Source organism: Dipteris shenzhenensis, chromosome 18 (genome assembly GCF_047967505.1).
Source record: "Dipteris shenzhenensis isolate YYH24624 ecotype China chromosome 18, Dip_SZ_1.0, whole genome shotgun sequence".
NCBI lineage: Eukaryota > Viridiplantae > Streptophyta > Polypodiopsida > Gleicheniales > Dipteridaceae > Dipteris > Dipteris shenzhenensis.
In genome coordinates, this window is record NC_141613.1 from 9224347 (window position 1) to 9296435 (window position 72089).

Consider the following 72089-nt stretch of genomic DNA (forward strand, 5'->3'; position numbering starts at 1 on the left):
ATCCATTGGAGATGGGCACATAGTCTAAAAGCAAACTAAGTGCGCAATGTTTTTGAACACTTATGCATGATGCATGGTACAAAACCAAAAAGTACGCATTCCAAAAAACTCAAATGATATCCTATGGGTATGAAACTTTGCACAAGCCTTAAACTAAGAAAATCTAAGGCCTCTGTATGTACCCCTTAATTTATGATGTACTTTTATTCTTCAATTATTTGAAAGAATATTGGTTTATTCGCAAATTTATTTTTAAATATGTTTTAAAAAAATGAATGAAAATATATTAGACTATTGTTATTATTTTATATCAATAATATAAAATTTCAATTACTTATTTTAATATATCCCTAATGTATATATTAATTATTAATTATTTAATTTTTAGTTATGATTAATTTTTTATATTATATAAATAATAATAATAATTTTTAAAGACAATATCTTATAAATATATCATATTTATATAATAGTATAGACTACACTATGTTTTAATATATATTTTATATAATTTTTATAATATTATGGGTGAAAGCATGCTACGGTGTATGTACTATTGGCAAGAATGTGGTAGTACTAAGTAGTGTGCGATATGGAGAGATTTCTCGAATCGATGTGCAATAATATATTTATTGATTACAGATTCTCATGCACACGATATTCTCACGTATGCATTGTCATGGCCATACGCACATTTTCATACATGGCGTCTCCTCTCACGTGTTTCACTTTCGAACCTACACTCTATCACTTCCACTTTCAAACTTCTGAACTTTCGATTTTCAGCTTCCACTTTTAAACTTCTGAACTTCTCATTTCTGCCTCGAATTTTCTAGTAGGACGTTGACGCGGGTCGCTCTCTCCTGAGTACTCTCTCTCTCTCTCTCTCTCTCTATTTGTTCTTCTCTTTTCCCCCATTCTCTATTCGTTCTTTGCTTTTCCTCCATTCTCTAGATGCTTTCCCTCATAATTCAATATTCGGACCTGCGTGCAATTGTCTTTTGCCATTCCTTCTATCGACATGCAAACTTTTTGCTTTTATTGTTGCTCTCTCTCTCTCTCTTTGTTATTTTACTCCATTTCATCTTAATGTGAGTCCTACTACTAAAATGTTACTCTCTTTGTAGTAGCTGAAGACCACCATGCTCCAAGGAAGCCCAAAGGCATCATATCTCCCGTCTCCAAGAAGCCCAATGTCCTTTCTCCAAGAAGAAACTACCAGCCAGGTGGAATCTTAGCCACAACAGACTTGGCTGATGAGAGCCACCACCACCAAGCAGTGATTCCCACAAAGGTAAATCATGAAGCTCTAATCACTCATTACCATGCACTCTAGTTCTCTATTGAGCATTTGAGTCCAGTGATTGATAATTTTGTTGCATTCGTAGTAATCATGCATGCTAAAGCATGGTGGTGGGTGAGCAGTGGCACAGTGGAATCGTCGTAGCCACGACAGACATGGCTGATGACAACCACCACCATCGGAAAGTAATTTCCACAAAAGTAATTTATGAAGAAGCCTAATCACCCTCATAACCATCCATTCTAGTACTCTCCTGAGCATGCAAGCTCGAGGACTGGTAATTTACTGCACTCATAGTATCATGCATGCAAGCTCAATGGTGGTAACTAGAAGCTAAGTAATTGCAGACCACTGCGGTGGCTGGTAATTAATTGCCAGCTTGGTGGGTCTTAGCCGCCGCCACAGATGTGTCTGGGAATTTTAGATGCCACCACCTCTAGTCATTCATTACCATGCAAGTCAGTAGTATTGCCTTGAATTATTCAAAATTCGGGCCAACCATCATGGTGGCTCTCACCTTGACATTAGTCGGGGGCTACAACCACCGTGGTGGCTCTCACCTTGACAGTGTAGTCGGGCTACTTAACCATTTTGTCTTATATCCATCTCAAACATTTTGTTCTTCCTTACAATCTCAAGCCTCCACTATTACATTTCCTTCACTGCTTCTTCTTCTATCCATCTCAATCATTTCTTTCTCCCTTGCAATCGGATTGCAAACTCAAGCCTCCACTATTCCATTTCTTTCATTGTTTCATCTTCTATCCCTCTGGACCATTTCTATCTCTCTTGCACTCTTTCTACAACTTCTATTCCCTCTTGTAATGGACCTTGCACAGTCCGAGAGCTCCTTACACAATCTTTCCTTCCCCTTTGCAGCATAGTGCGAGAGCCCCTCCTCCCCTGATCTTGAAATCGTGACATATGGAAGCTTCTCTTTCTCTCTTCAAAAGCCCAATTTGGATACTTTCCAAAACTTCACCAAGTTGATATATGAGGTGAACATGAAGGAGGGGCAACTAGTCTATCAAGCTTAGAAGATTACCATCAATGAAAGCGTGATTGAAAATGCTCTAGGAATTTTGGAGGCAGTTTGCAAGGACACTTTTTCGAGAAGCAGTGAAAGAGATAGGATATTCTAGACATATACCCCAACACTTAGATTAGTAAAGATTGTGGAGTCAATGTTTTCATCTTGCCAACAAACCTCCAAGATATACTGAAGAAGACCATTCACTTCTTTCCTGATACGAGAGGAACCTGCAAGTTCTGGCAGCAGGTTCAAGCAGCAGTAGAGCAACTAAAAGGACGTGATGTATCTTTCTCAAGAGTGATCTCCAAGAGTGTGTTAACCAACCTAAAGAATTGTGTGGATGTCAAATCCCAATTGTCATCTCAGTCTGCTGGAGTTGCAATGCATTTGATGGCATCTACCCTCAAAGGGATTTTTGAGCAATACGATAAGAAGATGTCTCAGAAGGTGACTTTTCTACAAGAGAAAGCCACTGATGTAGCAAAGGCAATGCAGCTTGAGAAAAGTCTCAAGGAAGCTGCAGAAGCCAAGGTAGAGGAGGCACAAGTGAGGGCCCTATAGGCACAAGAGCAAAAGTTGAGGCTGCTACAAAATTATTTGACATGAAAATGCATAGAAGAGAAGAAGAAGAGAAGCACATGAAGGAACTTCGAGATAGGCTCAAAGAGGTGAGAAATGATTGGAAAATGACGGACAAGGAGCTAGAAAAGATGCGAAATGATCTTGAAAATTAGAGAGCCAAAAAAGAGGGTCTTTAGGCTCAGATGCAACATGCAGAATGCATTGAACATTGAAAAAGACTAGATGATGGAGGAGCTGAAAAGGGAGAATGCAAAAACCAGAAAGGTGATGCAGGAACTGTGAGAGAGCTTCAAGGCCAGGGCGGATGGGGAAAAGAGTAGCCAGGGTAGAGAAGACAATGAGGCAACTCCCCAGGCTAGGAAGAATGCAGAGAGCAGCAGCCGCAGTGGAGCAACTTCCAACCACCATGGTGGAGCAAATTTTAGCCATAGCAGTGGAGCAATTTGTAGTAGCCATGGTGAGGGTTGTTTTTTCGAAACACTGTTGGAAGTCCAAAGAGCAAGCTACAAGACCCTGCAATAAGATCATAATAGATTTTTGCACGAGCTTGTCGTGACTTTCAACAATTATTAACAACAATCCGTCGTCTTGAGAGATTTCCAAACTAGAGTGAAAATCTTGTGAATGTTCCATGAAGATGTTTTTCAACAATTTACGGAGTTTCAACAAATACTGAGAGATTCAGATGAAGCTATTGCATAGAGTGAGCAAAAAGTGGAGGAGATGAAGGAGAACATCTGCAGCCTTAGGATGAGGAAGGAATCAAGAAGAAACTTCATCATGTACAGAGCAAGACTGGGGTATTGATGGCCACAATAGTTAAATCGGATGCTTGTCTCACTATGTAGGAGGGTCCAAAATGCATGGTCTGCCATACCCCCATCATGACTACTGTATCTGATGGCCTACGTGCACCCTTCCTTGCAACACATAATGAGGATCTAGGTGACCTACAAACTGTGCATTCATTGGGAAGGAATGGGCATCGATCTCCATGGAGTGATACTCCAATACGATTAGATTTCAAGTAATTCTAGCTTGCTAGGCTAGGTCAAAGTCAATATGTATTTTGCAATAACAAGCAATTTTGTCTTTGAGTTTCCTAACATACTAGGGCTTACAATGCTCAAAGCTCCTCTGCCCAATTGAAATGCCTGGATTGTGATCCACAAACTTTAGATACAACTTTGTTTGCTGATCCAACATGCAGGAATAATAAAGCAATGAACCCCCTTTTTGCTACTACTAAAAAAAATGCAAAGCACAATCTAATTAAAGCATATAATGAAGCAAAACAATTTTCAACCACCGCACTAGTTTAGGACAATCACAATTTTAATCACCGAGCTAGTTTAGGACACGTTTAGGACAATCAACCATCGGATTGGTTTAGGATAGTCACAATTTTAACCACCGATATGGTTTAGGACATTGTCACATTTTCAACCATCGAGATGGTTTAGCCTGATGGTCTCAACTTCACATATAAGACAATAACAAGTATATTGCTTTTCATTTTTGAATTTCACCATTTAAAAAATCATAGTTTATTGCTTTTCATTTCTAAATTCCATAATTTAATAGTGGTATATGACCTGAATAGCAGGAAATTAAATTTATAATACCAACATATTTTTTTAACACATTCTCATCCTTGCAAGGTACCCTCTCATAAGTAATTTTTTTCATTCATCTATGGTTAAATTTTAAATGTGTTTTTAATGCAATTAAGGTAATATTACTTTGAATTGTAGAGTGTTAAATACACCACCTCCAAGTTTGTTGTGTAGAGATGTGAACCTTTTCTATGCAAACATGTCCCTTTTCCTTCCTTTGTATCCAAATTAGTTGCAGAATTATGGCCCCCACAACTTGTGAGACCGATTTTTAAGTGTCTTCTACATTGAATTCGAACAATGGGGGAAGAATAGGGTCATCTTATTTTTCCATTCAAATATCAGAGAGCTACTTGTGCTCTTGATTTTGAAATAAAAGCCCTACAATCAGAGTTATAATGCAAAGATATATCCGTTATACTATTCTCTTTAGTATTCCATGCAATTGATTTCTATCAATATGTATATTATTGTAAATTTAATTTAGGGAAATATTTTGAATATTCCAAGTTAATAAAATACTTTGGACCAAGTTTGGCCATTTCAACGTCCATTTTTAGCAAATCTAAAAGGTATTTGATTGTGGTGTACAACGAGGCCAAAATCGTCCACATCACAAATTTTGCCATTTGGATGGTGTCCAAATGGCTAAATTCACATTGTGGCAATTTTTGGAATTTTTGCTCACCCCGTGACATCTTGATCAACTATGCCTTGTGCATCGCAATCGAATTCCTTCAAGAAATGCTAGAAATGGTAATTAAAATTATCAAAGTTGTCAAATTCCTTCATCTACAATTTTAAAATCTATGTTTATTCATAGAAAATCATGAAATGCATCAATATTTTACACAATGATGTAGGGAAATCTCAAAAATCAAATTAAAAAATACATTGACATAGCCAACCCAAAAGGTGCCTCCATGAGCAAGGTAAAAATAGAAAATGACATTTCTACAAGCTAATATAGTGGAAGACCAAATTTGTTGAATTCCCTTTCAAAATATAAATTTCCTCATGCAAATCATGAAATGCATCAAATTTTTTCCAAGGTGATGCAGGGATATTAAATCAAAAATTACATTGACATAGCCAACCTCCAACGTTCCTCCAAATGAAAGATAAACAAAGAAAATGAAAGTTGACATGGAATGTGGTGGATTAAAATATTTTGGATTAAATAAAAAATCGCATTGACATAGCCAAATGACATGGTTTCTCCAATGGCAAGAAATATAGAAAAACTATTGCCTAAGGAGTCTCAGTAGAGCTTCTCTACAAGGCACATGAGTTGGCATCTTGATCGACTATCAATTGTTCACTCACTTTGTAAATATTTTCTTTTATATGTTTATCTATGTTGAAGTTAATGCATCCCATGATTTTGTATGAAGAAATATGGATTAAAGGGATAGATGAAGGAATTTGACAATTTTGGCCATTTCAATGACCATTTTTGGCGAATCTAGAAGGAATTTGACCATGACACAAAAGCCAAAGTTGATCGGGATGCCATGGGGTATCCAAAAATGCCAAAACCCATCACGATGAAAATTTGGTTATTTTAACACCCCTCCAAATGGCCAAATTCACACCATGCCAAGTTTTGGAATTTTTTGACACCCCATGATGCACTGATTAACTTTGCCTTCTACACTACAATCAAATTCCTTCTAGATTTGCCTAAAAAGGTCATTGAAATGGCCAAAGTTGTAAAATCTTTGTCTACTCCTTAAAGAGTCTATATTTCTTCATAGAAAACATGAAATACATCAATATTTACTAAGAAACACAATAATTTCAAGCACCAGTTTAGTCAATAACTAATGTCTATTCAACCTTACTGATTAATGATAATCACATAACTGGTGTCTCAGCTGAAGCAGCCTATAGTTACATGATGTTCCAATCACCGGGTTGGTTTAGTAAAATAACAATATATTGCAAAATATATTGCCATTAATTTTTGCTCAACCATGCCACTGGATTGGACAACAACTAATGTATGTTCAACCACACTGATTCAGGACAATCACATAACTGATGATTGAGCTGAACCAATCTATGGTTGCATGATGTTCCAACCAGCGAGTTGATTTATGACGATCACATTTTGTCCAAGTGTAGTTTAAGAAATGAAACAAGTAAACTATCGCAAAGCTCAATTACAAACAACCACTGGGCTGATTTGGGCACCACTGACTTGGGTTGTATCTAACATGTGTATGATGTGCTCCTCAAACACCTTGCATTCCGTTTGCTTCTTACAGATGTCCATTCTATTTTGAGAAATTCTCATATTTTCATGCCAAAACGTTGTCACTATAGACAGTAGCAATGAATTTCGCACTTAGGCTGTCTCTCCTTTTCTTGCGTTCTGTTGAAGCCACAGACTTCTTGGATCAGGATGATCGTGCATTGCTTCTGCTCTACGTTCAACTGCTAGAGCCATATTGGTCCTTTTGATTGACATCTTCGGCATTGTGTGCCCAAGACATTTCTCCTTTGTCTTAGGGGACACCGACACTTCTTTTTGTTGGTGCAATGGGATCATCAGCTGCATGGGTGGGATGTCGGTTATGTCATGCCTTGCAAATAATAGTGATGGCTTTGTAGCATTGGCAACAAAACAACAATAACCCTGAGGCGAGGACTACCCATGAGGCATACATATGCCAGCTAATGTCGCCCTCTTTGTAACTAGTTGATCTAAGTTGTACACCCCTTTCACTTTCTGTAGGCCATTTCTCAGGTTAGAGAGCATCGCCTCTTGGACGTGCATCTCCTGAGGTGTTGGTAGGATTGTTACTCTACGAACTTTAGGGTGCATGCTAAAGCTTGTGAAGACTCGAGAGTGGTAATAACCTGAATGGCTTGATGTTGCTGTCTCAAATGCTCCCACCAATCGTGACACAACTCGTGTTCTTCACTCCTATGGCAATGATTGAATGCATGCATCTGTAACCACTCCTTGTTGCTGATCTACAAGGAGTCTTCTTTCTTCTCATTAGTTCTTCTTTGTAGATGTTGCAAAAGTGTCTTCCATTGCCGATTTGATACCGTGCCAGTGCTTTTCTTGATGCCCACTCTGTTCCTTGTGCCTTGACCTAGCTTTTTGGCTTTTTTGTCTCGCAGCCTATGTCTAGTTCTCTTGCAAGCCATGGCGAGTTGCATGTTGTTATTGACACCATGGCCATGATCAGTCCAGAATAGACCCAAAGAAGCTAGCTAATGAGACAAGCAAAGGATAGAAGGCAACTTACTCGAAAGAAGATAATGGCAAACCAAAGTCTACACAAGGTCACGTCGAGGTGCATGCGAGTTGTGTTAAAATAGTGGGAGAGAGGGAAGGAGTCTCACTTGTGGCTTTCTCACACACACAATGGGGGAATACACACATAGGTGGAGGCTGAAAACAGTTTTCCTCTTCTTAGTTGTGAAAGCCAAAAGAACTCAAGTACAAAGAAATAGAAGAACCCTATATGTGGGTCTCAAACCAAACTCAACTAACTAAGGTGGCATACTAACTAAGCCACAGACTAGAGTAGATAAGGATAGCTGTCATCCGTGGGCGATGTACCAACCGCATCTGTAGCTAACAAGTCGGTGACATAAATGCACAACGGTCACCCTGGCATGTCATGAGTGGAGCTCAATACCAATTCTTGCACACCAAGCAAGTCTCTGAACTTGCGCAACTTCTCTGTGCCCAATGCCTTCTTGAATATGTCAGCTACTTGATCCTCTGTGCTGACATAAACTAGATCAATAAGACCTAGTAAAACCTTCTCCTGCACATAGTGATAATGCACCTCAATGTGCTTTGTTCTAGCATGATAGACTGGGTTATTTGCCAAGTGTATACTGCTCATGTTGTCACAATAAATGACAACTGGCCCATCTGTAGACTAATGCATATCATAAAGTAGCTTATGCAACCAAGCTACCTCACATGCAGCCATTGCTGCACCCCTGTACTCAGCCTCTGTGCTCGACAAGGCAACTGTAGGCTGTTTCTTGTTGCTCCAGGTGACTGCAGCACTCCCAAAAGAGAACACATATCCACTGGTAGATTGTCTATCAGAAATACTACGAGCCCAATCAGCATCAGTGTATCCATGCAACTGTATCTGAACCCCAGCCTCATAAAATAGTCCATATTGCAATGTGGACTTCACATACCTGAGTATGCGTCTAGCCGCATCCAAATGCTTTTTCCTTGGAGCCTGCATAAACTGACTTACCAATCCAATAGCATAGCTTAAATATGGCCTGGTAATAGTCATATAAATCAAACTTCCTACTATGCATCTGTACATAGTAGGGTCTTCCAGAAGCTCACCTGCATCTGTGCTCAGCTTCACATTCTGATCCAAAGGAACTAAAATAGGCTTACAGCCTGTCATCCCATATTTGGATAGCATGTCCAATCCATACTGCCTCTGCAAGAGCTGTATCCCACTTGGTGATCTAATCACCTCAATGCCCAAGAAATAATGCAACTCTCCCAAATCCTTCATCTCAAACTTCTGCTTCAATAGCATTTTCACATGAAGGATATCTTCATCACTATCACCTGTGATGATCAAATCATCAACATAAATGACAAGCAGCATAATCCCTTTCTCTGTTTTTCTCACATAGAGTGAGAAATCTACCTTAAAAATCTGAAAGCCAATAGTGACAAGATACTGTCCTATCTTGTCAGACCATGCTCTAGGTGCTTGCTTCAAGCCATACAAGGCTTTCTTCAACCTGCAAACAAACTCAGGATGAATAGCATGAACATAACCTACTGGCTGCTCCATAAAGACCTCTTCTTGCAAATCACCATGCAGGAAGGCATTCTTTACATCCATCTGATGTAAAGACCATCCCTTTGATATAGCCATAGCAATGACTGCTCTTACAGTTGCCATCCTTGCAATTGGACTAAATGTTTCTTCATAATCAATGCCATATGTCTGTGCATACCCCTTGACAACTAATCTTGCCTTGTATCTGTTCACAGAACCATCTGCATTGTGCTTGATCTTATAAACCCACTTACATCCAGTTGCATTCTTGTCTTTAGGCAAAGGCACCAATTCCCATGTAGCATTTGCTTCCAAGGCATCCATTTCTTCATCCATGGCTTTCTCCCATTTTTCATTTCCCATGGCTTGCTCAAAAGTAGGTTCTGGTTCCTGTATCACTTTGACCATATAGGCATAGTGAATGGTTGTAAATCCATCATATTTTAGGCTATCCATAGGATACCTAGCTCTGGTAGACCTGTGCAAAATAGGCTCACTTCCAGGTGCTCTCAAAACATCCCTGGTCTTCCTTACTCCAGGTGTAACAACAGAAGGAATACCCAACTCATCATTAATGCTCTGTTCTGAGCCACTGGATTCACCATCCACATAAGAGTGACCTGCATTCACATCAAACATGGGCTGATCTACCTTCTCTTTTCCTTTTCGTGATACCTGCGTACCACTATCTGCATTACCTTGAGGAGATTCTCCTGATCTCAATCTGCCTGTCCATGGTGAAGTATGTGAACCACTGCTAGAGGACATTGTAGGTCCATGGATATTTTGTGACTACTGCATTGAATTCTGTGCAGCATTACCATTTTGTGCATCTACATCAATCATCATATTTACTGGTTTATACCAGCTGCTCATCTCATCAAAAACAACATCTCTGCTCACTGTAAACTTACGAGTAGATGGGTTATAGCATCTATACCCTTTCTGCTGCAGAGAATATCCAATAAAGACACACTTCTCAGCTTTTGGATCCAACTTGGACCTCAACTCATCTGGCACATGAACATAGGCAATGCAACCAAAAATTTTCAAATGAGAAATGTCTGGTTTCCTACCAGTATACATCTCCTCTGGCGTCATGCCATGTATCGTTGCAGTGGGAGTCCTGTTCATTATGTAAACTGCTGTAGCAACTGCTTCAGCCCAATAATAATCTGGTAGATCTTTCTCATTTAGCATGGCCTGAGATACCTCTCCAATATGCCTATTTTTCCTTTCTGCAAGTCCATTTTGCTGTGGGGTATGACTGCATGAATATTGCTGCTTATGCCATGCTCCTGCAGGAACCTTGCAAACTCATTTGAGAGGTACTCTCCCCCTCCATCTAACCTTAGGCATTTTATTTGCAGGCCTGTTTCTTTTTCAACCATAGCTTTAAAAGCTTTGAAGTGCCCAAACACTTCACTTTTCTTTTTCATAAAATACACCCAAACTTTTCTGCTGAAGTCATCAATAAAAGTGACAAAATAGTGACAGCCTCCAATAGATGCAGCTTTAGTAGTCCACACATCAGAGTGGATTAATTCCAATGGCTTTTTACTCTCTTGAACATGCCTAGGAAATGATTTCCTTGCCTGTTTTCCAAATTGACAGGCTTCACAAACCTTATGCATTTCTACAACCTTAAATTTAGGCAATATTGCAACAATATTTTGGGCTTGCATTGATTTAAGTCACTGTATATTAACATGACCAATGCATTTATGCTAGATATCAATATCTGCAACTAGACCGGTCCCATGTGCAAACACTGCTGCACTCAATTCGGGCATGTCCGCATCCAACGTAAACATCCTGCCCTTCTTCTTTCCTTTTGCTATCAAGCGACCGTTATTTTTCATATCATCACTGAAAGCATCCATGAGGATTAAATCTGACCTGCAAGCCCTGCTCAACCATTTGACCAACAGAAACCAGATTCTTGGTGATGTTCGGGACATGAAATACATCAGACAGGTATTTCTTTTTCCCATCCTGCATAGACAAAGGAATTTTACCAATCTGCACAATAGGATGTGCAGTATCATCACCAGTCTCCACAAAGTTTTTCCATTTTCCTTGCATCTTGCATCCACTCTGCATGACCTATCATGTGGTTTGATGCACCTGAGTCAACATACCACACATCATTTCGTTCTTCTGCACTTGTCATAGAATTGGTCATGTGCTGCACCACAAATAGATGCTCATTTCTGTCATCACCTTGTCTACTAGAAGTTGCATAATTGCCTTGTTGCAATTTTCCATTCATAATGTCATTCTACTTTTTGTAGCAGTCCTTAGCCATATGACCCATTTTACCATAGTAGTAGCACTCAACATTACTGTTTGCATTTTGGCCTCTCTGTCATCCACCACGGCCTCTTTGGCTCCCCTTGCCTCTAGAGTTACCACGTCCTCCTGCATAGGACTGGTTTTCTTGAGTTTGCTGCATATTGTGATTTCTACCACGGCCTGCAGATCGGCCTCCTCTACCTCTGCCTCTGCCTCTTCCAGCATTTGAGTAGAAGACAGTTTCTTTTGTAGTTCCTCCTGAAGAAGATGCACCCCCATTTCTCTCCTCTTCAGAATTTAGAAGAGCAAACAACTCTTCAAAATTAGGAAAATTTTCACGGATGGCAATGGATGTCCGGAACTGTGCATAATCCTTTCCTAGACCATTCAAGGTCACAGAAACTAGATCATCATCTTCCACTGGCGACCCAATGGAAGCAAGTGCATCTGCAATTTTCTTCACCTTCATGTGGTAGTCATTGATGCTCAAATTTTCTCTCTGCACATTGTGCAGCTCCTGTTTGAGTTGCATTTTCCTGGCTTGCGTGAGGCTTGCGTATTTGTGCTGTACATTTTTGCCAAAGTATCCCATGCCTCCTTTGGCGTACTTGCATCCTGAATATGCACAATCATAGAATCCGAAATACTGATAGATAGCCAGTACATAACTTTTCTGGCTCTCTCATGCCATCCTTTAAATGCCTACATTTCCTGTTGATTGGGAACATTAGGAAGAACTGGTTCTTCTTCATTTCCTGTAATTAACTCCCAATAGCCTTTTCCCATAAGGAAATTCGTCATTCTAAACTTCCATGCCTGGAAGTTGTTCTTGTCAAGCTTTTCTATGACAATCTGTGAAAGAGAATCAGATGCCATTATAGAACACTGCAAAATATTCTGTCACTGCGAAAAACAGAGCTTTTGCCTCACACGGGTAGATCTGTAAAACTGAGAAAGTGGTATTTGACCACACAATCACTTCCTAGTGACGATTTTGCATCAACAGGCAATAAGCATGATTCTGCAACTCCCAATATCTCTGCACACAGGCATACGATGCAATTTCTATGGCAACTTTTCACCGACCAGCAGAGAAGTGGTCGCACAACAAAAACAGGGCCTTTTTTTTGAGTGCCTGTGAAGAACTTCTGCCTTCAAAACGGGCCCCAAAATGGCCTTGAATAAGAAAAATAGAATCATATACTACGCTCTCGCCACACCACGAAGGGCATCTCAGTCTGAGACAGTGCACTCTTGCACTTCTGGCTGTGCTACCTGCAGAGATTTGCTCCCAAACTCAAAATAGGAAAGCAACACTGGTCCTCTTACTAGGACACCGCGAACTTGGTTTGCTTTCTTGAGCTCCTTACCACAAACAAGGCTCTGATACCATGTTAAGATAGTGGGAGAGAGGGAAGGAGTCTCACTTGCGGCTTTCTCACACACACAATGGGGGAATACACACACAGGTGGAGGCTAAAAACAGTTTTCCTCTTCTTAGTTGTGAAAGCCAAAAGAACTCAAGTACAAAGAAATAGAAGAACCCTATATGTGGGTCTCAAACCAAACTCAACTAACTAAGGTGGCATACTAACTGAGCCATGAACTAGAGTAGATAAGGATAGCTATCATCCAGCTATTATTTGTGGGCGGTGTACCAACCGCATCTGCAGCGAACAAGTCGGTGACATAAATGCACAACGGTCACCTTGGCATATCACGAGTGGAGCTCAATATCTCAACAAGTTGCAGGGCATTTATAGGGCGGAGGTACTTTATCTTATAAGATTTGATGGACAGGAGGTGTGAAAATTCAAAATATGTGAGAGTAGCAAAATTTCAGCCATCAGATTTCTCCCCTCCGATGATACACGTCAGCAGACTTGGGTATCCCAAATAAGTGCAATGTGGCCTAAAATTCTTTAAAACACAATAAGACCAAAGGGCATGCTATCCTATTTGATGTTGTGTATTATTAAATGCAATGACCTTTGGCATGCTTATGAGCCATATAGTAAGCAAGTGCATGAAAAAAGAAACAATTCAAAATTATAAATAGTGTTGGATTTATTAAAATATATTTGCACATGCACAAATTGCACTTTTTTAACTTCTTCCATTTTAGGGTGAATCTAGATACCAATACCAACAACTATAAATGTTTTAAGACATCATGCACTAGTCCCAATAGTTTGGGTTTCAAACTTTTAATCCGTTTTAGTTTTCAACAAATCAAATAAAAGTTATGGAGCATGCCTTGAATGGGTATGCATCACTTTAGCACAACATTAGAGGCCCATTAATGCATGCAAAATGATCCCATTTAGGTGTGTCCTTGGGTTGAGGAGAAGCTCACGTAGTGTACTTTATAATGATTACTTGGTTGTGTGTATATATAGAATAAAATTTTGATGTTTTTGAATAAATTGCTATATCCTATAGTTTTTAGGATGCATGCTTCACATGCAAATAGCACTTGTAATGCTTTAACGGTCTCATTTCAAATCCTTATTTCATAATTTTTTACTTTCATGTTCAAGTTTAGAATGTGTACTATAACTTGAAGACAAACTTTGTAGAATTTCATTGAGCAATGCATAAGTTATGGGTCATGCAAGATACTCATATATAGAAAGTCCCTAAACCTCACAAAAAATGGCTACACCCAAGCAAGCAATGGCCCCTACTAAGACCGCAAGTGGATCTAAATGTGTAACTCTTTCCAAGCTACAACCTATGTATGAACAGAGCAATATCCTCTATATACTAGATTGAATCATGGGCTTCATAGATCATGTCCTTTGTAGTAAGATCAACATGTGAAGATAGTGGGAGAGAGGGAAGGAATCTCACTTGCAGCTTTCTCACATACACAATGGGGGAATACACACAAAGGTGGAGGCTGAAAAATAGTTTTCCTCTTCTTAGTTGTGAAAGCCAAAAAGAACTCTAGTACAAAGAAATAGAAGAACCCTATATGTGGGTCTTAAACCAAACTCAACTAACTAAGGTGGCATACTAACTGAGCCATGAACTAGTGTAGATAAGGATAGCTGTCATCCAGCTATTATTCGTGGGTGGTGTACCAACTGTACCAACCGCATCTGTAGCTAACAAGTCGGTGACATAAATGCACAACGGTCACCCTGGCATATCGTGAGTGGAGCTCGATATCTCAACACTCCCCCTTGAGCTCAATCCCAATTCCTGCACACACCAAGCAGGTCTCTGAACTTGCGCAGCTTCTCTGCGCCCAATGCCTTCGTGAATATGTCAGCTACCTAATCCTCTGTGCTGACATAAACTAGATCAATAAGACCTAGTAAAACCTTCTCCCGCATATAGTGATAATGCACCTCAATGTGCTTTGATCTAGCATGATAGACTGGGTTATTTGCCAACTGTACACTGCTCATGTTGTCACAATAAATGACAACTGGCCCATCTGTAGACTGATGCATATCGTAGAGTAGCTTATGCAACCAAGCTACCTCACATGCAGCCATTGCTGCACCCCTATACTCAGCCTCTGTGCTCGACAAGGCAACTGTAGGCTGTTTCTTGCGACTCCAAGTGACTGCAGCACTCCCAAAAGAGAACACATATCCATTGGTAGATCGTCTATCAGAAATACTACCAGCCCAATCAGCATCAGTGTATCCATGCAACTGTATCTAAACCCCAGCCTCATAAAATAGTCCATACTGCAATGTGGACTTCACATACCTGAGTATGCATCTAGCCGCATCCAAATGCGGTTTCCTTGGAGCCTGCATAAACTGACTTACCAACCCAACAGCATAGCTCAAATCTGGCCTGGTAATAGTCATGTAAATCAAACTTCCTACTATGCGTCTGTACATAGTAGGGTCTTCCAGAAGCTCACCTGCATCTGCGCTCAGCTTCACATTCTGCTCCAAAGGAGCTGAAATAGGCTTACAGCCTGTCATCCCATATTTGGACAGCATGTCCAGTCCATACTGCCTCTGCAAGAGCTATATCCCACTTGGTGATCTAATCACCTCAATGCCCAAGAAATAACGCAGCTCTCCCAAATCCTTCATCTCAAACTTCTACCTCAATAGCATTTTCACACGAAGGATATCTTCATCACTATCACCTGTGATGATCAAATCATCAACATAAATGACAAGCAGCATAATCCCTTTCTCTGTTTTTCTCACATAGAGTGAGAAATCTGCCTTGGAAATCTGTAAGCCAATAGTGACAAGATACTGTCCTATCTTGTCAGACCATGCTCTAGGTGCTTGCTTCAAGCCATACAAGGCTTTCTTCAACCTGCAAACAAAGTCAGGATGAATAGCATGAACATAACCTGCTGGCTGCTCCATAAAGACCTCTTCTTGCAAATCACCATGCAAGAAGGCATTCTTTACATCCATCTGATGTAAAGACCATCCCTTTGATGCAGCCATAGCAATGGCTGCTCTTACGGTTGCCATCCTTGCAACTGGGCTGAAAGTTTCTTCATAATCAATGCCATATGTCTGTGCATACCCCTTGACAACCAATCTTGCCTTGTATCTATTCACAGAACCATCTGCATTGTGCTTGATCTTATAAACCCACTTACAACCAATTGCATTCTTGTCTTTAGGCAAAGGCACCAATTCCCATGTAGCATTTGCATCCAAGGCATCCATTTCTTCATCCATGGCTTTCTCCCATTTTTCATTTCCCATGGCTTGCTCAAAAGAAGTGGGTTCTGGTTCCTGTATCACTTTGACCATATAGGCATAGTGAATGGCTGTAAATCCATCATATTTCAGCCTATCCATAGGATACCTAACCATGGTAGACCTGCACAAAATACGCTCACTTCCAGGTGCTCTCAAAACATCCCTGATCTTCCTTACTCCAGGTGTAACAACAGAAGGAATACCCAACTCATCATCAATGCTCTGCTTTGAGCCACTGGATTCACCATCCACATAAGAGTGACCTGCATTCACATCAAACATGGGCTGATCTACCTTCTCTTTTCCTTTTCGTGATACCTGCGTACCACTATCTGCATTGCTTTGAGGAGATTCTCTTGATCTCAATCTACCTGTCCATGGCGAAGTATGTGAACCACTGCTAGAGGACACTGCAGGTCCACTGATATTTTGTGATTGCTGCTGTGAATTTTGTGCAGCATTACCATTTTGTGCATCTACATCAATCATCACATTTACTGGTTTATACCAGCTGCTCATCTCATCAAAAACAACATCTCTGCTCACTGTGAACTTACGTGTAGAAGGGTTATAGCATCTATACCCTTTCTGCTGCAGAGAATAACCAATAAAGATGCACTTCTCAGCCTTTGGATCCAACTTGGACCTCAACTCATCTGGCACATGAACATAGGCAATGCAACCAAAAATTTTCAAATGAGAAATGTTTGGTTTCCTACCAGTATACATCTCCTCTGGCGTCATGCCATGTATTGCTGCAGTGGGAGTCCTGTTCATTATATAAACTGTTGTAGCAACTGCTTCAGCCCAATAATAATCTGGTAGATCTTTTTCATTTAGCATGGCCCGAGATACCTCTCCAATATGCCTATTTTTCCTTTCTGCAATTCCATTTTGCTGTGGGGTATGACTGCATGAATATTGTTGCTTTATGCCATGCTCCTGCAGGAACCTTGCAAACTCATTTGAGAGGTACTCTCCCCCTCCATCTGACCTTAAGCATTTTATTTGCAGGCCTGTTTCTTTTTCAACCATAGCTTTAAAAGCTTTGAAGTGCCCAAACACTTCACTTTTCTTTTTCATAAAATACATCCAAAGTTTTCTGCTGAAGTCATCAATAAATGTGACAAAATAGTGACAGCCTCCAATAGATGCAGCTTTAGTAGTCCACACATCAGAGTGGATTAATTCCAATGGCTTTTTACTCTCTTGAACATGCTTAGGAAATGGTTTCCTTGCCTGTTTTCCAAATTGACAGGCTTCACACACCTTATGCATTTCTGCAACCTTGAATTTAGGCAATCTTGCAACAATATTTTGGGCCTGCATTGATTTAAGTCGCTGTACATTAACATGACCAATGCGTTTATGCCAGATATCAATATCTGCAACTACACCGGTCCCATGTGCAAACATTGCTGCACTCAATTCAGGCATGTCTGCATCCAGCGTAAACATCCTGCCTTTCTTCTTTCCTTTTGCTATCAAGCGACCATTATTTTTCATATCCTCAACAAAACATCCATGAGGATTGAATCTGACCTGCAAGCCCCGCTCAACCATTTGACCAACAGAAACCAGGTTCTTGGTGATGTTCGGGACATGAAATACATCAGACAAGTATTTCTTTTTCCCATCCTGCATAGACAAAGGAATTTTGCCAATCTGCACAATAGGATGTGCAGTATCATCACCAGTCTCCACAAATCCTGGTTTTTCCATTTTCCTTGCATCCTGCATCCATTCAGCATGACCTGTCATGTGGTTTCATGCACTTGAGTCAACATACCACACATCATTGCTTTCTTCTGCACTTGTCACAGAATTTGTCATATGGCTTTCTTGGATATACCTTATGCAAATCACTCTGGTTGTAGTCTAAGCCGTGTGCGCTCATTTGTGGTTTGCATTGGGTTACAATGGACACTTTACAAGCCATTTGGATGCATTACGATCCTTGTTGGATGTGCTGATAGGCCCATATTGCCTTGTGGGATGGTTTATTAATGGACATTTAGCACACAGATGCTACCCAATCAGCATCAGTGTATCCATGCAACTGTATCTGAACCCCAGCCTCATAAAATAGTCCATACTGCAGATTAATTCGGTGCCCATGCACAATAGGTGTTTGACAACACATGACCTGTACAAGAGTTTTGATATAGCCAACATAACTAGGAAACATGAACGGTGATATAAATTTTGAATGTTATTCTAATATAGACAAATGCCAAGCAATCTAATTACGGCAATGACTACTAGTGAAAGTAGAACCCAGGATGTCTCAAAACATGGGTATCACTACATAATCGAACTCAGCAAGACAATCTGCAAATATCTCTCTTTTGCCACAACTCCAAAATCTCATCCAGGGATGGAGTAAGACCTACTCAACCCTTGTATTTACTTGCAAAAATGAATCTTAGGAAACTTAACCTTAGCCAAAATGCCACATGGCAATCAATGAGGTCGTCTTGGAAACTTTGAGAAATTTCTTTCAAAGAGACGATGGAAAAACACAAAGAATCACAACTCCCTCGATTCTTCACGGAATGGCAAGCAGCTTCGTAGACATATGTTTCAGGCAGTTTCGGATCCAACGGGATAGACAACTCTGCAAATGGAGGCCCAGATGTTGAGATCCCATCACACAGGAAATAGCAAAATGAAGACGTTAGAGTAGACAGAGATTCACCACAGATTCAAAAGTTCACGGAACCGGAACCAGCTTCTCAAGTAGAAGTTTTGGACCACTCTGGATCCACTGGAAGTGTCAGAACTACAAATGGTGGCATGGATATGGAGATCCAACACACGAAATCCTTGCAGGAAATAAGTTTCTTCACTTTTTGCAGGAGCTGTAACTTTTCACTAAAAACTCGGATGACAGAGATGTTAAAAGTGAAAATGTAGCTCTCAATTTGATCTACAACTTCCTATAATACTTCAAGTCGAAATTTTGTCTCTAACTCTAGATATTTGTGCTACTACATATGTATGGTGTCTGCAAAGATTTGCTTATATCCTGTGCCTTCAACTTTGCAACCCAGCAAAACAAATGCCCAAGAGGATTTTGTCCCTTTCTCTCCAACTGCTATAGCAGCTCCAAAATATGCATCTCCTCCTATTGAACAAGGATCTTTGGGATGCACCACTCTCTCTCCGGCTACATTGAGCTATTCAAGCTACCGCCTGGCTCTACTACTGCCAAGCTCTGATACAAGTTGTGAGGACACAATGGAAGCTGAGAGGGAGAGAGGGGGCTTGAGAGAAGTTTTTGGTGGATGCAGAACACCCTAATCTTCTATTCCATCCATATATATATGCATTTGAGTATTGTACATAGCTGGGGTTAAGGTACAGTGGCCTTTAACCCCCACAGGTAGTGGAGGGGTCATAGAAGATCCTCCTTGCTCTTGGTGAGAGCTACTCCCATTCCAACTGTTTCGGGGTCACGGGGTTTTTAAACATGCTTTAGCCACCGCCTCCTTGGATAGCTCCCACATAGGTTCCTTTCGACACCTTTGCTCGCCCTTTCTTGATTTGCTGCATAGTATGCTAAGGGGGGGCCTCCATGAGTTGGATGCTTTTGAGCTAGAGCCGCAAAAAAGATAACTTTGGCATGGCTACCCACTAATTCTTAGTACATGGCACTTTCATGTTTTGTAGTCTATTCGTGTCATTCTAGAAAAGTGAGAGGTTGTCTGATGTGGACCTAAATTCTGCTACTAGTAGCCTCTTGAGTCCTTTGTTGGCTATCCCTTTCTTTAGTTCTAGCATATCTTAATCCTCGAGGTGTAGGGTGAAGCTTGGTAGATTGGTTAGATACATCATCTTTTCTCTTGTCATTTCTTGTATGTCCACATCTTGCTCTCTTGTGTTGTTTGCCTCATGATTGGGTCTTGTCCCTAGATATCTGTTTGTGGATTCTCCTTCTTTGGTAGTGGCCTTAGGCTAGGTAGCTTTGGAGGTGGTGGCAACTTTATCTTCTCTACCATCGCTAGAGGAGGTCATCGCTCCCTTGATCGTATGTTTTTCAAAAGAGCCTTTTTTTGTAAGTAAAGGATATGTCAACATATTTGCTAAGTGGTGATCAAATTAATCCTTATTTCGGTAGTAAAAATTAGTCAATCTATGAGCCTTAATCCTATAAACATCAAAGTATCTATAAGGTCTCAGAACTTATAGGCACAGCCAAGAAAACAACAATATGCCTATGTAATATTTCTTGATATATTCAACCAAAGCAAAGGTAAGAATCTTCCTTTTCAAGAGGAGATAGAATGATGTAAGAATCTTCTACTACAACATGCTCTTAAAAAGTTATTTGTCAACCATTTACTCCAATTCCATAGTTCTTTTACATTTGAATAGGTTGAATATCTCTACTAATTTTCTACTTATCATTACTCAAGCAACATTGTCTGTCTCAAACCAAGTAGACATATCATTGTTGTGATTGAATACAACATGAGTCATAGACGATCTAATAGAAATGTGAAACCTCAATACATATATCGGCCCATTCACGGTCATGAATACTAAAGTCTAGAGACACAATATAAAACAATATTGCCACAATAGAGAAACTGCCGGTATCAAGTATGTGCCCAAGATGTTGAAAAATAAGAAATTCCCAGTAATTAGTTGGGGAGAAGAGAAGAGGGGTGAAAAGGAAGAGGTAAAGGGTGTGATTAAACTAAGGGATAAAGGGGGGAGTGAGGAGTTTCAATTAAGAGGGGCCACTTAAGATGGGGGCATCAAAGAAGAAGGTAGGTGCTAAAGGGGGAGGGGCAATAGGGACCATTTGAAGGGGGCTTTAAAGAAGAAGGCACATACTAAAGGGAGAGGGGGAAGAGGGACCATTTATAATATTTTAGTTAGCACTAGGTATGCTCTTCCACTCTATGGCTTAGTGGTAGGGCTCACATGTGGGAGATAGAACATTGTGAGTTCGAATCCTACCCTCTTGAATAATGTGCACTCCTCTTAGACATAGCTTAAAATAAATTCCTTAACCCAACTAAATAAGTTAATCCATGGAAAAAAATGAGTTAATTAGCCTCCATGGCCCAAAACAAATAGGAATAAAATAAAGTTGAGAGAGTAAGAAATGTATAAGGTCCTACAATTTTCCTCGGCAGATTTTAGACGTTCAACACTTCTAGAGCATTCAATGAGCATGGAAGATTGCAAAAAGAGAAAGAGAACCAGTTCTAACTGAGACAAGTGAAAAAGCACGCCTTAGTTACTTAGTCAGGCTAAGTAGAAAACCATGCTAATAGAATATTCATCATGAAAGCCTCAGTTGCATCACCAACCTACATCAAGAATTGTTCTAATAAACTACTCGGTCATAAGAGGGGGTACTAGACCTTGAAACTTCAAGAATATGTTGTTATTATTAAGTTGTGTAGATTGAAAAGATTTTTGGCTTGTTTGCAGATATGTTTGTGCCGACGGATGATAAAGTCTCATCTGATTCTCTCTAGTCTGAGCATATCTTTTTTTTGGAATCACATTACTCACTCTTGTCATTCCCATTAGGAAATCTAAGCATGGCTCCCTTTAAAGGAAAGAATATAGGAAGTGGTGTAGAGTGCATCTAATCTCTCTATTAAATCAACAATATTGCTATGGCAGAGCTAAGTTTTGGTTGGAAACTTGTCTTTGCTTCAATGTCATTGATAGAATCATTCCATTGCTCAATAGATGCTAAATGTGACAGTGGAAAGAATAGCCTTGAGGGACTCTTACATGAATTTCGGTCTTCAAAAAAGTAGACATGAATGTTACTCAGAGTATAACAACCATTTGAAAATCACACATGAATAAGTAGTTAGTAAAAATAAGGCCCAGTAACACCATTGAACTATGCAACACCAAGATGGAACAATAAAAAAAGAAGAGAGTCAAGTAGGCACCAACATGGTGGTCACCAACTGTACTGGCATGCTGCTACTGCCGCAGAATACATGTGGGAGGCAGCAACATGGTGGTCCCAGATTGCAGTGGCATGTCCTACATTTGTAATAGATCTAGCAGCATTGGTGCAATAAAGGAGGCTAAAGTGATGGCACGCTGATAAAAATTGTGAATTGAGGCCCTCTTTTTCATCTTAAGGAAAAAAGTCGATAAGCGTGTGTGCTCTTCCATTTCATCGTGAGCCGCTCGTCGATTTTGTAATCCTACCCACCAATGCGTATCGTGGCATGCCCAATTAGTAAATTAGTTGCAATCAGCTAATTAGCTACATCCAATTATACATTGGCCTTCTTAAATAAATAATTATAGAGAAAGGAAATCCCTGTGCCAATAGTTTTAACAAAAGTGGACAATCTACTAGATATGCCAAGTCACGGGCCATTACCTAGAATTCAAGAAGTTTTTACAACACAGAAGTGTGAGAAAGCTCAAGCAGTTGAGGGTAATACAACCTCATTAGTTAAGATCAATGCTTGGGAAGATGAAATAGAAGTGTCAGTACAAGAGGCTCCTAGGGCCCTTTAGAGATTGAGCAAGTGTACTGCTTAAAAAAAGAAAATGCACAAGTTAAAAGTATAGTATGATGTTCTTAGTCCACAAAATGGAGACAAAATGCCCTGTTGCAATAATAAAACAAGCAGATATTAGAGCAAAGACCATGATGGAGCAGAAGATGGAAATAACAATGTAAGAGCATCAGATAAAAATATAGCATCCGTAGGCAAAGAAAGCAAAAATAATGATTGCCATCTTCCGCATGAAAAAGATGGTAATAATGATGAAAGAGCATCACATTAAAATACAACACATGTAGGTAGAGAAAGTAGAAATGGAGGACTATGCCTCCTAATTGAAGATATTGTAGCATAGAGCAAATATAGAAACACAAAAGGATTGGCTTTTAGAAATTAAAAATGCATTTTTCAATCAGTTACAAGACTTGATGAAATATAATACTAAATTGGTACTTGAAAATCATCTATTGACAGAAAGGATCAATGCACTCCAATTCGTGGAAGAACATATGAAGACTATGATGGAATACGATGATGTGGAAGTGAGTTTATTAGTGATCTTCAACGGTCCAAAATGAAAGCTAAGTTGAGAATGCATAAGTAGGATTTGTGGTAGTAAATGTAGATAAAATTCACACATCTTAGAACAAAACCTTTCAGTTGTATAACAGGGAGGAGGAGAATTTAGATAAATATGTGCCTATTGTAGCAAAACATGGAATGACAAAAAGAGTTGTATAAATTGAAAGCCAAAGCACCATTGATTTCTAATCACACAATGTCTTCAAAGCACACAGCCTTTAGAAGTCAAGGAGGCCACAAGTCACCAATTTTTGGAATCTATAAGTCTAGTTGGTCCTAAAAAATAGGTTTACTTTCTCCTTCTATGTCTAAAGGGGCTATGCTAGTGAATTTATTCACTACTATGACTAGCTACCTTATTGAATCTCTCGGTAGGCATTTCACAAATGCTCTGCCATTTCAAGCTCCAGGGGGAGAAACTAGACTCCAAATTCCAGGACGATGGATTGCATATATATTCTCGATGTTTTCAATCTCGATGCATGAGGAAGGGCCCGTTTCCTCATATTATAATTATTTGGGAAGGAAGTGCACCGCCTCCCCGCCCACACTATGTGTGGTTATAATATTTATATTATATATTATCATACATATATTTTTAATTGCTCGTTCATACAAGATTGCTTGTTTTCAATTTAAATTCTTACAATATTCCTCTCTTTTGATGCATGTTCTCAATGTGAGGGAGAAACAAAAACTAAGTTGGATGCAACATCAAAGGACCCTTGACATTTACATGGAGTATCAGGTCATAATGGCCCCTGTGTCGTGTCTCATATCCATATTTTAAATCTTTTTTTTCCCTTTAAAAAGTTGACAAAATGGTAGGATTCAAGTTCAATTTGGAGTCAATAGTTACATGCTTTATGCTAGAAATAGGACTCTAAAGTATATAGAGAGAGAGAGCAATGAATGAACGAATCAATAAATAAATGCCAAGTACTCTAAAATATAGCGAGTGATCAATGAATGGATGAATGCCAAGTTCAAAGAACGGATGTGATGATAAACGAATCGGATTTGTGACCATTTCTTAGGACATTATACTACTCAAAAACCCATTTAAGTGGCCATAATCTCACAATACTTTATGCTTTTATTATATGTTATTGTCTATTTTCTTTATCATGTTTGTGCTTTGTTGGTAGCATCTGGTCTTCTACCTAATCCAAAGGGAGCCTGCCCAAACTTTTTTTTTTTTTTTTGAGTTGTATGAAATTGAAAGTGTTAACAAGGGCCCCATATGGGGTGACCAAGATGGAATCATGAGCTGCCCATGAGACTTGAACTCAAGACCAAAGACCGACACATAATCAGCCACACACATAACCACCCACATGTTTTATCTGCTGGGTCATCTTGATAAAACTACAGCAATATTTCAAAATACAATAAAAATAAATAATAATAATAATAACACACCCACACCACACTCACGCACCCGTGGTCCTATCCAGGGGCACCCTGACCTAGACTGATGGGCAATGGGTACACAGGTGTGGCACTCACACACACCCAACCCACAAGACAAGACTCCATGCCTTAACCACCAAGACTTGAACTCATGACTTGAGGGTTGGCAGCCCAACACTCAAACCACTAGGCCAAAGCCTTGGAGGCATTTCAAAAATACAAAATTACTTGGAGTGCCCACAACTGAGAGATCCGAGCTCTACAAATATACGAGACCTTTGAGAGATCGATGGACGAGGAATGCAAGCGCTGGTAGATCCGAGTAGACTTCATCTTCATTCTTGCACCATCAGAAAGGACATTCAACCGAGCATTGGCCAAATTGAACAGAGGCTCTAGTTCCTCCAGCGAGCTGCAAAGTGGAGCCAAATGAAACCCAGAGAGGAAAAAAATAACCTCTTGGTTTGACATTGGCCCATTTTAAGGAATTCCAGCTTAAAATGCTCTCTCCCACCCCCACTCATCCTTTCCATGTCATTAGACCCATGACACTGCTCTAAAAAAGTGCTCGTGGGCTGGCCTTATAATCGATCAAGAGGAACCCCTGCATTTTTTAAGGGCCTCATGAAGATCATTGTGTTGAACTCATAGACAGGAGGCCTCGAAAATCTTTGAGATGATGATCATGATGAATTTATATACAGGACGCGGCAAAGATCTTTGTCGGACTTCTGACACAACTGCAACGGAACTATGCAGCAGCCTTATCGTCGATCCGGTCCGTGACGGAGAACATTCCAGCTGGATGACTCCTCATAAGTATCCAGTGACTTGCGCTGAATTGGACGAATGCTCGCGTCCAGGTACTTCCCTTATTTGGCGGACATTGCCAATGGTCTAAATGGGTAATTTAGGATGAGAGGGCTGCTTTTAATTTCATCCATTGTGTGGACGTTGGTTTTCATTGTTTGTTTCAGCTAGCCCACGGACCAATTGCTTATCGAAGGACTATCTCACGGCCCCCTCCCATTGGTGGGATATCCGAAAGAGCAAAGTAAGTGTGCGATTAGTCTCGACTGAATGGTTTGCACAGTTAAAGCTGTATGTGCTAGTGTGACGAGTCTGATGGGAATCTCATCAACAGACAATCCCAAGATCTTCAGATTTCAAGCAGAATATTACCAAAGAATCGCTATGTATAGTCGGCTGGGACAATGCAGGTTGGGCTAACGACATGCAAAACGCTAAAGTATCAATTGATCAGGGTAGATTGGAGGAAAATGGCAAGGCCAGCTTCAGGTCTGGAGGACAGGTGAATGCATCTAAAGCTCTAGAACTGCGAGAGAAGAGTGGCTGGGAAATACTCAGCTTAGAGGAGGCACTCACGTCTATAGAACAGACCCCCCAGCTGCCTTCGGTTCGGAACTTGACACGAATCTTGCATAAGTGCAGAGCCAAGAAAAATGTATCTTATACCAAGCGCTTGTACACATACATGTGCAAAATTAGGCTGGAAGATCATAAATCCCTTGGGAACTACCTCGTCCCAATGTTGGTGCAAGTTGGAAGCATGTGCGATGCTCAGAAGGTTTTCGACAAGTTGGTTGATCGGAACGTGTATTCTTGGACTTCCCTCATCATGGGTTATATTGAATGTGGGGAATTGCAGCATGCTCTTAGCCTCTATCAGAAAATGCAAGAAGATTCTGTACATCCTTGCACATATACCTTCGTGGCCCTACTGAAGGCTTGTGCTAGGCTGAAAGATGTGGAGAGAGGCCAAGAAATACATGCCGAGATTGCGAGAAAGGGGATGGAAAGAGATCTTTTTGTTGGGAGCATCTTGGTGGATATGTATGCTAAATGTGGCTTGCTTGCAAAAGGTCGGGAAGTCTTTGACAAGCTGCCAGTTCGAGACAGTGTCTCATGGACTGTCCTAATTGCAGCATATGCTGAGCAAGGGCTGGGCGAGGAAGCGCTGAACTGTTTCGAACAGATGCAACTGGAAGGTCTCTCTCCAGATGCTGTTACATTTGTGTGTAGCTTGAAAGCTTGTGGAAGCATAGGAGCCATAGGGAAGGCACAAGAAATACATGCCAAGCTTGCCAAAAAGGGGCTGGACAGAGACCTTGTTGTTGGTAGCACCTTGGTAGATATGTATGTCAAATGTGGATCACTTGCAAAAGCACAGGAAGCTTTTGATAAGCTGCCAATTCGAGATGTAGTATTGTGGAATGCACTAATTGCAGGTTATGCTGAGCATGGGCTTGGTGAGGAAGCTCTGAATTGTTTCAACCAGATGCAAGTGGAGGGTCTCTCTCCAAATGCTGTCACATTTGTTTGCAGCTTGAAAGCTTGTGGGAGCATAGGTGCCATAGACAAGGGCTGTGAAATACACACTGAGATTGCCAAAAAGGGTATGGAAAAAGAATTGTTTGTTGGCAGCACCTTGGTGGATATGTATGCCAAGTGCGGATCACTTGCAAAGGCACGGGAAGCATTTGACAAGTTACCAAAACGAGATGTAGTCTCATGGAATGCACTAATTGCAGGATACACCGAGCATGGGCTTGGTGAGGAAGTGCTGAACTGTTTTGCACAAATCCAACTGGAGGGCATCCCTCCAGATGCTGTCACATTTGTTTGCATCTTGAAAGCTTGTGGTATCGTAGGAGACATTGAAAAGGGCCAAGAAGTACATGCTGCAATTGCTAGAAAGGGGCTTGAAAGAGATCTTTTTGTTGGTAGCACCTTGGTGGATATGTATGCCAAATGTGGCTTGCTTGCAAAAGCTCAGGATGCATTTGACAAGCTGCCGGTTCGAGATGAGGTCTCGTGGAATGCACTAATTGCAGGATATGCTGAGCATGGCCTTGGAGAGGAAGCACTGGACTGTTTTGAACAGATGCAACTGCAGGGACTTTCTCCAGGTCCTGTCACATTTGTTTGCAGCTTGAAAGCTTGTGGCAGCATAGGACACATAGACAAGGGCAAAGAATTACATGCCGAGATTACAAGAAAGGGGCTGGAAAGAGATCTTTTTGTTGGAAGTACCTTGGTGGATATGTATGCCAAATGTGGCTTGCTTATAGAGGCACGGGAAGCATTTGACAAGATGCCAGTTCGAGATGTAGTATTGTGGAATGCACTTATCGCAGGATATGCTGAGCATGGGCCTGCTGAGGAAGGACTGAACTGTTTCAATCGGATGCAACTGGAGGGTCTGTCTCCAAATTCTGTCACATTGGTTTGCAGCTTGAAGGCTTGTGGCAGCATAGGCGCCATCGAGAAGGGCCACGAAATACATGCTGAGATTGTTAGAATGGGGCTGGAAAGAGATCTTTTTGTTGGCAACACCTTGGTGGATATGTATGCCAAATGTGGTGTGCTTGCAAAAGCACAGGACATGTTTGACAACCTGCCAATTCGAGATGTAGTCTCATGGAATGCGTTAATCTCAGGATATGCCGGGCATGGACTTGTTGAGAAAGCACTGAACTGTTTTGATCGGATGCAACTCGATGGGGTCTCTGCAGATCTTGCAACATTTATTTGCTGCTTGAAAGCTTGTGGCAGCATAGGAGCTGTAGACAAGGCCCAAGAAATATACGCTGAGATTGCCAGACAGGGACTGGAAAGCGATATATTCATTGCCAATACCTTGGTGGATATGTATGCCAAATGTGGCTTGCTTACAAAAGCATTGAAAGTGTTTAACAGTCTGGCAGTTCGAAACGAGGTCTCGTGGAATGCACTAATTGCAGGATATGCCCAGCTGGGAGAAAGTGCAACTGTTTTCCATATGCTTGAGAGAATGAGTATAGAAGGCATAAAGCCAGGAGGGGTCACGTTCTCTATTGTTCTTAGTGTATGCAGTCACACAGGCCTAGTGGAAAAGGGTCAGAAGCTCTTTGAGGCCATGAGCAAAGACTTTAGCATCACTCCAACTATTGAGCACCATACGGGCATGGTGGATCTACTTGGCCGTGCAGGCCAATTGGACAAGGTGGTAGCAATGGTGAAGGATATGCCCTGCCATCCTAATCTTGTGGTGTGGCATACGGTTTTGGGTGCTTGTCAAAAGTGGGGTAATGTGGAGCTTGGAAGACTGGCTTTTGATCATGCAGTGCAACTGGATCAAAAGGACGCTGCAGCCTATATCTTGATGTCTAACATCTATGCAGATGCTCACATGCAGCAGGAGGGGAAGAAGATAGGTGATGAGACTGAAAGAACAAGCATGGAAGAAGCCAGAGCACAGTTGATGGACTGACATTGGCAGTATTGTGCACTCATATTTTGGTGGGGGATACGAGACATTCCCAAAGCAATATGGTAACGTTGCAGAAAAGTTATGTACACGATGTGCATTGAAATTGGGTTGGGCACAGTCAGAAGCTAGCTATTGTGTGTATCCTAATCAAGGCGCAACGCCCAAGGGTATACCCATGCATGTTGTCAAGAATCTTTATGCCAGAATTAGAAACGAACTATCAGTCTTAGAAGCGCAAACTGCTTCATGTCTTTAAGGGAGGAAAGTACCCTTGTGGGGACTTTTTTTTGGCAAAAATAATTTTAATATTATGTCTCAAAAGACATGAGATAATTGTATGAAGTTCCAATTACAACTGGTTTCACCAGTACATCTGAGAAACCAAGAGAGAAAAAGAGAGCAAATGAAGATCATACATCGATTACAGACTAAGGGTCTATTGGTTATGCAAATGGATCTATAGTAGCCAGTGTCCCTCTGGTCCTTGAGTCTATTCAGAGGGAGTTGCCTTTGTAAAGGTGAATCTATTGCTGAAAAGAAGGTGGTGTGAATTCTAAATCTGCAGTTTGTAGAAATCAATTCTGCAATTTCTATGAATACAGAGGCCAAAGGTTTTTGTGATTTCTACATGTAATTTCCACCTAGCTTGTTCAAGCTAGGCACAGCTGATCTACTTCTAAATTGAGCCCCTGTGAGATGCATCAGGGTTCGATATTCTTGTAAATCCTGTGTTAGTAGTTTAACTTTACTTGGGAGAAAAGCTCTCGGTGCACATAATGAAGTTTTTGAATATCTGTACCTAGCCTGTGAATTTCAACTTTCAGTGGTTCACTAGGAACTAGTTCTGCCACCAACTTTGCAGCCTTCACCCCAAGCATCCTCATTCTCTGGTCTTTTTCAGCTTGTAAACCTCCCATTGCCTGCTGAATCTGGCAGAACGGATGGTGCAAATAGTACACAAATCTCCTCCTTTGCAGTCCACGTTGGAACTAAATATTCTAGAAGTGGGAAAGCTAGAATAGAGTAGAGATGCTTTGGAAGGTGCAGATACAGGAAAATATCAGGCACGAACAAGCTCTCTCCAAAATGCAATTAGCAAAAACTGCAACAGATGTCTTGTGATGATGGAGAACAGGTGCTAGATTTTGGAGTTGGACTGCAAGGACACAGAGATGCGGGAGAGCAAGAAACACAAAGTGGATGATGCTTGGAGTTAGTGAAGTGACCAGACGTAGTCACATCCACAAGATATGCTAAATACAACATAAGCATGCCCCTTGTAGGTCACATGGAACTGTGCCTACTAGGCTACGACTAGCACGGGGATACCTGGACTGAAAATTGCCCTGGCTCTATGCCTATATGATCACCCAGCACTCCCATAATATGAGATATTACAAACCCCCTGGAGAGATGTGGTGATCAAGTACAAGGTAGATGTGACATCAATCACCAAAAGGTTTAAGCTCATAAGCTTGTGAAAGCCTTCCAACTTCTCATGAGGCAATGCCTTGGTGAATATATGTCCCAGATTATTATGTGTAGGCACATAGATCATACTGATCTCTTCTGCAGACAATCTATGTGTATCTCAATGTACTTTGTGCGAGCATGGAAGACAAGATTCTTTGCAACTGATGGAGGTGGTTACTCTGGGTGGGAGGCAAGGTATTGATTGAAGTTCGCCTCCCTATTGGATGGACAGTCTATGTTTCTCAAGAGAAACTAATCATCCCTTAATTCCTCTTGGGATCTAAAAGCTCTAAGTAGCCATTCTGCTGCTAATCTCTTTGCCATGTCTTTCAAGTTAGGTATACTCAAGGCATTTTTCTAATGCCAATTGTCCCATTTGGCCTTTGGCACCGGTTTACTCCATCAAAAAGCATGCAGTGATTTCCATGTGTTGAGTACCCTGTAAATAGCAGAACATCCGATTCACAGCCTTCCAATTCTTACTCCCTGGGTTGTTTATAAATCTACTCAACTGTGATACCCTATATGTAACCGTGCTGTTTTATGTTGCATAAATAAATCAAACTGCCCACAGCCTATTGGTATAAGGTTTGATCAAATGGGTCCTCAAGGCAACCTCATACCTGTCTCCACAAGTGTGGCAATTGGCTTGTAATCCAAAGAAAACCACTGGAGCAGCTTCTATGTATACTTCATCTGCAATTTCCTGCTCATGGGTTCCTATGAGTAGCATACAATTGACATAAAGTCCGATGGCCAAATTTTTTTCTCTAGTCTTTCTGACATAGAGAGTACTCTCAGTTGGACTGTTGTAGAAGCCATGTGCGATCAAATAAGTGTGTATCTTTGCAGACCACCTGCTTAAGGCCATATAGAGATTTCTTCAGCCAACACACCTTATGTTCTTTCCCCTTCTGCACAAAATCATGAGGCTAAGATACATATACCTCCTCCTGCAAATCTACGTGCAAGAGAGTAGTCTTTATGTCCAACTGATATATATTCCAGCTGTGATGAGCTGCCATAACAATCATGCATTTGGTAGTAGTCATCCTCAAAGTGGGGGCAAAGGTCTTTGCAAAGTCAATACCATCCTGTTGTGCATAACCCTTTGCAACAAGCCTTGCCTTAAAGTGGTTAAGAGTACCATGTGCTTTCCATTTAAGCTTGTAAATCCACTTAATGCGAATCACCTTTTTTGCTAGAGATCAACCAACAGATGGTACGCACAGCAGAAGACTGATAGAATAGCTCAGGATCTCACACAGTGGTGATGTGGGTGGAATCACAAACTTCCTTAGTGTGCTTCACATATATTGCGCAGATCAGCAAATAGACAATGCTCAAGAGAGATATAAGACCAACTAAATATTTCCGTCCAATGGACACAATACATTAGAGGGCTAAAGTCCCACCAAACCATGGTCCTTGGTCCTCACCAACAAAAGATGCTGTTTTACTACCTCCGAGACATTCCTAGATCCCTGAGTCCGCGTGCTCCTGATGAGCTTATGTAGACCTAAGTCTCCGTGTTGATCCTCCGCACCTTGCTGCCCTGAGTGTCAGCCTAGGTGTGCAGCCCTTCTTCAAGCTCTGTCTGCAGTACACAGGCTGCCTTGGTCCTCCTGGATGTAGGCCCCAAGTCTGCTGCTCCTCTGCTCCAGATCTGCTCCTTTAAGGCTGCCTTGGTGGATGTGTTATGAGGCCCCAAGGGGGCCCTTTAATAGGGGCTGGTAGCCCCCTATTTGCACCGACCCAGCAAGGCCATAATGGCCAACTGTTGTCTATCCTCCAACTGATCCACATGGAGATGTCACCAAGAACAGTTCTCCGACTACCACATCAGCCAAAGAATTTGTCTCATCATCTGAACCTAAGTCGGACTCCTTGTTCTTTTGATCCACCGCCTTCTTTCTGCAATCCTTCCTGGCTGAACACAATAGAAACACTTTTTCTTCTGCTTCCTCTAGGCTTGCCACCGCTAGGCTTGCCTTGTCCTTTGCTGACGTTGTCCTTAGGTAGCAACGCCTTGTCGTCGTCATCTTTGTTATAGAGACTCTCTGGAGCCTCTTCATGTAGCAATAAGGGACCCAACTCCTCAAAGGTCAGAGGTTTGATCCTTTGTCTTGCTGTCACTATAGTAACGAAGCTCTTGAAACTGCGTGGCAGCATCCCAAATACCATCAAGTCCAACTGGCTTTAGTCTACCTTTTGACTAGCCAATGCTAGTTGATCTTTCACCACCTTGACTTTCATCAAATGATCATGAACCGAATCTCCTTCATCTTGTAGAGTTGATGTTGAGAGTCAATAATTATCTGTCTCATACAGATCCTTCAATCAGAATGGCCCACACCTCTACTGACATGTCAATCATCTGGATATGAGGAATTATTGAGTCCGCTGTTGTCCCAATGATCAAGGCCAGGGCTTGGGCATGTCTTTTTTTCCACACTTCAAGTTCATCTCCATCTACCGGTACAAGTATCCTCCCTATGTCCGGCACATCCTCTGGCTTGCCTCCATTCTCGTTGTCAACTTCCACAATTTTCGAGCCACTAAATGACTCCGGATCTTCACCTTCCAGATAGGATAATTAGGTGAGGATAGTGAAAGAAGGAACTTGACTGGAGGAGGAGGAAAGAGGAGTATAGGCTAAAGAGGCTTCTGCTTCTGAAATCAACATCTTTGCTACTATACCACACAACAAACCGAAAGCAAGCACCACTGTTTGTAGACAAGAACTCTTTACACACCTAACCGAACCTCACCCTCCTTCTCTCAAGGGCACAAACCCCCAATTGTGGAAGTCAGTTCCCTAGAAACATGGATCAAGGTCTTCCTTCTGGCAGGTCCTTGCCTTCCAAGCTTCCACACTTGTGAGCCTCCTATCTAGGTTCTGATACCATTTTAGAAATTAACCAAGAGAGGGTACGCACATCGGAAGATTGATAGAATAGCCCATGAGCTCACACAGTGATGGTGTGGGTGGAATCACAAACTTCCTTAATGTGCTCCACATATATATGTGGATAAGCAAATAGACAATTCTCAAGAGAGATATAAGACCAACTAAATATTTCCGCCCAATGGACATAATACAACAGAGGGCTAAAGTCCCACCAAACCGGTCCTTGGTCCTTACCAAAAGATGACGTCTTGCTACCTCCAAGACATCCCTAGATCCCCAAGTCCATGTGCTCCTTGATGAGTATATGTAGACCTTAGTCTCCATGTCTGATCCTCCGCACCTTGCTGCCTTGAGTGTCGGCCTAGGTGTGCAGGCCTTCTTCAAGCTCTGTCTGCAGTACACAGGCTGCCTTGGTCCTCCTAGATGTAGGCTCAAGTATCGCTTGAGAGGTTGGGAAGGTGGAGGAAGTGAGTTGTTCAAGGAGTTTTCTTAAAGTGGGGTGTCTAACAAACCTTTCTGTATAAAATCAAACATAAGGGTAGAAAGTAAGAAAAATATCAGAAGAAATGAGGCAAAAAGCACATGGTTCTGATGAACTAGGGTAGGGTACTATTTGCAACTGACCAAAGTTGTAGGGGAACACGAGCATGTAAAAAAGACTTTGAAGACCAATTTTGCATTGTTAAATGACAAATATTCAAGAGAGACATTATATTTCAAGACCAAAACAAAGAAACTTTGATGAACTATAGTGTAAGCAAGATTTTACTTATGTAAGTTTTGTAAGGTACATAAAATAAACAAAGAAAATACTTGTGAGTAATCAAGCCCTTTTACTAAGCCCTTGCGTTTGCAAATCCATTAAAAGGGAGAGTAGGTGAGAAGATAGGAGATGGGTTGGCAGGAGTGAGAGGATGGACGTATGGCCTATGAAACTGCATAGGTTTGGAGTCTATTTGAGTCTTTCAATAGAAAAGAGTAAGTGAGAAGGAAAGATAGAGAGGATAAGGGAACTAAAAAGTACAAATCGTTGGGTTTTTCATTAAACAAGTTGTAATATTGATGAAGGAAAATATGACAAAGGAAGGAGGAGAAAGGAGTAAGAAGCAATGAGTAGGGGAGAAAGAAGGAACCTTAACATAGGAGCAAGAGGAAGAGAGGTATGTAGGAGTTGAGGGAAAGAAGCAGGCTAGAACCTTTACGTAGAAGCAAGAGGAATGGAGGGAAAGGAATGTACTTAGGAGAGGAATAAAGGAGTAGGGGAGAAAGAAGAAACCTTACTTGTGGAGAAAATGAAAGAGAGGTACATAGGAGTACAGTGAAAAAAGGCAAGTTGGAACCTTAACGTTAACACCCTATTAGCAAAAGGAGTAGATGGAAAGGAAGGTACATATGAGAAGAGAAAGGTACATAGGAGAAGAGGGAGCAAGCTAGGAACTTAACGTAGAAGCAAGAAGAGGGAGGTACATAGGAGAAGAGGGAGCAAGCTAGAACCTTAATGTAGAAGCAAGAGGAAGTGAGTAGGAGCATAAAGAAGAAAGTAAGCCAATTGACATGAGATTTAAATGTATTGATGTGAAGAAAGTCCAGCAAGTGTAGTTGGATGAGACCGAGAGGTACACTTGTAAGTGTGGGGATATATGAGGGAATGGACATCAAGTATATATGAGAGCAGCTTTAGATGGAGAAGGTAAATTTTGTCAAAGGCTAGAGGTTGACTATGATAAGAGGAAGTAAATTTAAATAGGCCACTAGAGTGAATGCTTATGGAACATTGACTAGAGGTTGACTGTGATAAGAAGTGGAGAGGAAGGAAATTTAAATAGGCCAATAGAGTGAAGGTTGAACATTGAGCAACAATTGAAAATCTAGTGGTGGTGGATTTGGCATAACACATGTGAGAGGGTGGTGAAAGGTCAAAAAATTTCGACGTGTAAAAGGCAAAGTTGAAGAAGGTAGCATTTTATAAGGTATATATAGTGGTAAAGGCCATTGGAAAAAGGGAGAGATAGAGTAGTAAGTGTGTGTGCATGTGCATGCATGCATGTGTTTTTGTGTACGCATGTGCATGTGCGCATGTGTGTGTGTGTGTGTATGTGTGTGTGCATGCGTACATGTGTATGTGCATGTCTGTGCACACACGTTTGTCAGTGTGCACACACGCATGCACATGCGCACATACATGCACATTGTGTGTATGGATGTGTGTTTAAGAACATCTATTACTTGTTACGAGTACTGAACCCGTGCTTTGCAAGGGTAAAAATGCATGACCATCCTCAACCACTCTCCAGTTGAAGGTGGATCTTCTGTCAACCAGCCAACAGAATGATCGATTCTTAAATTGCTAATCAATTCACCTTGCATAATTGGATTAGCTTATGAAATTTTGGCTATGTCTTAACCCATGGCTCTGAGACCTTCCATCTCCTCCTTTCATTCCATTAACCTTCCATCTCCTCCTTCCTCCCAAAGTTGAACTTCCATCTCCTCCATTCCATTGACCTTCTGTCTCCTCCCTCCCCCTAAAGCTGCCTCTTTTCTTTCCACCTCTTCCCCACTCAAAGCATGCCTCTTGTCTTTCCACCTCCTCCCCCCTCTAAGCCTCCATCCAAGAGCTCCTTCTTTGTGACACATGGCAGGCTCTTCTCTTCCAAGCTATCACGTGTCCTCTCTTTTTTTTTCTCGTGTCCGTGGTTAATAAGTTAAAGATATGCACACAACCCACATAGATTTCATCAATGGATTATGTATTTATACTTAATTTATTCTTTGTGTATAGGCTCATATATCCTTGACTCCCTCAACAATTGATGTTCATACAAGGTCCATAAGATGTAAATCATATCATATCCTCTCTCTCTCTCTCTAACTATGTCGTGTTGCCATATGCCACCCTCAACTACATACCATCGAGAGGTGCCGTGATGCCAACAATAGACATTAGATAAATTATACAGAATAATCTCAGAGCGATCTCAATCGATGGACACCTCTAGCTACCCCTTGAGGGTTACTCTCATGGTAGTTTTAGTTCTTCCTAATCTCATAGGAATTTTTGGACTTTTAAGATGGTAATCAAGTTTTTTCTCTTTTGTTATTTTCTCTAGCTCAATGTATAGCTTTTCTTCAATTTGTACTTCTCATGTCCTCAACGTATATAGCTTTGCTAAATAGCATGTACACACCTCCATACATCACGGACACACCCATTATTAATTATACACCAAGTACATCTAGCTAACTCAGCTCCTTGCTCTAGCCCACTTATCTCTTTATTCCCCAATTAGGCATAAGGCGCCCAGGGGGGATTCCCCTTTTTTCATATATAACTCTAAGTTTGTTTGAACCCCTACCCCAACCTAGGGATTGGTTACAACCAAGGTGCCACTGCACCTCCATCCTGCCATGCAACCTCGAATGCCACCTCGGCAATACTTCCCAAAGCCACCTCTACTCTCTTAAATCATATGTAACCTCAATCAACCCACTCTTGCGTCCTAACATCTTTCACCACCGTTGTGCACTCCCAACATTGCTACCTCCACTCACATTGCCTCCATCCCTAACAGCTCACACCAAGAGAGAGAGAGAGAGAGAGAGAGAGAGAGAGAGAGAGAGAATTTCCTTATTTGGAAATCAAAACAAAATTTTAAAAATGTAACAGTTGGAAGTTCTTGGGTACGTACTAGGTTGTAAAGCAGTTCACCTGTAGTGTTTTGAAAAATTTTCCAAGTTGAGAGGGAGAGGGAGGGGGACAGGGAGGGAGGGAGAGGTTAGTACTAACTAACCATAGCTAGGTAAATCTTGCAACCTAACCATTAGGTTACTAGAAACTAATTATAATTAAGTACATTAGGTTAGGTTAATTTCCCCAGAAAACAAAGGCCTCTCTGAAACGCCACTAAAAAAAGAAAAGAAAAGGGGAAGAAGAGCCTCTTTGAAAATTGCTCATTGAAAAGGGGAAGAATGGTCATGTTGAAAATTGCCGATTTTTGCACCTTACTTTAACGGCCCATATCTTGGCCATTTGGAGGCCAAAGCACACCTTGATCGATCTCACACCCATAAAGATCTACATTAAAAGAAAATCCAAATCATTTTCCCATTGTTTTGGGCTCTGGAAATCCATGTAGGATGGATTTGACCCATCAATCACATATTTTTGGCCATTTTCAAGCCTACAAAGGTCAAAGTCAAATGCAAACTTCACAGTCATATGCACCCACTTGAAGGCCACAATTAAGGATTTTGTATGCATGTGAGATTAGGAAGAAGGATAGCACCTCCTACGAGCTTTTTTCTAGCCTCGATGCCCTCCAAGAATTCAACATCTCCCAGTTGACAAGCACCATGGAGGACCAATGGCACGATGAAGAAGTACTAGATGACAAAGCGGGTGTTAAAAACTTCTTCAATCAAAGATGCAAAAACCACAGCAACAACAAAAATGCGAGAAGACAATTTGGTAAATTGGAAATGCCAAAGTACAATGGACAAGGGGATCCTATAAGATTCCTTCAACTCTTTGATAGAGCTTGTTGTGTTCGTGGCAAACAACCAAATGAAAGTAAAGCAGCTTAGTTCCCCATGGACTTAATTTGATGAGGCCTCAAAATGGCATCTAGACCATCTAGTAGAGGAAAGAGCCACATGGGCATTGCTATCTAAGAAATTTAGGAGGTTCCAAATGGAGAGGCTATGAGATTATCCTGCCATCCAGTTGGGAAATATGGAAATGCACAAAAAGGAGAAAGTTAGAACGTATTTGGAAAGAATGAAGAGATTGATAGCCAAGTGTGTTCCCCATCTTGATACAAGTACCTAATTGCATGGTTCATTTCTGGAATGAAATTTCCCATTTGCAAAGAAATGAAAAAAGTTAGCAGCTATGCGTAATTCAGCGATGCTCATGAAGCTACAGTTAACATCAAGGATGATTTGAGCAACTTTGATAGTGACAATAATGACTAGAAATCAAGTAATTACGACAATAGATCTTCCAAGAAGGGAAGCAATTCCACCAAGGAATGCACCAGTGAGGATCGAGTGGAAGCCATGGCATTACCGAGTCAAGGAAGAAATGATGTAGGACATAGAGCAAAAGTTGTGAGTCTCTTGGCCACCATAATACCCAAGAAGAGAGAATGTATGGTGCCCACACTGTATGGCCAACCACATGGCCAATGAGTGCCCAATCCCAAGGATCAGCAAGACTCAAGCCACTAGAAGTGGCCCAACCTCCAAGGTTATGATGTGCCATTTGCAATGTTGTAGGCCATGATGTAAACGCATGCTTCTAGAATATGAGGGTTGCACAACCCCAGCACCAATGTTAGCAACATGCACAAATCCTAGTATGCATGCAACCAACACTCACACCCAATGAGAGATAGGGAGACATCTCATCAACAAAGCAACTCTATGACTTAGAGAGCTCCTACAACAGCTCAAGGGCCAAAAGGTTCTCTTAGCAAACCTCTACCTAAGGCTCGAATTTGCGTCTCCTGCAACGCCTTCAGCAAATAGCTCCAAGACTCCAAACGAAGGCTCTTCAACGGACTGCAGCATGAGCTCATGAGCAAAGGCAGACCAGCGCAAAGCTCATGCATAGCATTCATGTAGTAAGGTGACTTCCACTTCCATCGACACCCACTGTGAATCCTCCTTCTTGCCATGACTTCGGAGGAGCCACTCATGGCGAAGGTAAGGAGATGCCCTTCCTCCTTTCTTCAAGCTCCATGACAGACTCTAGCCTTCGTGATCAGGCCGTTGCTCTGCTTCTCATCTCCGCAGAGCAAGATAGAGCGTAGCAGGTCTGGCTACTAAAGTCACATTCGGCTCCACCCGAAGGTCTCCTACAACAAAGCCAAGACTTGCTTGTCTTCTACAGCAGACCGCTCCTAACAACGAGCCATCTACGCAGCGAAGAGCATCTAGAGAGGCGCTAAACGCATCAACGACACCAATGACCTCCAAACGATCGGGCTGCTCCATAGCCAACCTTCGACTCTCAAACCAAAGAGCAGTGCTCCAACGGCCGGCTCCTCGACGGACTCCAACCGATGCCAACACCAGCCAACATGCTGTTCCAACCCGTCAAAGACCTCACGGATTAAAGCTCTAATGGCAAACGATTCAACACCTCCCAGTGGCTGTTGAAGGCACCCAACACCAGCTGTCTCTCCAGATTGGCCTCTCCATCTCTGTTCAACTTCGCCATCGCCATCTCTCTCTCCGGATCAGCTTCTCCAAGGTTTCTAAACCTTAGAAAAAGCCATGTGGGAGGATAAGGCCATATTAATTATTGTTCCTCAATATGATTAGCCCATGTAACTCGGGTTGAGTCCACTGCCCATAGCTTAACCAAGGTCAGGTTCATCCAACCATGAGTTAGGAAGGTAGATCAAGAAACAAACACGTGGCAAATTAGATTTAACCTCAGCTAAGTGATACAGTCACGTTCAGCCTTCTAGATAGGGTTGCTTATATTAACCAAGGTCAAGTTAACCCCTAATTAAGGTATGGTCTAAATTGTGACAGGTGGCACCCTTATCCTCACTGCCACATCATCACTGCCACCTCACGGACCACCTCATCACTACCACGTCCCTTGATAAGCACACTTAGCTCCACAGTCACTGCATGTCACGCAAAGTGACACATCATCATCGAGCACCATTTGCACTCCTTTTGTCCCTCCACCTAGATCAAGTCGTATCTCTTGATCCTGGAAAAATTTGAGGGTGTTCGAAAAAGGAAAGTCGCTCATTTTTTTGTGCTCTATGCGTTCGTTACATCACACGCACATTTTAGTGCAAGTTACACTCACATTTGAGCCTTGTCCATGACAAATCCACTTCCTACATGCACATCAGCCTCTACATCGATGCATTTGACCCAGCACTTAAAAAGAACAAAGAAAAGAAATTATTTGTTGTTCTTTCATTAATCAATGGGGTATAGATCTAGATCAGAGTAGACTAGATCGCCATAGAGGGGATGCTTTGAATCTCCCCAAGTTGCCAATCTAAGCCATGCCCGAAATTCTCGACTAGTACCTACTCAAAGTCCATACACTCACATACGGTTTCACATCATTAGATTACCTAAAACCTGATGTTCATCAGTTCAATGAGCCGACTTTAGAGAGTTTAGAGGCATTGCCGATTGTTCAGTGGGCAGATAGCATTTGATTTCACACACACATGCCACCATTGTAAAACCTACACGGCTATTTCACGGCATTGTGCACATCATTTCAGCCTTGTAAAGCCTCTTGGCTATTCTCGGCATCATTTGCCACAAGCCTTGTAATACAGATTAGATTTTATATATTGCAGTTCTATCTTCACTGATAATTCATATTTCACTTGGCATAGTCAATGTTTTGCAGTTGATTCATACATAGATTTTCATGACACTTTGAGTACATTTCTTGCACCATGTCTACGACTAGCAACCTCAATCTAGAGGCATCTACTAAGCTACACAACTCCAATTATGGTACATGGAAATACCGAATGGAGACCATTCTAGTACTTCAGGACAAATGGGAGTATGTTGATGGATCTATACCTAGACCATTGGACGATCCAACCAGCTCTACTCCACCTATTGTCATAGCACCAGCAACAGGATCTACAATAGTATTTATAGCTACACAAACAATTTCTGCACCAGTAGCAGATCCTGCCCATTCCCAAGCTCAGGCAAAATGGGATAAGAAAGACAAGTACGCCTATCATCTGATCAAGTAGAATGTGCAAGATGTCATGCTAGGACAGCTCAACACAATCAAGACATCGAAAGAAGCATGGGATATGTTCGCAGCTCTCTACGAGTCCAAGAACACATCCAGGATTCTCACACTAAGAAACCAAATGAACCAGAGTTTCCACAACAGCAACAACGAAACCGGTCATGGTTATGTACTTCGGATAAAAGACTACAACAATCAACTCGCACCAGCAGGAGAGACTATGTTCCAGCAGAAATTGTTCAAGTAATCCTAAATGGACTAGGAAAGGGATACGAGAATCTAGTCCAGAGTATTGCCATCCAACGACAAATTCCAACACTAGAAGAGCTCCAGTCAGCAGTCTTACTTGGTGAAGAACTCAGGATTCATCAGGCCATCCAAGCACGTAAAGGTCATTCTAATGATCAGGCATTCACAACTTTAGGCAGAGGCAGAGGTAGAGGTAGATCATATCAGAGAAGTGGTAATCATCATCATCAGTAACAAGGTCATCATTAGCAAAATCAACATCAACATCAGCATCATCCTCAGCAACATTAAAATTAGCAAAGAGGAAATCATTTCAATCGAGGAAGATTCCAAGGACAAGGGAATGCATCCACCAATGTGTCAAATATCCAGTGCAACTACTGTCACAAGTTTGGACACTATGAAAGAGATTGCCGCAAGAAGCAGTACGACCAATGTGATCAATCCAATAGTAATCGAGGGAATTTCCACGCTAGAGGAAATCATCGTGGTGGACATTCTAGTCACAGTCATTTTGCAAATGAACATGTGAATATGTTTCTTACAAACGAGGAAATGCAGCAAATTGATACAATGTACCTAGACACTGACTACAATCCAAAAGAGGATTTCAGCTAAGTCAACCAAGCGGAACACAATCCTTGGTATATCGATAGTGGTGCATCATCTCACATGACAAATCATTAGGAACAGTTCATAGAAATGAAGCCATTAGAAGGTTAAAAGAATGTCATCTACACGTCAAATAATACACCAAATCTAGTCCAAGGGACAAGTGTTATCCCTATGAACAATTTCACTGGTACGAAAGGATTGGTGAAAGATGTGCTCTATGTTTCGAAGCTCATCAAGAACCTCTTGTCAGTAGGTCAAATGATGAAACACAACTATAGAGTTATCTTCAATGGAGATGAATGCACTATCAGAGATAATCCAGAAGATGTCAGCTCTAGTAGTAAAAGGTGTCAAGGAAGGACGCTTGTACAGAATGCTAGCTATAGTACCACAAAAGCATGCCATGTCAACTCAACCACAACAGATGCCACTATCTACAAAATGGCACAAGAGATATGGTCATGTCAACTTCAAGTACTTGTTAGATCTCAGGAATCAGAATATGGAAATCGGGATTTCAAAGCTACAGTTTCTTGGAAAAGTTTGTGAAGCATGCTGCTTCGATAAACAAAAGCGAACCAATTTTGGCAGAAGTACCTCTCGTGCGAGGTATTCTTGATTTGATACATATAGATGTATGGGGTTATGCCCAGACCCATAGCATCAATGGTTCACTTTACTACTTGACTTTCATCAACGACGACTACAGCAGATATTGTTGGGTCTACTTTCTGAAAGAGAAATCTAAAGTGTTTTCCAGATTTCAAGAATTCAAAGCCATGGTAGAAAGCCAGAGAGGCAGAAAGATCAAAGTCAAGAGATCAAATAGAGGAGGTAAATACATGTCTTTAGCATTCATGAACTTTTGCAAAAGTCACGACATTCGAAGACAGTTCACTTGTGCAGATACTCCTCAGCAGAATGCAAGAGCTGAAAGGAAGAATGGGACTTTAGCAAATAGTGCTAGAGCAATGCTTAGTGAAAAGCATCTTCTGAATCAATATTGGGCAGAAGCAATAGCCACTACAAACGATTGCATAGTCACTGTCACAGTATCCCATGCAACCGTGGATGACTTCCTATGTATTCTATCCCAAACTGTCTTGTACCTCTGATGTATCTCAAGACTCTTTTGGCTGCATTCCAGTGAGACTATTTTGGATTTGACATAGACTGCGCTAGTGAGCTTACTACATAATAGATATCTGGCTGTGTGATAGTCAGATATATAAGAGATCCGATGAGTTGCCAATAGTACTTGTAATTGATGGTAGGATTTTTGAATCTTCAGTAAGTTTCAAACTCTGTTCCATGGAGTGGCTGCAATCTTGCAATCTACCATATGAAACTTCTTCAAAAGACTATCAGGATATGACTTCACATCCAATTTCTTGCGATGATCGTCATGTATGTCCATCATTTAACCAACTGATAAGAGGTTCTTGTTGAGCTTCGGAGCATAGAGTGCATCTTTCACCAATCCTTTCATACCAGTGAAATTGTTCATAGGGACAGTGTTGGAAAGGTCACCTCCCCATCTGTAAGCCCCCAAATGAGGAGAGCGTGGGGGAGGGAGACCTAGGACAGGATGTGCTCAAGAGAGAAAAAGGAAAGTACCTGGACGCATCAAAGTGGCTGCAACACATGGCATCGAGACCATGGCAGATGGCGATGCATACATGGCATAGATCTGGCCTGGAAAAGACATATCTAGAGTAGCACGAGATGGTGGGGTATCCCGGTGTACAGGTGCCTACATGGCAAGCTATCTGGCAAGGTGTGTGGGCAGGCACATGGCCTGCAACATACCCTAAAGATGGCACAGGAATATGGCGGGACAGATCTGCAAACAGGTCGGCCAACAGTAGAGCTGGTTGGGGCTGGTTGAGCCAGTCAACCAGGCTTTGGTTAGGCTGGTCAAGAGGGCTGGGTCCCTGCATGAACAAAGGCTGAAAAGGGCCTAGTGAAGTCCCTTATATAGGGCCCTGGTTGGGCTGGTAGGGATAGCCAACTAGGTCGGTTTTTAGCTAGACTGAGTTGGCCAAAATAGGGCTGACGAGTCGGTATTTTTTGCCAGGCCTCAGGGCCTATAAAAGGAGAGGCTCAGGCCTCATTTCAATATCCAGCAGTGTAGCTTCCAACATAGCAGAAAGGAGCAGCAGAGCACAACCCTTAGGGCCTACATCCAGAAGCTAAAGGAGTAGTAGTGTTGCTGTAGACTTAGCTCAGTGTGAGGCTGAGACCTTGGCTGTCTTCCAGGACAGCAAGCAGCTAAGGTCAAAGGATGGAAAGTCTACAGAAGCTCCAGGTGGAGCACGCGGGCTCGAGTCTAGATATAGCCAGCTGATAAGAGAAGGACCTTGTGGTAAGATCAGAGGACTACACCATTGGTGGGACTCTAGATCTATCTCTCTGGTATTGTGTCCATAGTTTTGGACGGAAATATATATTTTGGTGGTTTCTCTATCTGGCCGGTTCATTGTCTATTGATGAGTCTGCACATCTATTGAATGCACATAAGTAAAGAAGTTTGTGATTCCACACCCACACCACACAGTGTGTGAGCTCCTGGGCATTACTATAAGTCTTCTGCTGTGCGTACTCTCTGTTGGGTTAATTTCTAACATGGTATCAGAGCCCAAGTAGGAGGCTCACAGGTGTGGGAGCCTAAAGGCAGGGACCTTGCTGATGGACGACCCTGATTCTCCATCACTACATCGACTAGCCTTCCGGATGCTTCTTCTTTAGAGCAGTTGCACAGTCCATGATGACTCATGACATGTTTATGTTCAGCATGCAGCCATACACACCGTTGTTCACGTATTCATCTTTTGATCGACCAGTCTTCCAGGAGGACTTTGCATTCAAGACATTTCCTTCCTCTTCCCTTTGGCATATATTTTGGGTTTTATTCCCAAAGGCAAAGGATGACCCACAACTTAAGAGGGAGAAATCCACATTTTGTATAGGATCGTAAATTGTACTCATTGTACATGCTTCCGCTACGTAGTCACTGTGCTCACATATGCACATACTACTCTGATTTCTTTTTCAGTTTTCTTGCCAGTTTTGGATGTTATCATTTGCAGCAAACAAAATCCATAAATAGGTCTTGTACATGCAGCCTCTACTTACCTAGTGTAATTTAAGAGGGGGTGTTAAGGATGGTGTAAATTGCACCATCTACATAGGGCTACATAGGGCATAGGGGCGAATCCTAACCCTGACCCTAACCCTAAGGGGTGCACATGTATATCTTCATGTTCATGTTCAATACACTTAGTCTACAGGTAGCTATATCGTGTATGCTCCTCTCTCTCTCCCTCTCTTAGTTCTGCTATCAATTGGGCGAGTTTTGATCCCCCCCTCTCTCTAGGTGGTCTACCCTCTTCTCTGGTCCACTATTGTGGTCTAGCCTATTTCTCTGACCATTTTTTGAATGTGGGGTTTCCCTCTCTTGCAGCTACCATCTGCCCCCTCTTGCTCTGGCCCCTCCTTCTCTGCTCATTTTGGCTATAGCAGCTCCTTTGTCTCTCTCTCTCTCTCTGCAACAACTTCTCTTTCCTACCTACCCCCTCTTTCTCTCTCTATCTTTGTCTCACTCTCTCTCCCCCCTCTCCCTCTACCTCTGTTGGAGATTCTCTATCCCTCCAAGCTATATTGCCCTCTGTAGGAGTCCCATTCTTGCTATTGCGACCCTACAAATATGGTGGCTACAAGACCATGCAATGGTGTGATCTCTTGTGTCTTTCACAACACCAAGAATGCATTGGATGAGTGGATCCCTTGCACCTTCAACTTGAATGACTAGATAGTCATGAAAGGATCAACCAAAGGTTCACATAAGCTTCCCAAGAGCAAGAGAGGTGATATCTTGCATGAGTGGAAGGGCCGCATTTTGAAGTTCAAGTTTGGAAAGAAAGGATGGCTTGCAAAGGTGCAACACGTCCACATGGGAAAAGATATGCGAATGCCTCCATCATTCAGTCAACCTAGAATACCATCACACTGTGAGTACCAATTGAGCTTCATCCATTTTGATGACAAATATGACCTTGCCATTGCATTTTGTACAACAAAAGAAAAAGATACTTATGATAAATGCAATATAGGAAATGAAACTAAGTAAAGTGCAATGCTGTAATGGATTTTCTCTTACCATCTTCTCTCATGCCATAGAATTTGACCATTGCTTGTTGCAGTTTCTCAACATCTAAAATAGACATTGTTGAAAGCATTTGTCTCAAAGGTTTGCAAACTAGATTTCTTTTGACTCTTCCAAGGATCTCGGGACCGTTGTATCCACCTGACATATATGCCTCTCCGTCAATGCTAGAAATGGAGCCTCTTTCGAAAGATCCAAGCGAGTGACCCCAATGTCATCTAAAATTTTCCTCGCTTCAACTTTTTGAAGGTGGCTACCACATATGGCCTCACTTACCAGGTGCAATATTTTATTGATACATATGTTCAAGTTCAACTTCGAGCAATTGTGGTGTCCATTCGCTTTTTTAAACCACTGCTCATTTTTCTTAAAGAGATCCTCAAAAGAGCTCTGAGAGTGGAAGAATGAAATTTAAATGTCCATCATGAGCTAGACTTTGATTCGAACATGATTCGAATGAGTGCCCTTGCTATAGGCAAATAATCCACATGTACCTCAGAGTCTGCAACCTTCATGCTCATTGCATACAGACCTTTGAGGACATGAGCAACACTCATTTTTGGGAGCCCCATTTTCCCTTTTGAGAATTTCGCAATGACTCCTTGACATGCATTCCCTCATCCAGGCCGCACAATCTTTAGGCGTAGTTATAATCTCGTGATCCAAGAACGGATCTACTACAAGAAGGGGGTATGTTAATTTGGGTTAACTTTGTCAAAATTTGTGCCTTCCCACAAACTCTTGTAAATATGTGCAATGTACTTATGAATCTTATTAGAAGTTGCCTTGGAGCCATCGTAGTAGCCCAAGAGAAATGTATATTAGAATAAGATAGTAGGAAAGGTAGGAAGATGAGTGAGAGCATAGGGTTGACCCTCCCTTCAAAGGTGACTTGTATAGAAGGCCAAAAGTCAATCTTCAGTTGTTACTTGCAAGTTTGAGAATATAACCTCCCTTGTTTTCCAAGAATGTGTCTTCTATTTCTCGTCTCTTGCTTTTGTGAAAGCCTCTCATCCCACTTCCCCTCTCTTACTTCTTGCTTCCCTACCCTTCTTCCTCTCCTCTTCCTTCTCCCCTTTCTTCTCCCCCTTCTTCTTATGAGGATTCACATTGCAACAACTCTAGAAACCATTTTCGTGACACTTATGGCCGGTACGTACTTGCATTTCTCCCACAAGGAGTAGCATGGAGTAGGAGGCTCCATCAATATTCCTTCGAGATCTCCATGACACGTGAGTCACATGGAGACCACACATAGCATTACTAAGTGCTAAGTGCTAAGTTGCCAGCAGTGCCGACTGCTAAGTTCTAAGTTGCTATGTGTGCCGTGTGCTATATGGTAACGAGCTATGTGCTATGCATAGCACATAGCATTGCTAAGTGCTAAGAGCTAATGCATAGAATGCTAAGTGATAGTATAACACTTCTATACTTCGTGCTACGTGCTATCCATATCAGTGCTAAGTGATAATGTAGCACTTTTATAACTGCTATGTGCTATACATAGTAGTGGTAAGTGATAGTATACATAGCAGTGCGAGAAGTGATAGTATAGCACTGTTATATGGTTATTGCTATGTCCGCTATTTCTATTTCATCATCCCTCGACATCATCACATACTCTACCATTCTATTTCCATTTTTGCTAGATTATCTATCTCCTCATCTTCCTCTCGACGCCGGACACTGACCTTGTTGAACATCATTCCCCAAGAGAGCAAGGAATAGAATCATTAAAAGCTTGAAATACAATTGAAGCAAAATCTAACCATGTATGCCACAACCCTGACACCACATTTCTCCTGTGAATTACTCTTAAAGAAGTTTAAAATTTACTCCATTGTTATCAGATTTTATCATAAAGAATATCTTACATGTTACCATGTAACATAATAACAATACGTGTGACTCATCCAAAAGATGTATGGTATGTGGAATGTGTTGATTCTTGCCTATTCAAAACCTATATACATCCTTTTTGTTAGCTGAAACCCCAGTTTGCTCAGTCCAAAATGCAACAACAAATCTTGCAACTCCTTGCTAATCACAAGTTTCATTTTGCTGCCTTCGGCTCGACTGCAAAGGCAATTTGTTTTCCTCCTTGTTTTGCAAAACGATCTCTAGCCACATATCTAGTAACCTTGAAATTATAGGAAATTAATTTCACCTGTGGTCAAGGTTCCAAAAGTTTTAGAGCACTTATTTTTGAAAAGTAGCAGCCTGACGATGTTGATGAATGCCCCATGTAAATAGAACTCGCCCTTCTTATGAATTCTCTTCCAACTTCCCTTGCAGATGCCTTTGAAGACCCTCCACAACCTTGGACTCACCAAACTCGGCATCAATAAACTGGTCAGACATGGCTCAAACAGTGACAAGGCTTTCACCTTCTCTGACCCCCTTTCCATCATACAAGCCATTTGAAAACTTTACATCCATACGATGAGGAACCCTGAACCTCTTGGGCTCTCTTAAAGATTCCAAGCCCATTTGGGGCCAAACGTGCTCTCGTAGAAGGAGGAGATAAAGTAAAAGCTTCCCAAAGCACATGCAAGGTATTCCAACCCATCCCCTAGCCAGTGAGGGAGACTTGGAAAAGTAACCCACACTGGACATTCATGAAATAAGAATTTGCGGACGGTTGGGAAAACTCGCCTACGAATAGTGGTCAATACCGATTGATGGAATATAATTTGACCGCCGTGGCGTTCTCAACCCACCGTGTCACATAACGAGACTGAAAACAGTGAGGATGTTGCTGTGGTAAATCTCTTAGGATCATCCGAAACACATACATGCTCTCTTTCAACTCATGGATCTCATGTTGAGTGGTATATCAGAAATCAATGCCTGCCAGCTTGGCAAGCAAACTTTCCCGATGATGATGGATATATATATAGCACGAGGCAGAAATTCCTGTCGTAAATCTCGACGAGATTACGCAGGAGGTGCATGGCACCGTTATTTTCCTTAACGGAGCTCCACTCTTTGACTGGTTGGCAGATCATCTGTGCAGGCTAGATGCTCTACGGGGGAGGCAGGAATTCAATACAAAGGTTATGAAGGTTTGTTCGCGTTCGGGTACTGTCGTCGTGGAAAAAATGTTCTTTCTGGCGACGCCCACTTCTGGCAGATGGTTTTTATTGTGGTCATACTTGGTAGCAGGTAGCTCACGGACGGAGCATTTACGATCCTTCCCAGTGGTGGGACATCCTAACGAGCAAAGTACGTGTGCGACGAGTCTGAGCTGAATGATTTGCACAGGTAAAGCTGTAGATTGGCTACTCTGACGAGTCTCTGATGAAAGTTAACAACAGACCAACCCAACATTTCCAGTTTTCAAGCCTGCGACTACCATACGGATAGACGGATCAGGTTGGGTTAACGACATGCTCGGGAGAGACTTCAAAGCATGCACTGGTAAGGCCCAAGACCATGGCTTGCTGGAGAAAGACCGTGGCTTGCTGGAGAAGCGCTCTGAGGCCAGCTTCATGTCTGGAGCACACCTAAATGTATCTAAAGCAGATGAACTACGAGAGAACAATGGCTGGGAAACGCTCAGCTTAGAGGATGCACTCACGTCCATAGAACGGTTGCCCCGGCCGCCTTCCGTTCAGAACCTTACATGCATCTTGCATAAGTGCAGAGCAAGCAAAAGTCTATCTTATACGAAGCGCTTGTACGCCTACATGTGCAAAATTAGGCTGGAGGATCATAGATCTCTTGGGAACTACCTCGTCCCAATGTTGGTCCAAGTTGGAAGCATCTGCGATGCTCAGCAGGTTTTTAATAAGTTGGTGGATCGGAATGTGTATTCTTGGACTTCTCTCATCAAGGGTTACGTTGAATGTGGAGATTCAGGGTATGCTCTAACCCTCTACCAGAAAATGCAAAAGGATTCTGTACATCCTAGCACGTATACGTTTGTGGCCCTATTGAAGGCTTGCGCTAAGCTGAAAGATGCTGAAAAAGGACGAGAAATACACGCCGAGATTGCTAGAAACGGGTTTGAAAGTGATCTTTTTGTTGGCAGCAGCATGGTGGATATGTATGCCAAATGTGGCTCCCTGACAAAAGCACAGGAAACTTTTTACACGCTGCCAGTTCGGGACGAGGTCCTGTGGAATACACTAATTGCAGGATATGCTGAGCATGGTCTTGGTGATGAAGCACTAATCTGTTTCAAACAGATGCAACTGGAGGGTCTCTGTCCCAATGCTGTCACATTCGTTTGCAGTTTGAAAGCTTGTGGCAGCGTAGGAGCCATAGACAAGGGCCTGGAAATACATGCTGAGATTGCCAGAAAGGGACTGGAAACAGATCTTTCTGTTGGCAGCACATTGGTGGATATGTATGGCAAATGTGGTTCACTTGTAAAAGCATGGGAAGTATTTGAGAAGCTGCCAGTTCGGGATGCAGTCTCATGGAATGCATTAATCTCAGGATATGCCACACATGGGCTTGGTGAGGAAGTGCTACTCTGTTTTGAACAGATGCAACTGGAGGGCCTTCCTCCAGATTCTGTCACATATGTTTGCGGCTTGAAAGCTTTTGGCAACGTAGGATTTCAAGCTTTTGGCAACATAGGAGCCTTAGACAAGGGTCGAGAAATACACTCTGAGATTGCCAGAAAAGGGTTGGAAAGAGATCTTTTTGTTGGCAACACCTTGGTGGATATGTATGCCAAAGGTGGTTTTTTTGCAAAAGCACGGGAGGTGTTTGAAAAGTTGCCAGTGCGGGACAGAATCTCGTGGACTGCACTAATATCAGGATATGCTGAACGTGGTCTCTGTGAAGAAGCGCTTGATTGTTTCGAACAAATGCAAGAAGAGGGTCTCTCCCCAGACGCTGTCACATTTGTTTGCAGCATAAAAGCTTGTAGCAGCATAGGAGCCATAGATAAGGGCCGAGAAATACATGCCAAGATTGCTAAAAAGGGGCTGGAAAGAGATCTTTCTGTTGGCAGCAGCTTAGTGGATATGTATGCCAAATGTGGCTCGCTTGCAATAGCACAGAAGGCATTTGACAAGCTGCCAGTTCGAGACATGGTCTCGTGGACTGCACTAATTGCAGGATATGCCGAGCAAGGGCTTGGTGAGGAAGCGCTGCATTGTTTCAAACAGATGCAACTGGAGGGTCTCTCTCCAGATGCTGTCACATTTGTTTGCAGCTTGAAAGCTTGCGGCAGCATAGGGGCCATAGACAAGGGCCGAGAAGTACATGCTAAGATTGCAGAAAAGGGGCTGGAAAGGGACATTTTTGTTGGCAACGGCTTGGTGGATATGTATGCCAAATGTGGCTCTCTTACAAATGCACGGAAAGTGTTTGAGAAACTGCCAGTTCGAGATGAGGTCTCATGGGATGCACTACTTGGAGGTTATGGCCAGCTAGGAGAAAGTGAAATTGTCTTTCATATAGTCAAGAGAATGAGAGGAGATGGCATAATGCCAGGCAAGGTCACGTTTGCTATTATTCTTACTGTATGCAGTCACACAGGTCTAGTGGAAAAGGGCCAGAAGTATTTTCAAGCCATGAGTACAGACTATGGCATAACTCCAACTATTGAGCACCACACTAGCATGGTTGATCTCCTTGGCCGTGCAGGCCTTTTAGACGAGGCGCTAGCAATGGCGAAGAAAATGCCTCTAGATCCTAATCTTGTGGTTTGGCATACAGTGTTGGGTGCATGTCAAAAGTGGGGTAACGTGGAGCTTGGAAGACTGGCCTTTGAATATGCAATGCAATTGGATGATAAGGACACTGCCTCGTATGTCCTCATGTCTAACATATATGCAGATGCTCACATGCAGGAGGAAGAGAGATTGGTCGAGGCGAGGAAAAAACAAGCATGGAAGAAGCCAGGACAGAGTTGAGCTGATATTTTGTGTTCTTGCACAAGAAATTCCCAAAGCAAAGATTTATATGCGTTGGGATTATAGGGGTCACCTCCCAAGGTGCGAGACCCCAAATGAGGACATGAAGGAGATAGACGAGCAGCCTGTCTGGGACGAAAGAGAGGCCACACAGGCAGATATGAAGGCTGCCACATGGGCAGATCTGAGTGTGCATGTCATGAAGGCAGCATATGGAACTGCTGTAGCAGGTCCTGCAGGGGCTACTTGAACTGCAGGGCTGCTGTACGCATGCAGGAGAGCAAGTAGCGGGCCATTCAGAGGCCTGTAGCAGCTCGGCAGGAAGCTCTGCCAGACGACAGTCCGCAGGGACCAGTCAGGATGAGTGCAATACCGACTGCCAGTGTGCACTACAGCAGAAGGCGGGCCAGGACATATCAGTAGATTGCAGTCTGCAGTCGGGTCATCAGGACAGGTTGTCTGGCCAGTAAGGGGCTGCTATTCCAGCCTGGGTTGGCCCATTCTGTAGATCTGGTTGGGTTACCCTAGTATGGGTAGGCCAGATTAGCAGGTCCTATGATAGGGCCCCATTGAGGGCCTTGGATATCACCCTGAGTCTTGAGATTGTGCTGCATCCAGAACAGTAGGAAGGTCAGAGATGAGGTCACCGTGTGCCTCCTATTTGGGCTGCATCCAGAGCACCAGGGAGGCCAGGGAAAAGTGTGCAGTGCCTTACCATTGGTTGCTTGCAGAGCAGCAAGAAGGGCTGTTCGTGCAGCATCTGAGCAGCCCTGAAACCTATAGGCTGACAGAGGATTGGATATGTAAGGACAGGGTAGAAGACAGATCTGAAGGTGCCAAGAGTCCACATCTAGGTAGTACCTTATTTGCGAGATGAGGGCACACTAAGCACGCTTTTGTATCAGGTTTTGTCCATTATTAAGGCCAGCTATAATACTTGTTTTGCTGTTCTACTCTACTGTGCATTGTTCAAGATCTGCTCTCTCTATATACAATTGTGTGCACAAAAGAAAAGGAGAAAGAAAGTCCACGGGAGACCAACAGGTCTATGGGACAGCAAAAGAGCAAGCTAATACATCTGTTCAGGGAGGGCACAAAGGAGCTCCCAGGGAATGCATGAATCAACCCTGAGTTAGTATAAGGTACCTACCCTGTAGACTGAAAATTAAGACAATGATCTGCAATACATCAGTTGAAGATCGAGGGTCTTTTGATTTGGATTTGAACTCCTTGATGAGGGCCATGCCCTCACGATATATTGCCCATTTTCCATCCTCCTAGCAGCCTTGACCTTGGCCTTTTCAGCTGCCTTTTGATTCAGCTGAGCTAGTGTGAGTTCCTCGGCTATCTATATCACATGTGCTGAGTGTGATAATGGCGTGTCCTTTAGAGTGGTGAATATTGGTTGTGGAATCTGTCCCATCTTCGTCTTCATCTTCCTGCCATGCAATACTAGGGTTGGCTGCGTTGATTTTTGCCAAGTCTCATTTTATGTATCCTCCACCCTTCAAGAAGACCTATTCTAATCTTCAGTGCATTGTTGCGTTTGCCTTCATATCCCTTGATCTCATCCTCTGTTAGCACTTAGCCCTGGTATCGCGTTGTAGGCTACTTAGGACATTTCATCCTAGTCTTGGTCAGCCAGTTGACTTTGGTCAACCGATTAGCTTTGGGGCCATATAGTGGCCACACTTGTACTCTCATTAGCCATTGCAAGTACTCTTGTTTCCTCAGCTTATTGTTTGCTCCCGAGTCCCTCGCATTCCATTCCTCCCTGCACCCAACAGTGGTAGCATCTCCGGCCTTCAGCACAACACTTGGGTTTGCTTCAGCTACAACAGATTGAGTTGCAGCAGTTCCACGACTACCAGCTTGCAAGCAGATCTGCGCCATTTTGTATCGTGAGAGCAGCGCTAGCTTAATGCATGTACGACAAGCACTTGCGACTGTCATCCGTACAACTTGCGTTAGTGTGGGTAGACATGTCTGTACAACAGACGTACGTTTGTCGTACAACCTTGTGCATAGCTTCGTACCTACGGTACTTGCTCCATCTGTATGATCTTCCATCCCACAATCAGTCCATATTCCATACAATAACTGCGTTGAACTGTCCGTACATCGTACGGCAGTCAGTGCGGTACCAGCGTTGAAGTGTTCTGTACATTGTACGGTAGTTTGTACAATAGTTGCAAATCAGCAGCGCACAACGTTCAAACCATCCGTATAATTCTTGAAATTAGACGTATATTTACCGTCCGTATAATTTTTTTATTTTTTAAATAAAATAAATTGAAAGAGGTTATTCCACATACGGCTCGAACAAAAGACATTTCGCTCAAAATACTCATGAGGCGGACTCTAGCGCTCTCCTTAGGCCAACTGGCCACTAGCCATTTCACATGGATCCCTATGTCAAGTGCTGCTTGTTTACAATTGAGAGAAAAGATAACCGAACTGCTAACGGATGCCTCAGAACGGGTAGACCAGATTCTGTGGAGTGTGGCGTATCTGATCACCTCCCACAGAGTGGCTCCTGGACCAAGGTCCGCGCCAAAGATAGCTACTCCTTTTGAAACGAACTATATGCCCAAGATTGCATGACTCCTTTCGACTGTATAATTTTTGAAACCTTGCCTTACAATTGTAAAAATCTTCTGTACATCTTCTCAATCCTATCGTACAACAACAAATTTGCAGTCTCAGGTAAATAGGGCTTTTGTGTCACATTTGTAACTTTGCGGTGACATTTGGTCTCATTTTGGGGCTTCTCTAGTATTTGGTCTCATTTTGGGGCTTCTCTAGTAATTGGGGATTTTGTTCTGATATATATTACTCTAGAGATTATTTTATTTTAGTCAAGTGTGACAATGACAAAGTATTCCATAGGAGCAAACCGGACTCGGCGGAGGTGCTAGTGGATGCTTTGTGTGGTTAGTTAGGGATGCCTAACTACCTTGTGTTTTGTTGCTAGATGGTTGATATTGTGGGTGATTCCATGTTAATACTGAAGTCGCTAGTATTATTAGTGTTGTGCTTGATTATTGTACTTTGAGCGTGGCTATGTTGGGATTGGTTGATTCAATGATTCGTTCAATCGATTGTTAATAACTAATGTAATTGGCGGCTTAAGTACAGGTGATAGAACTCATAGTGAGAATTGGAGTTAGTGCGAGGGTACCGATCGAGGTGTCACACACCGCATCTTTTATGGCCATGGGCCAATTTTGTATTTCTTTAATATTGCAAAGTTTGAGCAATATATTTTAGAGAGGACATAAATCAATTTCGGGCCCAAGAGGCTATCTAAAGCAAATCCCTTATTTTGGAAAGAGGGATAATTTTTGCTCCTTGTGCTTTTATAAAATATTATAAATACTTTAGATGAGGAAGCATGAGCCACTCATCTAGGGGATGGACATTGTATCCAGTCTGCTTGTCGCTATTAATTTGTGATTGTGTTCTTCTTTTCCAATTGATTAAGTGGTGATTATTGTGTGGAAGAGACTACCTTTTGGTTTCAGGATCTATTGCTGGCAAATTGCAAGATATTTTAGATTTGCAGATTATTTTGTGAGATTTGCACTCATCGCAGTGACATTTGGTTGCTTTGATATGAAATTTAAAGTTTTCATTGGCATTGGCTAGAAAGCAGAGCATTGAGTCACATTTGCAAGTTGCAATAAATTTGTGACTTTTTCACATTTGTTCCCTTTTTGGCGAAATTGTCCTCTCTAAATTTGGGGATTTTGCTTAATTTGTTGCGATTTGTAGTGACATTTGCTTGATGTAGCTAAATTTGTGATTTTCTTGCATTTGCCCTTTAATTTAGGTAATTTGCCCTTTGAAAATTTGGCTTTTGTGCACTCCATTTGGCTTCATGCCTTCGAAGTTGCTTTGCATGGACATTAAACCAACAGATTCAGCTTAGATTTACCTTGGACAAATTTGCAAAAATTTGTTCTTTGATTTGGGCTAGTCATTTGTAGGATAGCTATTTGTAGTCCTTTGTTTGAATCTACATTTTTTTTTTGCAGATCATTTTTGGGGATGGATTGTGCATTTTACTGAGTGTTCGAATAGCCTACTTGGCATTTACATGTGTAGAGCTTTTGTTGTCACTTTTGGGTTGGCATTTACAGATTTGCAGTAGCTTTGGAGTAGCCATCTCATCGCTTTGTAGCCTTGAGGCTTTGACATTTGCATGTCATTTTCATTTGGGAATTCTCTTTTACAGTGGTTGACCATCATTCTTTTGGAATGCTTGCACATGAAGACAAGCTTGATGGTACCAACCACCCCATGTGGTTGTTCTTGGTGCGCCACTTGTTGGTATCCGAGAACATCTGGGGTATTGTAAATGGATCGGGAGACTAGACTTGTCTCTGTACCATAAGCACCCGTTGTTTGCTACTACTGCATCCAATTCTGCCACTTCTAGTTCATTAAACAGCTTAGCCTGGTTGTGATCGAGCAGGGTAGTTCAGTCGATTTTGCATGGGCAGTTTTTGGAGAGCAGCACATTGAGGAATTAAAAAAAAGTGGCTATTTTGAGAGCCACATCATTAAGTGGAAGAGAAATAATGAAGAAAGTTCTGCAATCCATGATGATGAGGAATATTACTTTCAGGATGACATTCCTAGAATAGATGAGAAGGGGCGTCCTGAAGAATCCCCCATATTAAGGAGACACTTTACAGGGCATGGCAAGAAAAATAGGGGTCGTATGCTTGTTTGCCACCCACATGCAAAGGAAAAAATTATTTCTCTGATTGATCACTTGGATGCTGAACTTAAAACTGTTGCACAGGAATTGTCGGGCGAAGCCCTTGGTGACTTTATTTTTTTGATTCGAGGCCCTTTCGGGGCCCGTTTTGAAGGCGGAAGTTCTTCGCAGGCACTCAGAAAAAGGCCCTGTTTTTGCTGTGCGACCACTGCTCGGCTGGTCGGCGAAGAGTTGCCATGGAAATTGCATCGTATGCCTATGTGCAGAGATATTAGGAGTTGCAGAATCATGCTTGTTTCCTGTTGATGCAAAATCGTTACTAGGAAGTGATTGTGTGGTCAAATACCACTTTCGTTAGTTTGGAAATCTGCCCGTGTGAGGCAAAAGCTGTGTTTTTTGCAGTGACAGAATATTTTACAGTGTTCTGTAATGACGTCTGATTCTCTTTCACAGATTGTCACAGAAAAGCTTGACAAGAACAACTTCCAGGCATGGAAGTTTAGAATGACAAATTTCCTTATGGGAAAAGGCTATTGGGAGTTCATTACAAGAAATGAAGAAGAACCAGTTCTTCCTAATCTTCCCAATCAACAGGAAATGCAGGCATTTAAAGGATGACATGAGAGAGCCAGAAAAGTTATGTACTGGCTATCTATCAGTATTGCAAGTATGCCAAAGGAGGCATGGGATACTTTGGCAAAAATGTACAGCACAAATACGCAAGCCAGGAAAATGCAGCTCAAACAGGAGTTGCACAATGTGTAGAGAGAAAATTTGAGCATAAATGACTACCACATGAAGGTGAAGAAAATTGCAGATGCACTTGCTTCCATTGGGTCGCCAGTGGAAGATGATGATCTAGTTTCTGTGACCTTGAATGGTCTAGGAAAGGATTATGCACAGTTCCGGACATCCATTGCCGTCCGTGAAAAATTTCTTGATTTTGAAGAGTTGTTTGCTCTTCTACTTTCTGAAGAGCAGAGAAATGGGGGTGCATCTTCTTCGAGAGGAACTTCAAAAGAAACTGTCTTCTACTCAAATGCTGGAAGAGGTAGAGGCAGAGGTAGAGGAGGCCGATTTGCAGGCCATGGTAGAAATCAGAATATGCAGCAAACTCAAGAAAACCAGTCCTATGGAGGAGGACGTGGTAACTCTAGAGGCAGGGGGAGCCAAAGAGGTCATGGTAGATGGCAGAGAGGCCAAAATGCAAACAGCAATGTTGAATGCTACTACTATGGTAAAATGGGTCATATGGCTAAGGACTACTACAAAAAGTAGAATGACATTATGAATGGAAAATCGCAGCAAGGTAATTATGCATCTTCTAGTAGACAGGGTGATGACAGAAATGAGCATCTATTTATGATGCAGCACATGACCAATTCTATGACAAGTGCAGAAGAATGAAATGATGTGTGGTATGTTGACTCAGGTGCATTAAACCACATGACAAGTCATGCAGAGTGGATGCAAGATGCAAGGAAAATGGAAAAACTAGGATTTGTGGAGACTGGTGATGATACTGCACATCCTATTGTGCAGATTGGTAAAATTCCTTTGTCTATGCAGGATGGGAAAAAGAAATACCTGTCTGATGTATTTCATGTCCCGAACATCACCAAGAACCTGGTTTCTGTTGGTCAAATGGTTGAGCAGGGCTTGCAGGTCAGATTTAATCCTCATGGATGCTTTGTTGAGGATAAGAAAAATAACGGTTGCTTGATAGCAAAAGGAAAGAAGAAGGGCAGGATGTTTACGTTGGATGCGGACATGCCTGAATTAAGTGCAGTAATGATTGCACATGGGACCGGTGTAGTTGCAGATAATTGATATCTGGCATAAACGCATTGGTCATGTTAATATACAGCAACTTGAATCAATGAAAGCCCAAAATATTGTTACAGGATTGCCTAAATTCAAGGTTGCAGAAATGCATAAGGTTTGTGAAGCGTGTCAATTTGGAAAACAGGTAAGGAAGCCATTTCCTAGGCATGTTCAAGACAGTAAAAAGCCATTGGAATTAATCCACTCTGATGTGTGGACTACTAAAGCTGCATCTATTGGAGGCTGTCACTATTTTGTCACTTTTATTGATGACTTCAGCAGAAAAGTTTGGGTGTATTTTATGAAAAAGAAAAGTGAAGTGTTTGGGAACTTCAAAGCTTTTAAAGCTATGGTTGAAAAAGAAACAGGCCTGCAAATAAAATGCCTAAGGTCAGATGGAGGGGGAGAGTACCTCTCAAATGAGTTTGCAAGGTTCCTACAGGAGCATGGCATAAAGCAGCAATATTCATGCAGTCATATCCCACAGCAAAATGGACATGCAGAAAGGAAAAACAGGCATATTGAAGAGGTATCTCGGGCCATGCTGAATGAGAAAGTTCTACCAGACTATTATTGGGCTGAAGCAGTTGCTACAGCAGTTTACATAATGAACAGGACTCCCACTGCAGCAATACATGGCATGACGCCAGAGGAGATGTATACTAGTAGGAAACCAGACATTTCTCATTTGAAAATTTTTGGTTGCATTGCCTATGTTCATGTGCCAGATGAGTTGAGGTCCAAGTTGGATCCAAAAGCTGAGAAGTGCATCTTTATTGGTTATTCTCTGCAGCAAAAAGGGTATAGATGCTATAACCCTTCTACTTGTAAGTTTATAGTGAGCAGAGATGTTGTTTTTTATGAGATGAGCAGCTGGTATAAACCAGTAAATGTGATGATTGATGTAGATGCACGAAATGGTAATGCTGCACAGAATTCACAACAGCAATCACAAAATATTAGTGGACCTGTAGTGTCCTCTAGCAGTGGTTCACATACTTCACCATGGACAGGTAGATTGATATCAGGAGATTCTCCTCAAAGCAATGCACATAGTGGTATGCAGGTATCACGAAAAGGAAAAGAGAAGGTAGATCAGCCCATGTTTGATGTGATGCAGGTCACTCTTATGTGGATGGTGAATCCAATGGCTCAGAACAGAGCATTGATGATGAGTTGGGTATTCCTTCTGTTGTTACACCTGGAGTAAGGAAGACCAGGGATGTTTTGAGAGCACCTGGAAGTGAGCTTATTTTGCACAGGTCTACCAGAGCTAGGTATCCTGTGGATAGGCTGAAATATGATGGATTTACAGCCATTCACTATGCCTATATGGTCAAAGTGATACAGGAACTAGAACCCACTTCTTTTGAGCAAGCCATGGGAAATGAAAAATGGGAGAAATCCATGGATGAAGAAATACCTGAGTATGCGTCTAGCCGCATCCAAATGCAGTTTCCTTGGAGCCTGCATAAACTGACTTACCAGTCGAACAACATAGCTTAAATCTGGCCTGGTAATAGTCATATAAATCAAACTTCCTACTATGCGTCTGTACATAGTAGGGTCTTCCAGAAGCTCACTTGCATCTGTGCTCAGCTTCACATTCTGCTCCAAAGGAACTGAAATAGGCTTACAGCCTGTCATCCCATATTTGGACAGCATGTCCAATCCATACTGCCTCTGCAAGAGCTATATCTCACTTGGTGATCTAATCACCTCAGTGCCCAAGAAATAACGTAGCTCTCCCAAATCCTTCATCTCAAACTTCTGCTTCAATAGCATTTGCACATGAAGGATATCTTCATCACTATCACCTGTGATGATCAAATCATCAACATAAATGACAAGCAGCATAATCCCTTTCTCTATTTTTCTCACATAGAGTGAGAAATCTGCCTTGGAAATCTGAAAGCCAATAGTGACAAGATACTATCCTATCTTGTCAGACCATGCTCTAGGTGCTTGCTTCAAGCCATACAAGGCTTTCTTCAACTGAACATAACCTGCTGGCTGCTCCCTAAAGACCTCTTCTTGCAAATCACCATGCAAGAAGGCATTCTTTACATCCATCTGATGTAAAGACCATCCCTTTGATGCAGCCATAGCAATGACTGCTCTTATAGTTGCCATCCTTGCAACCGGACTGAATGTTTCTTCATAATCAATGCCATATGTTTGTGCATACCCCTTGACAACTAATCTTGCCTTGTATCTATTCACAGAACCATCTGCATTGTGCTTGATCTTATAAACCCACTTAGTACACATTGCAGTATGGACTATTTTATGAGGCTGGGGTTCAGATACAGTTGCATGGATACACTGATGCTGATTGGGCTGGTAGTACTTCTGATAGATGATTTACCAGTGGATATGTGTTCTCTTTTGGGAGTGCTGCAATCACCTGGAGGAGCAAGAAACAGCCTACAGTTGCCTTGTCAAGCGCAGAGGCTGAGTACAGGGGTGCAGCAATGGCTGCATGTGAGGTAGCTTGGTTGCATAAGCTACTTTATGATATGCATCAGTCTACAGATGGGCCAGTTGTCATTTATTGTGACAACATGAGAAGTATACACTTGGCAAATAACCTAGTCTATCATGCTAGAACAAAGCACATTGAGGTGCATTATCACTATGTGCGGGAGAAGGTTTTACTAGGTCTTATTGATCTAGTTTATGTCAGCACAGAATATCAGGTAGCTGACATATTCACGAAGGCATTGGGTACAGAGAAGCTGCGCAAGTTCAGAGACCTGCTTGGTGTGCAAGAATTGATATTGAGCTCGAGGGGGAGTGTTGAGATATCGAGCTCCACTCGTGATATGCCAGGGTGACTGTTGTGAATTTATGTCACTGACTTGTTAGCTGCAGATGCGGTTGGTACACCACCCACGAATAATAGCTGGATGACAGCTATCCTTATCTACTCTAGTTCGTGGCTCAGTTAGTATGCCACCTTAGTTAGTTGAGTTTGGTTTGAGACCCACATATAGGATTCTTCTATTTCTTTGTACTAGAGTTCTTTTTGGCTTTCACAACTAAGAAGAGGAAAAGTGTTTTCAGCCTCCACTTGTGTGTGTATTCCCCCATTGTGTATGTGAGAAAGCCGCAAGTGAGACTCCTTCCCTCTCTCCCACTATCTTCACATTTAGAAGCACTATGGTGGTTGATATCCATAAGTGGGTAGAGGAAAAGAAAACATAAATGCATGGATAGCTAGTAGACTTGACAAAAGAAAATGTAGACTTAGTCATTAGAAATGCTTTACTATATAAGATAGAGTGGAAACTGAAATTTGGAATTTGGCAAAAGATGATAGCATTTGAAGGCAATTTTATCAGTGATGTAGAATGGTCATATATGGGGAAAAGTTGAGTTAATATATGCTAGGGATGTGGCAAAGGACCAGCGATAAGATGGCATCCATATATGCCTAACCGTTTGATGCATGTATGTAGAAAGAAGAAGGAGGAAGTGTTGTTATGCATAAGTTAGGAGCTTTCAACAATTTAGATTGCTTATTCAACTGATTTTGCCTTGGTATAGAGTGTTAGACTAACCATCCAAACATGTTGGATATAGTTTCCCATGTCTAGAGGCTACGAAAGGAGTAGGAGAACAGGGTGGAGCTATGCTAGTGTAGGGGCCCTCGAAGGCCCTTGGCTAATTGGCTCTTGCATTTCCTCATTCAGTCTCTCGGTCTCATTTGAACCAGAGGGATCAATACATCGGGGCCCCAACACTAAGTGAGAGCTGGAAATTGAACTCCTTATTAGAGCTAAACCAAAACTGGGGTGAAAGGTGGACTGTGTGTAGTTCGAATGCTACCCTCAGCAGGAATTGGGAGGGAATTGAAACGATCGTTTTAAATTGCCAAATTAAAATGTGTCAAACATTTCCTAACCCCCCCTAGAGTGATTTAAACTGACCCCACCACGTTTTTTATCGGGACGACCGTTACTGCACGGTAAAACCACTTACCATACAAAGACAGGTATATCGCCCAGTGTTTATCTATACTATGTGGTGATGTATATACCGCATGGTCTATTTCATGTACTGTGCGGGTTTGTTGTGCATACCAAGCGGTACTATGAACATACCGCGTGGTGCAATTTCTTATATATAATTTGTGCCCACCTCGTACTATTTCCATTCTCGAGAATCTAGCTCTGCTTAGAGTCTCAAAAAAAACAAATAAGGACAAGAAAAAAGGGATAAAGAAAGCTTCCAAACTAATTTGTGAGTTTTTATATCCTTTAAAGTGTCAAGTGTCGATGGTGGGCTCACTTAGGCCAGCTGATATCTACCCACACTAGGATACAAAATGGATAAATGCAAAGTTCTCAGTTTATGGTTTATCCTTTGTGATTTGAAAGTATTATTTTTTAAAGATTTTTTTTAAAATATATATTTAAAGTTATTTTCACAAAAATATAAGAAAGAAAGTTGTTTTTCGTAGACATTAGCTTTTAAAATTTAGTGAAATCTTATAGTTTTTAGTATAATAGTTATTATCTATATAGGTTACAAAAGACTAGTAAAATATATATGTGATATTGAATGTAAGTATCTACGTGCCAGTGGAGAGTCCATGTATGCCGACTTGTAACTACTCACATATGGATACATAATATCTTTGAACCATGTGTCAGTGGATGGTCAGCATATGCCGACTGGTAACTACTCACACATGGATGTGAAATTGTAAATTATATATTATAGTTTATATGCACTTGTTAGGAAGATAAAAATACCTAGCTTTGGCGCTAGTTGTGGCTTGCATTCGCCAGCTAATAACAACCCGTTGAAAGTCTAGCTAGTTGTGTAGCTCACAATTGCTAGCTTGTATCAACCCGCAAATTACATGCTAGAGAACATTACGGACTATACTAGTTTACTTGTAAGATGAAATTTGTAGCATTCTATACTATGTATTTAGGTGCAGAGATTAATACTATCTTATCAGAACAATTAGTTGATCTTATATAGGTATGATATGTATGTCTAAACTTATGTTAGATATGTCTAACCTAGGTAGCATCCTTCACTTCATAGATTCAAACAAAAAGTCTTGATAAGTGCACATGTAGGTATTGCTAGATACTACAATAGTGTGTGTGAAATATTGACATTTGCATACAGAGCATGATGTTGCAAATGATCATAGTGCAGATAGACGCTTACTTGAGAAAGAGCAGGACATGGGAAAAGGCAACTTGCCATCCCACGCCTATTTTTATAGGTAGATTACCATGTCTATAACCATCCAGTTATGTTGGAAGGGGACAAGACGATTGGATGGTTGCTCTTTCTTGAGGTCTAGCAAACTTGCATTATTTTTCGATAGCATGTTAGACACTGTCTTGATTTGCTGAAAACATATTAATGAACTAAGATGGTTTTTCTCTTACATGTATAGCAATCATGGTGGCGGACAGAGAAGATAGGGTAGGCCAACATCAACCACAAAACAAGACTCATGGAAGAGGCCAAAGTATTGCAAAATTTTAGGACTTTGTTACAATGTTAGGGCGTCAAAAGTGGAAGTGCAACTTTTGCAACCAAGTCTTCAAAGGATCGGCCATGAGAATAAGAAAAAATTTGATTGGCGATGAAGAAAAACTAATAAAGAGATGTGAGGGACTAAGTGTCGAATCTATTGTTGGCATCCTGCAAGGCATTAACCATGCATAGAGTAGAGATTCCTCATCAAAGATTACATCTCTAGAAATAATGACCTTGCAGTTGATGGGATCATACTTGTATGCTTTGATTTCTTCACTGTAGCCAACCATGATGCATTTACGTGATGCCGCATCCAATTTTCTATGATGATCATCATGTATGTGGGCATATGCTATGCAACCAAATATGCGAAGATGCCCAATGCTGCATGGCTTATGTCCAGTGAATGCTTCATAAGATGTCATACCCTGAATCGGTTTGGTTGGAAGCCGATTAAGCAAGTAGTTTGCAGTGGCTATTGCTTCTTCCCTATACTAATTTGGAAGATGCTTCTCACTAAGCATTGCTCTAGAACTGTCTGCTAAAGTACCATTCTTCCTTTCAACTCTTGCATTCTACTGAGGAGTATTTGCACAAGTGAATTGTCTTCGAATGCTGTGACTTCTGTAAAAGTTCATGAGTGCTAAAGATGTGTATTCACCTCCTCTATCTGATCTCATGACATTGATATTTCTGCCTGTCTGGTTTTCTACCATGGCTTTGAATTCTTGAAATCTAGAAAAGACTTCAAATTCTCTTTCAAAAAGTAAAACCCAATAATAAATATTGTAGTCATCGATGAAAGTCAAGTAGTAGAGTGAACCATTGATGTTGCGGGTCTGGACATAACCCCATACATTTGTGTGCATCAAATCAACAATACCTCGTGCTTGAGAGGTGCTTTTGCCAAAGTTGGTTTGCTTTTGTTTTACGAAGCATGCTGCTTCACAAACTTTTCCAAGAAACTAAAGTTTTGGAATTCCAATTTCCATATTCTTATTTTTGAGCTCTATAAAGCTTTTAAAATTGACATGTCCATATCTCTTATGTCATTTTGCGAAAAGTGACATCTGTTACAGTTGAGCTGACATGGCATGCAAATATGGTACTATAGCTAGCATTTGGAACAAGCATCCTTCCTTGATTACTTTCCCTACTAGCTGATATCCTCTGGTTTTGTCTTTGATAGTGCTTTCATCTCCATCAAAGATGACTCGGTAATTGTGTTCCGTCATTTGACCTAATGAAAAGAGGTTCTTGCTAAGGTTTGGAACATAGAGTACGTCTTTCACCAATCCTTTTGTACTAAGGAAATTGTTCATAGGGACAATGCCTTTCCCTTGAACTCGATTCGGTGTGTTATCTACCGTGTAGATGACATTCTTCTGACCTTCTAATGGTTTCATCTCCATGAACCATTTCTGATGCTTTGTCATGTGAGATGATGCACCACTGTCGATGTACCAAGGATCTTGATCTGCTTGGTCGACTTGATAACTAAAATCCTCTTTTGAATTGCAATCAGTGTCTAGATACACTGTCTAGATACACTGTATTAATCTTCTACATCTCCTTGCTTGCAAGAAACACGTTCTCAGGTTAATTTGCATAATGACTATGACTAGAATGTCCACTGTGAGATGATTTTCTCTTCCTCGGAAATTCCCTCGATTGTTGATGGATGGACCACCTTGGTCGTACTACTTCTTGCATCAATCTCTTTCATAATGTCCAAACTTATGACAGTAGTTGCACTGAATGTTTGGCACGTTGATGGATGCATTCCCTCATCCTTGGAATCTTCCTCGATTGGAATGATTTCCTCTTTGCTGATGCTAATGTTGCTAAGGATGATGCTGATGTTGATTCTGACTTTGATGTTGATTTTGTTGGTGATGATGACCACTTCGCTTGAATGATCTACCTCTACCTTTGCTTCTGCTTTTATCTAACCTCTGCTTCTATCTGAAGCTATGAATCCTCGATCATTGGAATGACCTTTATGCATGAATGGCTTGAGTCCTCAGTTCTTCACCAAGTAAGACTGACTGAAGTTCTTCCAGTATCAGTATTTGCCATTGGATGGCAATACTCTGAATTAGATTCTCGTATCCCTCTCCTAGTCCATTTAGGATGACGGTGGTTGGGTCATCCAATGGTCTAGGTGTAGACCCATTGACATACTCCCATTTGTCTTGAAGTACAAGAATGGTCTCCATTCGATATTTCCATGTGCAATAATTAGCATTGTCTAACTTATCAGATGCCTCTAGATTAAGGTTAGTAGTCGTAGACATGGTGCAATAAATGTACTCAAAGTGGTTTGAAAATCACTATCTATATCAACTAGAAAACACTAAGTGTATCAACCGAAATCTGAATTGTAAGTGAAGATAGAACTGCAATATCTAATCCAATCTGTTACAAGTCTTCTGGCAAATGTTGTCGGAATAGCCAAGAGGTTGTACAAGGCTTGAAATGATGTGCACAATGTTGAAAAATAGCCAAATAGGTTTTACAATGATGGCATGTGTGTGTAAAATCAAATCATGTGCAATCTATCCATTGATCAATCGGTCAAAGTCTTTGAACACTCTAAAGTTTGCTCACTAAACTGTGAAATGTCAGGTTTCAAGTAATGTGATGATGTGAAGCCACATTGAGCACTAGAGCTGACTCTAAGTAGGAACTATTTAGGAATTTTTTGACATGGCTTTGATTGGCTGCTTTGGAGTTCTCTCCACTGCTATCGATGATCTAATCTACTTAGAAATAGATCTAGACCAACCATTGAGCGATGAAAAAAGCAACAAATAATTCCTTTTCTTTGTTCGTTTTAGGTGTTGGGTCAGATGTGGCAAAGTAGAGGCTGATGTGTGTGAAAGAAGTGGACTTTCTCAGAGAAGCTCAAAAGTGCATAACACTTGCACCAAAATGGCATAGAGCATGAAAAATTGAGCGTTTTTCCTTTTTGGAGCACCCTCAAATTCTTCCTGGATCAAGAGATACGGCTTGATCTAGGTGGAGGGGCAAAAAGGGTCAGATGGTGCTCAATGATTGTTGGAGCAGCATGGAGACAAGATGGAGAGAGCAAGATGATGAAAAAGTAGAGAGTTTATTCATGAGAGACATGCCCAATATATAGGCACAAGTTACATCCAGTAGTGACATCATATGTTAGCTTAGTAGAGCATCTAGATCCACAAATCTCTCAATCAATTCCATGATTCTCTCAATCACACCCCACACCCCTAGATTCACTCAATCACACCTACTGACACCTATTTAGGCACACCATGTGTACACACTCAAAACCTTAGACCTTAGGACTCTAGGTATGATCCTGTTACATAAATTTGTCATTCATTCCCCCCACAAATTGATGACCTCAACCCTAGCAGTAGTCCATGGGAAACTTCATGGCTTGCCCACCTCTAGTGGCAACACACATGATCCACAACTTGGTACTAACTCTAGTTGCATCAGCAGTAGACTCATTTGGGCATCCTCATCCCAACATGATCTCACTCTGACTTTGGTCTTTTGGTTTACAATTGGGAGATAGACAATGACTATGCATGGGAATACCCTTAGATCCAGCAAGGTAAAACATAAGACTAACAATCATTTGAGGGCGACATTCCAAGGCAGAGAACCCTTATTGACCACACACACAAAAATTCTAAGTTGAAGATGTGGGGAAATACCCCCCTTTGATGGCATATCTTTTCCTTTTCCTCCTCCTCTTCCAAGCTACCATAGTGTGAGGTACATTGTCATTGGAGAGGTTCTTGGTGTAGCCCTTCTTGTAACTCCTTTGCCCTTTGATACCTTCTCCCTTAATAATGAGACCTATGCTACCAAATGAGTAGCTTCAAGCAAGTTGACTTCAAGTACATGATCACATGCATCCCATATGCCTTTACATAAATCAAATATGAAGAGGGTCTTACCACTTGTTAGTAAAACAAGGGTAGTGTCTACTCTTGTACATAGAAGCTCATGAATGTATGGCAAAGTATAGTCAACCAAATGCAAGTACATTTCATACATCATGAAAGATACTGAAACCATAACTGAGGCATCTTCAAAATAAGAATCATAATGATTGTAGTTGAAACCTTTGTTCCAATCATATCCATTGGAAACCATCATGCAAGTCATGATATATTATTCCTTCATGTAACCTCTTGCCATAGTAAACCACATTAGCCAACTAGTCAACTAGATAGTATGACTTGAAATCCACTTCAAAGTACAATAGCTTCAATCCTTAATATAAAGGATGAAAAATGCATTCAACCTTCCAATGATGACAGTCAAAGATCAGTTTGACTGAGATTCAATCAACACATATAGTCAAACTTTGACTATCCCTTCCAAATGCAACCAAAACCAAAGAAGAGAGTATTTGGATTGGTTTTTGAGCCACTACAGCTCGGGGTTGAGACCAATGCTCACCAAACTTTGCAAGGAGCTTAGCAATAGGGTCGCCCAGCTCCTTGTGAAAGCATGTCGCAAACAGTTGAGACAAAGAGTAGAACAAGTGCGAGTTCTCCTTCAGCTTGCAGGAGCAGCCATGGCAAAATGGCAGCCTCTCCTCTTGATCCCACAAGTCATACGAATCGCCCTTGACTGAAGATCATGGGGCTAAAATCATTTGTCAAAATGTTGAGTGGATTGGGAGATTAAGCACTTGCAAAATTGACTGAAGATGGAAGATGGCAACTTTTGCAGAGACAATGTCGGGCTATAGAGCAGTGCATTTTACAGATCCACTATTGAAAAGCAATGGCCTAGAGTAAGGAAGCTCCACCTAAGAGGACAGCAGCAATGGTGAAGCAGATCTCATGGATGAAGCCCTCCAAGGTCAGCCAAGAAGAGGAGAAGAAGATGAAGGAGAAGATGAAGAAGATGAAGGAGGTGATGACACATGGCACATGTGGGTAGAAGCTCAAGGGGGATCATACAAGCTCTGATACCACATGTTGGAGTAGCATGGAGACAAGATGGAGAGAGCAAGATGATGAAAAAGGAGAGAGTTTATTCATGAGAGACATGCCTAATATATAGGCACAAGTTACATCCAGTAGTGACATCATATGTAAGCTCAACAAAGCATCTAGATCCACAAATCTCTCAATCAGTTCCATGATTCTCTCAATCACACACCACACACCTAGATTCACTCAATCACACCTATTGACACCTATCCAGGCACACCATGTGTTCACACACTCACAACCTTAGACCTTAGGACTCTAGGTATGATCCCATTACGTCAATTTGTCCTTCATTGATGATGTGGTAGGGTGAGTCACATGTAGGGGTGTGCCTACCAAGAGGTCTACCAGTGGAGCAGTGTGATGATGTGTCACATGTGTGCACATACAATGTGCATAGTGTGTTTGCAGAGGTTAGTGTGCCTTGCAGGGGTTGGGATGACTGGACAGGTGAGGTGGCACTTTGACCAACCTAACCCAAGGTCAAGTTGACTAACCCAAGTTCAACTTGACCTAACCATGGTTATAGTAACCATGGTGATGTGGAAAAAAAGGATAAGGTGCCACATGTCAATGTTGATGTGGCCTAAGATGATCTGGCTTGCTGATGTGGCATGTGGATAAGATGTGGTGGACCTGCAGGTGCTGACGTGGTAGCTACAATGCTACTAATGTGGCAATGGAGACACCTGATGATGTGGACAATTGGGGTGATGTGGCAAGGGAGAAGGCTTAGTTGCCATGTGGTGAATTTTTTGAGATGCCACGTGTCACAACTTTGACTAGCCCTTTGGATGGTTGGATGACCGGCCACGTATCACCATAGAGAGCCCCTTGCCGGAATCTTAATTGATTCTAATAAAATCTTTGGAGATTTCGTCCATCATTGGAGAAGGCTTGTTGCTAGTCGTTGAAGCTCACAGTTGAAGGCGATTGCGCCAGTCGTCAAACCAATAGTCGCAGGCTTCCATCCCATCTTTGCTAGAACGATGGAGACTAGAACGATGTAGAAGCTGGTGCATTTGAAGGAGCAGCCGCGCTGCAGATCTTGGGCTCTCGCCTAAATGAGACTACCCGTGTTGAGGTAAGAAGCCCATGATGTAGTTGATAGTTGCAAATCCCTATGCTAGAGTCATTTGTTGATGGCTATGTTGTGAGATGAGCTTTTGCTTGCCTCTTTTTGAAGAAGTAACAATCTCTGTCTCTCCTTTTCTCAAAAAAACATTCTCAGGCTCTTTTTCTTACAAATAAATGGATCTCTCCCTATCTGTCCCACATGACAGAAATCGATGGAAATCAAAGGATTCTCTCACACACAATCAAAGTGTCTCTTTCTCACATAAGAAGAATGGGCAGAAAACTCTTTCTCTTTCTTAAGCAATGAACGGAAAAAAAAATTCATCAACAACGGAATGAAAGGATGGAAGCTAAATCTCTCAATCACTCTCAATCTATCACACTCTCTCACGCTCTAGGATCGCAATGCCTTAGTAGAAGGCATAAGAGCTCTGATACCATGACAAAATATGAAGAGGGGAGAGGAGAAGAGTGGAGATAAGGAGAGACGGCACACCTAGAGAGCACACCACAAATGACTAACTGTACACTAGATTTAGTTGAAAATGTAGAATATATACAAACCCTTTTAGGGCTAAGGTTACGGCATATAACCCTTTCCTTTATAGCACTCTATATGTGTTAGTGCTATGCACATATGATCACATGATGTCGAGCTGATCTCTCACCTTTTTAGTTCTATTTTTCTACCATATTGCATGAAGTATCATAAAGAAAAGTATAATCACGTGAACTTTGGACTTTTTTTTGTTGTTGCTATTTTGCTAGATGTGGAGTGGAAACCATCTCCCCACCTAGTGATTCTTCGGTTGATGTTCAAGATGAGGTTGATGGTATTTTGCATATACATTTAATGTTAATAGATGTGGTTTAGTGTGAGATGGATGAGAAGTTCGGTAAGGTAAAATTTTTGAGTGTTTTTGTTTATGGATTTCAAAGAATGTTACATTGATTTCATGAAATGTTCTTGCAAGTAGCTAAAAAGATAGTGAAATTTGTCACCCCCTTTATCTTTTTTCTCCACCCTCACTAGATCATGCAATCTGTCATGGAGGATTGGCTATATATGGATGCTCCATGATAAACTACATCATGATGGGCCTGCTTTTTCTACCTTTTTCTTATACTCCCTTGAAGGGTCGCATGCTAGCAAGGAAAAATCATGTATCTTCGCATAGATATCATTCTTTTTTCCACTTATAAAAAGTCCTAAATTAGTTGAATCTTTCATATTCTTAGACTTCCCCACTAGGGAGGAGACGGGTATTGGTTCTTCCTTGTTTGGATCATGTCAAGTACAATTCATAGTCTCTTGTAGTTTGGGAGATAGTGGATGGGTTGCCATGTTATTTTCCATTCCAGGTAATGAAAGATATTAATACGTTACTTGATAAGTGTCTGGCATGTTATGTCCTATTCTAGGTAATGTAAGATATCAATACTTTACTTGATAGGTGTATGCCTTTCCACCTTGATTTATATGATAGTTTAAACTTTGGCAATACTTTGCCAAGACAAGTATGGCTTCATTAAACATTATGGGGAGGATAAGAAATTATGGGGAGCCATTTTTAGTAAAAAATGATTGCTACTATAGACTTACACAAAATTCCTCATGAACATTGCTCAAACTCTAGGCTCACTCGCATGTAGTCGCTCAATATTTTGACTCACTTTGTTTCCCATAGTGTCTCTTTTATTGGGAGACCCGACTTGAAAAATGCTAGACTGAGTGGGTTTCCACCATGTCCACCCTTGAGAAATGGTCACCTAAATGGGAGACCTTGATCTGAATTTAGTGGTG

At 41.6% G+C, this 72089-nt stretch overlaps 1 protein-coding gene across 1 annotated transcript; it reads left to right on the forward strand.

The window, feature by feature from the left end:
- The first annotated feature begins 25380 nt into the window (after window positions 1-25380).
- Window positions 25381-53435, forward strand: LOC147890769 (uncharacterized). The gene is made up of 5 exons (XM_087389541.1): window positions 25381-25686; window positions 25801-25877; window positions 25968-28722; window positions 34110-34161; window positions 49990-53435. The coding sequence occupies exons 1-5, from the start codon at window positions 25500-25502 to the stop codon at window positions 52142-52144; spliced, it is 5226 nt and encodes a 1741-aa protein (XP_087245667.1). The 5' UTR covers window positions 25381-25499; the 3' UTR covers window positions 52145-53435.
- The last annotated feature ends 18654 nt before the right edge of the window (window positions 53436-72089 follow it).

Bases quoted from the DNA above. Each gene is read 5' to 3' on its own strand.
- LOC147890769 (XM_087389541.1), top strand. From the start codon at position 25,500: ATGATGATCATGATGAATTTATATACAGGACGCGGCAAAGATCTTTGT. The intron at 25,687-25,800 runs GTACTTCCCTTA...TGTTTGTTTCAG, and splicing joins GGACGAATGCTCGCGTCCAG to CTAGCCCACGGACCAATTGC. The intron at 28,723-34,109 runs GTCAGAAGCTCT...AACTGACCAAAG, and splicing joins CACAGGCCTAGTGGAAAAGG to TTGTAGGGGAACACGAGCAT.